The 72,089-nt window shown below is 44.8% G+C and overlaps 1 protein-coding gene and 1 long non-coding RNA gene across 4 annotated transcripts; one reads left to right on the top strand and one right to left on the bottom strand.

Moving 5' to 3' along the window:
• Positions 1-20,460: 20,460 nt before the first annotated feature.
• Positions 20,461-49,123, bottom strand: LOC121291971. 2 transcript variants are annotated; one of them, XR_005946136.1, is made up of 4 exons: positions 49,041-49,123; positions 47,704-47,807; positions 32,285-33,218; positions 20,461-20,742 (listed from the first exon to the last, which is right to left on the bottom strand). It is a non-coding gene; the product is annotated as an uncharacterized LOC121291971 (long non-coding RNA). The 2 variants fall into 2 exon arrangements; XR_005946137.1 differs by lacking the exons at positions 47,704-47,807; positions 49,041-49,123 and adding an exon at positions 37,383-37,404.
• Positions 39,184-58,738, top strand: LOC121291969 (zinc finger protein 271-like). Of its 2 annotated transcripts, none has more exons than XM_041213672.1 (2): positions 39,184-39,214; positions 55,979-58,738. In XM_041213672.1, exon 2 carries the CDS (start codon positions 56,430-56,432, stop codon positions 57,219-57,221), a length of 792 nt encoding a protein of 263 aa, XP_041069606.1. In that variant the 5' UTR covers positions 39,184-39,214; positions 55,979-56,429; the 3' UTR covers positions 57,222-58,738. The 2 variants fall into 2 exon arrangements, with proteins under 2 accessions (XP_041069606.1, XP_041069604.1); XM_041213670.1 differs by lacking the exon at positions 39,184-39,214 and adding an exon at positions 49,197-49,237.
• The last annotated feature ends 13,351 nt before the right edge of the window (positions 58,739-72,089 follow it).

Raw genomic sequence — 72,089 nt, 5'->3', positions numbered from 1 at the left:
TGAGGTCATGCACTTTGGTAGGAAAAATCAAAAGGCAGACTGTTACTTAAATGGAGAGAGACTTCAAAAAGTGCAGCACAGAGGGATCTGGGTGTTCTTGTGCATGAAACACAAAAAGTTAGCATGCAGGTGCAGCAAGTAATTAAGAAGGCAAATGGAATTTTAGCCTGTATTGCTAGGGGCTTGGAGTTTAAAAATAGGGAAGTCTTGTTACAACTGTACAGGGCATTGGTGAGACCACACCTGCTGGAGTACTGGGTACAATTTTGGTCCCTGTCTGTAAGAAAAGATATACTGGCATTGGAGGCAGTTCAAAAGAGATTCACTAGGCTGATTCCTGGGATGAAGGGGTTGACTTATCAAGAGCGGCTAAACAGGTTAGGCATTTATTCATTAGAGTTTAGAAGAATGAGTGGTGATTTTATTGAAACCTACAAGATTCTGAGTGTGCTTGAAGGGTAGATGATTCCACTAGTGGGGGAATCTCAAACTCAGAGACATAGGGCGAGATTTTCCACAGCACCCGCTGTTGTGATCTTCTGGTCCCGCCGCAAGCCAACGGACTTTTAGCTGGGGCACTGCCTCGCCCATGGCAGGTCCTGCCGGCGATGGGGCTGGAAAATCCCAGTCATAGTTACAGAATAAGGGAGCACTCATTTGAAACTGAAATGCGAGGGAATTTCTCTCTTAGAGGGTAGTGAATGTCTGGAATTCTCCACCTCAGAGAGTTGTGGAGGCTACATCACTGAAAGTATTTAAAGAGGAGGCAGATAGATTTTTGAAATATTGGGGAGTTGAGGGTTATGAGGAGCTGGCACGGAAGAGGAGTTGAGGCCTGGGGCAGATCAGCCATGATCTTATTGAATGGTGGGCAGGCTTGAGGGGCTGAATGGCCTGCTCCTTCTCCTATTTCTTATCTTCTTATATGACTTCTTCCACTTGTTAGTCCTTATTTCCACCCAAACTGATTTCATATCACGATCTATTGCACATCTATCACCACTCACCACTGCAGTGATACCTTCCTTTATTAACAAAACTACCCCACCTCCTTTTCCCTTTTCCCTATTTTTCCGGACCATTGAATACCCTTGAATATTGAGTTCCCAGTCTTGGTCACCCTGCAACCACACCGCTGTAATAACTATCAAGTCATATCCATTTATTTCTATTTGTGCTGTCAACTCATCTGTCTTGTTACAGATACTGCGTCTATTCAGATAAAGAGCCTTAAGCTTCGACTTTTTACCATTATTACTCATTCTGGTTCTAACTTCTGCTGCACTCTTCTGCTCTTCTGTTTATATTTTCTGCCCCTTCATGTCACACTTGGATTATCGTTTGCCTCTTCACTACCCCGCACCTCTGCTCTCTAATTTCTTTTTGATTTTTTTAACTTCCCTTAAGTTGAACTCTCCTCTAATTAGTTTAAAGTCCTATCTACAACTCTAGTGTTACGAAATCGCCAGGACACTGGTCCCAGCATGATTCAAATGAACCCCATTCCAATGGAACCTCTCTCTCCTTCCCCAGTACTGGTACTAGTGCCCCATGAATCAGAACCCATTTCTCCCACACCAGCCTTTGAGCCACACATTTACCTCTCTAATCTTATTTACCCTGCACCAATTTGCACGTGGCTCAGGTAGTAATCCAGAGATTATTACCTTTGTGGTCCTGCTTTCTAATTTAGCCCTGAGCTGCTCATAGTCCCTCAGCAGAAATTCTTTCCTAGTCCTACCTATGTCGTTGGTACCTACATGGACCACAACAACTGGATTCTTCCCCTCCCACTCCAAGTTGCTCTCCAGCCCAGAAGTAATGTCCTTAACCTTGGCACCAGGTAGGCAACAGAGCTTTTGGGACTGTCTGCCTTTGCTGCAGAAAACAGCATCTATTCCCCTAACTATGCTATCCCCTATTACTACGACATTTCTCTTTTCTCCACCCATTGAATGGTGCTCTGTTCCACGGTGCTGTGGTCAGTTTGCTCATCCTCGCTGCAGTCTGTGCCCTCATCCACACCAGGAGCAAGAACCTCATTTCCATTGGACCAGGGCATGGGCTAAGACTCCTCCAAAACTAAATCCTGGATCCCCATACCTGCCTCACTCACAGTCACAGCCTCCTGTCCCTGACCACAGACCAAGTCTGATGTAATTAATTTAAGGGGTGTGACTGTCTCCTGAAACACAGTGTCCTGGTAATTATTCCCCTCCCTGTTGTGTTGCAGTGTCTGCAGCTCGGACTCCAGCTCATCAACTCTGAGCCGAAGCTCCTCGAGCAACCAACACTTGCTGCAGATGTGGTCACCTTGGATCACACTGGATCACCAGTCCCCACATACTACAGCTGTAACACATTGCCTGCCCAGCCATCTCTATTCTATTTAATTAACTTGGATGTTAAATATTTTAAAAGTGAATTTTTTAACTGTACTCTTCAGCTGTAAAAACGTCTCCTGATTTAAACCACTTGGCCAATCAAAAGAGACATGCAAGAGATACCCTCCAATCGCCTATCTGTTTTCCTGTGATGTCACACTTGGCCCTGATAGGTAGAAATAGCTTGAAGGGGCTCTCTGCCGCACGTTTTTTATCTTCTGCCGCCACTGTCCTTCTCACATAGATCCACGCTCCGTGTGCTGAACTCCTGGCTCTCCTCACCATTTAAAACTGTAAAAATCCTGGCTCTTCTCTTGCTGTTTTAAACTGTAAAAATCCCGGCTCTCCTCTCGCTGTTTTAAACTAAAAATCCTGGCTCTCCTCTCGCTGTTTTAAACTGTAGCACACGAGATTCCCATGGCAGAACATGTAGGAATATGGAAAACCTAAGCAATGATAAACAGGCATTTTACCTGGTCAAGACTTCATTAAGACATAGTGCAATTTTATAGAACGTGTTGCAGATGTCAGGTAAACCTCAACAAGCACCTTTTACACCCATACCAGTTTTTGAAGAACCATTTAGTCAGGTATTAGCAGATTGTGTAGGATCATTGCATAAAACAAAAGCCAAACATCAATATATACTAACAATCATGGATATGATCACCCAATTTCCAGAAGCTATTCCTTTAAGGACAATTGCAGCTAAAGTGGTAGTAGAAAAGTTAACTCAGTTTTTCATTTGTTATGGCCTACCAATTGAAATACAATCTGACTAAAGTTCTAACTTCATGTCTAAAATTTTCCAGGATATAATTAGCAGTTTGCGTATCAGACAACTAAAGTCTACCATCTGTCATCCACAGACACAGGGAACTTTAGAGAGATACGATCAGCCTCTCAAAACCATGATTACGACCTATTGCCATGAATACCCAAAGGATTGGGACCAAGGATTATATTTCTTACTGTTTGCTACCAGAGATTCTCCCAAAGATTCCACTGGATTTATCCATTTGAATTGATCTATGGTCATGAAATAAGAGGCCCATTAAAATTGATTGAAGAAAAGTTTCATAAACAGAAAGACGAATCCTCCATTTTGGACTACATGCCCCTTTTTCTAGAAAGGCTTACAGGAGCATGTAAAGTAGCACAAGAGCATTTAAAAATCTTAGAAGCCAGAACGAAAGAATGGGCAGACAAACATGCTACAACTAGAACATTCCAAGCAGTAGACGAAGTATTGATATTATTACCTTTGCAGGATGAACCCTTGAAAGTGAAATTCAGTGGTCCAGACACGGTTGTTAGGAGGGTCAATGCAGTGACTTACCTGACAGATACTCCCAAGTGTAGGAAGAAGAAACGGTTATGTCACATAAACATGTTGAAACAGTATCATCGCAGAGGAGATGATCAGAAAGAGCAAGTGTGCCAAGTGATAGGAGTAGTGGAAGATGACAAAGACAGTAAAAGTCAGGTAGAAGGAGAAGTAGACAGTGCACAAAGTGAACCTCTTACAATTCGACTAGCCAATATGAAGATAATGGGACAGTTAGGCACTGTGTTCTTGTACTTAGGGGAAGGACCACGGGAAGATTTAATAAGGTTGCTTAGGAAGCATAAGGAAATTTGTAGGGATATTCCTGGATGTACTAGGTTAACTAAACACGATATGGATGTAGGAGACTCAGTGCTGATAAAACAACATCCATAGCAGTTAAGCCCAGAAAAACGATCTCAGTTAGTAATAGAGATCAAATATGTGCTAGAAAATAAATTGATTGAGCCCAGCCAAAGCAGCTGAAGTTCACCGGTCATGTTGGTTCCTAAGTTGTATGGAGCCACTAGATTTTGTATAGACTAGAGGAAAGTGAATGCAGTAATGAGGACAGATTTATACCCAATTCCTTGGTTAGAGGACTGCATCAATAGGGTTGGCAGTGCCTTATTTCTTTCTGAAACTGATCTACTGAAAGGGTACTGGCGAGTGCCATTAACATAAAGGGCTAGAGAACAATCCGCCTTTGTTACATCCAGTGGATTTTATCAATGTCTAGTCCATGCCCTTTGGGTTTAAGAAGGCCCCAGCTACATTCCAGAGACTTATGAATTGGGTCGTAGCTGAATGACCTAACTGTGTGGTTTATTTAGACGATGTCATAATATAAATACCTACACATGGGAAGAACATGTATAGCAGTTAGAGGACCTGTTTAAACAGCTGAAATTAACTGGCTTTGTCTTAAATCTGGCCAAGTTTGCAAAAGCAAGGGTAACTTATCTAGGTCACATTGTAGGACAAGGGCAGGTGTTGCCAAGAACAGCAAAAGCGAACGCTCTAATAGAATTCCCCATTCCTAAAACCAAATGAGAAATCATGAGATTCCTGGGAATGAGTGGATTTTAGAGGAAGTTTGTGCCTAATTTCAGCTGTACGTCTAACCAATGTGTTAAGGAGACAGGTAAAAGTGGTATGGTCAGCAGAATGCTAAGCGGCCTTTGAAAAACAGAAGGCAACCTTAATAAATGAACCCGTGTTGGCCACCCCTGACTTTACCAAACCTTTTAAAATGGCGGTTGGCACTCGTGACTTAGGGGTAGGGGCAGCTCTGTTACAAGATGATAAAGGATTAGGGATAGAGAAGCTGGTGTGGTACTTTTCTAAGGAACTAAACCAATATCAGAGGAAGTAGTCTACAGTCAAAAGGGAAATTCTAGTGTTGCTGTCTCTTCAACACTTTGAAATTTATGCCTGACACATTAACAAGGAAACACTAACCTACACAGACCATAATCCACTGGCATTCATTGAGAAGTTTAAAACTTGAAATGTGAGACTGTTTAGATGAGGTTTATTGTTTCAACCATTCAATGTAAAGATTGTTTGCATTGCTGGTAAAGTTAATGTGATTGTGGATGCATTGCCCTGGGTGTAAGTTACTTAAATCAGTTAATACTTAAGATTGTATAAGGGGGAAGGAAGGATGAATGAGTGTAAGTCTCTTGTTTGTTGTCTATGTATCTGTGATGAAATACATTTTTTAAATAGCATTTAACCTTTTTAAGGGTGGAGGTATGTAAATAACATAATTTTATTTTTTCTAGGACTGTGGCTTTAAGATTGGATTGTGGCTTTAAAAACGACCATGGCTGCAGTTTAAATGAGATGTTCACTGGAGCAAGAAGAAGAAAATCTACAATATTGCTATCTCCTGGAACAGTGTGTGCCAGGTTGGACAGAATGGTGCTGGAACGGAGACCTGGTTTAGGAGGGATGGCGTTTTGATTGGTTCCTGACCAAGTGGCCAGGTTCTGTGTGAGGTTAGTGCAGTAGATCAGCTCCTAGCCTGAAAAGAGTAAAGACCTGAAACCCCTCTCTCTCCTGTGTTTTGTAAGACTCCAGTAATTCTGCCATTGTAGCTAGCTGGCTATTCCTCACATTGCTGGATCCTACTTTCTTTAAGAAACCCCTGTCAGGAGGAAAAGGGGAAAAATCGAGATGTTAAAAGCAATTTTCAATCAGAGAATCACAGACTGCAAGTGCTGGGAGACCAACTCATGTCAGCCACAGTGACCTGCAAGGAATTTGGAAGAAAGCAATCAAAGTCAACCCATCTAATCCTGAACTCTGGATTGGTGTTATTGAACTGTTTTATCTCACCCTTAAAATCCATGTTTTGTGTGTCTTATTTGTGTGTGTGTGTGTGTTTGTGTATAGGAGTTTAAGAAGGGGTAGAGTTTAAGTTATAGAGTTAAAAGTTAATATTTCTTTCTTTTGCCACTGGGCCTCGGTGCTGCAGCTGGGCACCCAAGCTGTGAGCCATGCCGGCCATGCTGTGAACCAGACTGGGCCTTCTTGTTGCAATCCGGGCTTCCTTGTTGTGAGTCAGGTTGGACTGGGCCTCTGTGCTGTGAACCCAGCCAGGCCTGCGTGCTCCAGGTGGAGCCAAGCCTCTGTGTTGAGAACTGCCCAGGCCAGGCCTCCTTGCTGCAAGCCAGGCTGGGCCGGGCTGACATGCACCTGGGCCTCTGTGCTGCAAGTCAAGCTGGGCCAGTTGTCCGTGCTGCGAGCCATACTGGGTGCTCATGCTCCGAGCTGGGCCTCTGTGTTGCGAGCTTGGCAAGGCTGGGCCTCCATGCTGCTAGTTGGACCAGGCCTCTGTGCTGCATGCCAGGCCATGTCGGGATTCTGAGCTGCAAGCCATGTCATTGCGGGCCCCTGTGTTGCGAATGGGGCTTCCGGGCCGTGAATCAGGCCAAGCCAGGCCTCTAGGCTGCAAGTCAGGCCAGGCCAGGCCAGGCCCCTGTGCTGCAAGTCAGGCCAGGCCTCTGTGCTGTGAGTCAGGCCAGGCCGAGCCCCTGTGCTGCGAGTCAGGCTGGGCCAGGCTACTATTCTGTGAATCGTGCCAGGCCCCTGTGCTATGAGCCATGCCGGGTCCCCATGCTGTGAACCAGCCTGGGCCTGCGTGCCTCGAGCCTGACTGGGTCTCTGTACTTTGAACTGGGCTGGTCTGGGACTCTGTGCAGCAAGCTGGGCCAGGCTGGGCCTGCGCACTATGAACCAGGCCTCCATGCTGTGAGCTTGGTGAGGCCAGGCCTCCTCTCTGTGAGTTGGGCCAGGCCACTGTGCCATGAGCCTGGCCAGCCGGGCTGGGCTGGGCATCTGAGCTGCAACCCAGCCTGGGCATCCATGCTAAAAGCCAGGTCGGGCCCTAGTGCATTAAACCAAGCCAGTCTGGGCCTCTGGGCTGCAAGTGAGGCTTGGCCAGGCCTCTGTGCCATGAGGCTGGCTGAGCTGGGCCTCTGTGCTGCAAGCCATACTGAGCTGAGTGTCCATGCTGCAAGCTGAGTTGGTCTAAGGGCTGCGAGCTGGGCTAGGCTGGGCCAGGCCAGGCTGGGCTACCGTGCTGCGAGCCAGGATGGGCCTCCATTCTGCGAGCCAGGCCAGGCCAGGCCTCCATCCTGCGAGCTGGGCCAGACCAGGTCTCCATGCTATAAGACTGCCGCTGTGCAGTGAGCTGGACCCCACAGGCTGTGAGCTGGCCCAGGCTGGTGCTCTGTGCAGAAAAAGGCCATTCAGCCTGAATTGGTCCATGCTGGTGTTTATGCTTCACATGAGCCTCCTCTCACTCCTCTTCATCTCACACCATCAGCATTTCATCCCCCTAAAAGGCATCTCCGCTGCTCATCCTAACCTCTCCATGTTGTGAAACTGAATTGAATACGTATTGGAATTTGTGGAACAGACTCAAATAAAATCCCAAATGCTTTGCTTCAGTAAAGGGAACTTGCTGTCCAATTGCCTGGTCTGATCTACATGTCAACATGTGACTCCATCCCACACAATATGATTGACTCTTAACTCCCTCTGAGGTGGCCGAGCCCTCTCTGATAAACCATCACAGCACAGGGGCCAGGCACTCAGCATAGAGGCCCAGCCCGGCACCGAGACCCAGCCCGGCACCGAGACCCAGCCCGGCACCGAAACCCTGCCCGGCACTGAAACCCTGCCCGGCACAGAGACCCAGCCCGGCACCGAGACCCAGCCCAGCACCGAGACCCAGCCCAGCCCAGCTCACAGCTCAGGGCCCAGCACTCTGCACAGGATGCTCGGCTCTTCCCCCTTCCTCTTTCCCTTGCCAACCCTTCCAGTTCTTTCCCAACCACCCCTCCTTCCCCCTCACTCCATCCCTAATTCCCTTCCCCCACTCTCAAATCACTCATTTCCCACCCTCCTGCCCCTCCCCCATCACTTTAGTGAACAGCAGAAAGTGTCTGTCCAATAGCTTGTCAGCAAATCCTCCCTCGTGCAATGCGACTAAGATCACTCCCTCTAGGATGTGCATTTCCTCAAGAACCCAAAGATTCTGTTGGATATTTCACTGAACAAACCACCCAAGATTCCCCACATTCACTTTATTCCTTGGTTCCCAAAGTTTGTCCCAACAAATTGCCCTCCCCCTCAATCCCACTTTGTTTCTACTGGGCCTGGAGCCTACACTTGGCTTCACAACAGACTGCAGGGAAGTCTGGAAGCTAAGGAAAGGAATCCCAGGAATCAGTAAGGTCAGCCTGGTTTTTGATCCAGGAGATTGGAAAGGGATGTCCTGCTGCTGGTGAGAGAAACAGACACAAGGGCAGTGTTGGTCCATTCGAGGGCATCATGAAGTGCCAGAGACTGGATTCTCCATCAATCAGATGAAGCTTTCCACGGCTATGGAGATGTCATCAAAGGGACAGAGGGACAGGGCCTCGGTTCCCCCATCAGGCTCAGCATTTACTGGAATGGTGACTGAAGGGACAGGAGTTGCCCCTTGTGTCTCCATCAAGTTCTGAGTGAGGTATAAGAGGAGAAAACAATCTCTACAAATGAGTTCAGTGATTCGGCTTTGACCAGTGTCCGTACATTGGTCGGCTCTGTGCCACCCGCCTCTGGAGAGGGAATGTGATCATCAACTAAATTTCAACAAATTGGGTCTCAGGAACAAATGCTGAGATTCACTGTAAACCCATCAAATGGGGCCGAGCCACTCCATAAACAGCAGTGGGAAAGTAGATCAAAGAGAGTGGGAAGAGTGATCATTCTATTCAGTCCATGACTCAGCACATTTGAGCTTCAATGTCCCAGTTTTTACGGATTGACACCTTTCTTCCTTCCTTCCTGAAGGGTCAAATTTCATCTCATGTCTACAATTCACATCTTCCCGTTGTTCAATACTTTTGTTCTAGTTCTCTTTGTGCTGCTTGCTTTCCAATTCCTTTGAAACAGGCCTCATGTGTGTTCATCCGGATTGAGTGGGGAGCCTCATTTTGTTCAGAATCCAGTTCCTCAAAGCTTTACATTTTCCGATCCTTTTCTTCATTATCTCTCATTCTGAGTGATTCTTTGATGCAACAAACCTGCCATTCTCTCAATTGCAGAGGAAATCCAGCATTTCCCCATCTGACCAGCACAGCAACAGATGTGGTCAAGATGGATGTGATGAGTGAGTGGACATATCCTACCTCTTTACTATCACTCTCTTGTCTCTTGTACACTCCTGAAAATGTGCTGTCAGGAAATACACAACATCTGTTGGACTGTCCAGCTGTTTAAAGATGAACTGAAATAAAGAAATTGAAGAGGCCAAAGGTGGGAAATCCCAATATTTACAACATTCCAACTGGAACCATAAGGAAATGAAAAAGTAGGATGGGAGTGGACAGGGGCTGATCGTAGGAGAATATTGGGAACAAAAGGTGTTTATATCTCAAAAGGAATGAACTTTGCTGCACTCTAGTGTTTCATCCAGCAGCAGAACACCAGAAACCTGTGGCTGGAGAGGGACAACGGTGCTTGGAGAAATTTCCAATGTCAATCTTTCCTTTATATATTTATAATTTATAAATATTTATATATTTAGAATGACATGTTAATGAGTTGTCATCCTTATCATGACCAAGAGGCCATTTCCTTCATTCCCATCAGGCTGTGTGAAGCCCAGTCATGTCATCTCTCAGAACTCCAAGAACACAGCAGCAGGGAGGGGCTCCCACTGAGACCTGGCCTCAGCTTTGGTCACAAAGGCAACAACTCAAGCCTCAAGAGTGGAGCTGAGCTAAGCCAGGAGACTGACACCTTGGGCTGAATTTTCCCAGCCCAGTGTTAGCAGGGTTGGAGGTGGGGATGCTGGGAATATTGCGGAGGGGATCGTCCTCGGGCTGTCTTCCTAACACATTCCCGCCGTCAAGTAAATTTCCCTGGGCTAACTGGGAATCCCCTCTGATTGTTGTCAGCAGCATCAAGTCCCAAAAGAGCTGCCATTATCTCCCTCCACAGGGAAATCCAGCATTTGCCCATCTGCACTGCAGCAGCAGCTGTGGGAAAGATTGTCCGGGTTTCCCAGGCCAATGAATTGAATCCATGAGGTGATTGTCTTTACAGCGCTGTTTGTGGGTCAGGAGGAATATTTGCTCCAGGCTCAAAAAAAACTACTTTGTGTAACTGAACCCCCCATTCCCCGCCCCCTCCATCCCCCCACAATCAGTGATCTGTCTTCCTTCATCCAACCACCATCTCCTCCCCCACACACTATTGCCCTCCCCAGTCATGCTTCCAGAAATCATGAACCAACTCCCCCCATCCCAAGTATTGGGATTCACTCACACGATCTCTGTCTCTCCCTCAGTACACCTACCTGCTCTCTCAGGCTTCAGCCTGGTGAGCTTCCCCACCTGTAAGGTCTCCATTGTGCCATACAAGTGCCTGTGGGCAAGAACACGACAGAAAATATTTCAAGATTGCTGAAAAGGGAGACATGTGAAGCTTTTCATCTTACACTCAGCAAGACAAATGCAAGAATTCCAAATTTCAAATGATCACAACTCATAATACAGGTGAAAAGTGTTTTGATTGGTTGGCAAGTTGACTCTGATTGGCTGAGGCATTACCATGGAAAATGCATGGGGAATTATTGACTCCCTAACATTCTGGATAATTAAACAATAAAAAGTAAATAATGAACGTGACTTCACTCACTCACAGATTCACTCACTAACACACTCCTGAAAAATTACACGGGTAAAAGATAGGGCACTGTTACAATTTATATCGAAAAGGAATTGTTCGTATATCACTGGCCTAATGTAATCTGATGATCAAAGTTGTAGGCCTGATGAGAGGTCTTCTTTAGTTGAGGGATCAGTTAAGGGATTTCACAGCCCGGGTAGAAGAGGTTTGTAGGAATCCCCTTGAAGGGATGAAGATGGTTTCTGGTTGATTCTTCAATCGATAAACAGTCGGTTCTTGTGTGGGTTGATGTTCAGGTAGAAAGTCGTCTGCTCCTTGGTTTGTCTGCAGAATATGTGGCTGATTATTGCCATGTCCTGAGGCTTCGGAGACTGCGGTCAGAATGGCAATTTAATTTTTTTTAAAGTGACATTGATTCTGCTCAGGTTGTTCTGGAAGCTGCTGCTTCACTCAGGCTGCCACTGTCGACAGTCACAATCCATTCTCTTTGTGAGACAGGGAGTTGGTTCCCTGACTGGGTTCTGGACTCCACACAGCAGTTTCACCTGATGGTCAGTGGCCATTTTGTGGAAACAGTGACCTTCTTTCTAACCCAATATTTGAACAGCTTTTCTGTTCAATGTCCATATTGAATAAGGTCCATATTTTAAATTATGAGTATGCCATACCTTACATGACAGTAGCTATTAGCGCACTCAGGATTGTTCTGCAAATGCTGCCCAATCACAGAATCACATCTGACACTAAACATTTTCTTTTGGGTTTTGTAAGCCCGGGCTGGTTAAATCCAGTCTGCCTATTATGAACAGCCGAAGGAGCATGACGTTTGATCTGATCAGCCAGTCGCTGGGATGTACAGCATACGTACCTGGCATCACATAGACACTGAAATCCAAACTCCCAGTGACAACACACTGATGTGGCATAACCAGCGGCATCCTTCTCCCCAGAAGCTGCTGACTCTGGCTGGATTGAGTTTTACACTCACTGGTTCCTGTCGCTCTCTTCCTCATAAGTTACTGACTCTGGCAGAGTTCAGTTCAACACTGAACAATTTTGCTCCAATATGAGACTCATGTACCCAATCTACCTGTGTGACAAAAACAACAAGAGGAGGCCCTCCAGAAAGTTCCACCATTCAATTGGATCATGGCTGATCTCTAATTTGCTCCTTGTAGCTACCAATTACTGACATCTACATGGCGCCTCAATGTGGGAAAGTCTTACAAGGCAGTTCAGAAGAGCGTTAATCAGATAGAAAGTCACCTGAAAATTTTTTTTTAAATGTAGTTTATGAGGAAGACGCAGCATCTTACTGGCTAGGCGTGCAAAGCGCCCAGTTCGGCCAGTTTCTAAATTATTTTAATCTTGGATAATGACGGACTGTCCTAACCGGAATGCACGGCGCGGGGGAACATGGTCTATCTTCATCAGAAACAAAAACAGAATTACATGCAAAAATTCAGCAGGTCTGGCAGCGTCAGCGGAGAAGAAAAGAGTTGACGTTTCAAGTCCTCATGACCCTTCGACAGAACTAGGTGAATCCCAGGAAGGGTTGAAATATAAGCTGTTTTAGGGTGGGGGGGGGGGTGGTGTTGGTGGGGGGGCGGGGGAGTTGGGTGGGGGTAGAGAAGTGGAGGGGGGTGTGGTGTGGTTGTAGGCAAAAGCAGTGATAGAAGCAGATCATCAAAAGATGTCACAGACGGCAGAATAAAAGAACACATAGGTGTCGAAGTTGGTGATATTATCTAAACGAATGTGCTAATTAAGAATGGATGGTAGAGCACTCAAGGTATAGCTCTAGTGGGGGTGGGGAGAGCATAAAAGATTTAAAAATATTTAAAAATAATGGAAATAGGAGGGAAAAAGAAAAATCTATATAATTTATTGGAAAAAAACAAAAGGAAGGGGGAAGAAACAGAAGGGGGGTGGGGATGGAGGAGAGAGGTCAAGACCTAAAGTTGTTGAATTCAATATTCAGTCCGGAAGGCTGTCAAGTGCCTAGTTGGAAGATGAGGTGTTGTTCCACCAGTTTGCTTTGGGCTTCACTGGAACAATGCAGCAAGCCAAGGACAGACATGTGGGCAAGAGAGCAGGGTGGGGTGTTGAAATGGCAAGCGACAGAGAGGTTTGGGCCATTCTTGCGGACAGACCGCAGGTGTTCTACAAAGCGGTCGCCCAGTTTACGTTTGGTCTCTCCAATGTAGAGGAGACCGCATTGGGAGCAACGAATGCAGTAGACTAAGTTGGGGGAAATGCAAGTGAAATGTTGCTTCACTTGAAAGCAGTGTTTAGGCCCTTGGACGGTGAGGAGAGAGGAAGTGAAGGGACAGGTGTTACATCTTTTGCGTGGGCACGGTGTGGTGCCATAGGTGGGGGTTGGGGAGTAGGGGGTGATGGAGGAGTGGACCAGGGTGTCCCGGAGGGAACGATCCCTACTGAATGCCGACAGTGGGGGTGAAGGGAAGATGTGTTTGGTAGTGGCATCATGCTGGAGTTGGCGGAAATGGCGGAGGATGATCCTTTGAATGCGGAGGCTGGTGGGGTGATAAGTGAGGACAAGGGGGACCCTATCATGTTTCTGGGAGGGAGGAGAAGGCGTGAGGGCGGATGCGTGGGAGATGGGTCGGACACGGTTGAGGGCCGTGTCAACGACCGTGGGTGGAAAACCTTGTTTAAGGAAGAAGGAGGACATGTCAGAGGAACTGTTTTTGAAGGTAGCATCATCGGAACAGATGCAACGGAGGTGAAGGAACTGAGAGAATGTGATGGAGTCCTTACAGGAAGCAGGGTGTGAGGAGCTGTAGTCAAGGTAGCTGTGGGAGTCGGTAGGCTTGTAATGGATATTGGTGGGCAGTCTATCACCAGAGATTGAGACAGCGAGGTCAAGGAAGGGAAGGGAAGTGTCAGATATGGACCACGTGAAAATGATGGAGGGGTGGAGATTGGAAGCAAAATTAATAAATTTTTCCAAGTCCCAACGAGAGCACAAAGCAGCACCGAAGTAATCATCGATGTACCAGAGAAAGAGCTGTGGAAGGGGGCCGGAGTAGGACTGGAACGAGGAATGTTCCACATACCCCATAAAGAGACAGGCATAGCTGGGGCCCATGCGGATACCCATAGCCACACCTTTTATTTGGAGGAAGTGAGAGGAGTTGAAGGAGAAATTGTTCAGCGTGAGAACAAGTTCAGCCAGACGGAGGAGAGTAGTGGTGGATGGGGATTGTTCGGGCCTCTGTTCGAGGAAGAAGCTAAGGGCCCTCAGACCATCCTGGTGGGGGATGGAGGTGTAGAGGGATTGGACGTCCATGGTGAAGAGGAAGCGGTTGGGGCCAGGGAACTGGAAATTGTTGATGTGACATAAGGTGTCAGAGGAATCACGGATGTAGGTGGGATGGGACTGGACAAGGGGAGAGAGAAGGGAGTCAAGATAACGAGAGATGAGTTCTGTCGGGCAGGAGCAAGCTGAGACGATTGGTCTACCGGGACAGTTCTGTTTGTGGATTTTGGGTAGGAGGTAGAAGCGGGCCATCCGAGGTTGGGCGACTATCAGGTTGGAAGCTGTGGGAGGAAGATCCCCAGAGGAGATGAGGTCAGTGACAGTCCTGGAAACAATGGCTTGATGTTCAGTGGTGGGGTCATGGTCCAGGGAGAGGTAGGAGGAAGTGTCTGTGAGTTGACGCTCAGCCTCCGCGAGGTAGAGGTCAGTGCGCCAGACAACAACAGCACCACCCTTGTCGGCAGGTTTGATGACGATGTCAGGTTTGGACCTGAGAGAATGGAGTGCAGTAAGTTCAGCGAGAGAGAGATTGGAATGGGTGAGAGGAGCAGAGAAATTGAGACGACTAATGTCGCGCCGACAGTTCTCAATGAAAAGATCAAGAGAAAGTAAGAATCCAGAGGGAGGGGTCCTGGTGGAGGGAGAATATTGGAGGTGCGTGAAAGGATCCGTTGAACGGGGAGAGGACTCCTGCCCAAAGAAGTGAGCCCGGAGACGAAGACGGCGGAAGAAGTGTTCAGCATCGTGCCGAGCCCGAAATTCATTAAAGTGAGGGCATAGCGGTATGAAACTAAGTCCTTTGCTGAGCACTGAACGTTCAGCATCGGAGAGGGGAAGGTCAGGGGATATAGTGAATACACGGCTGGGGCTGGGATTGGAAGATGGGGTGGGGATGGAGGGACAGGCTGGGGTGGAGGGTCCTAGATGGGTGTTGGTGTCGATGAGTTGTTGGAGCTTGCGTTCCTTAGCACTTGAGAGAAAGAGAAAAAGTTTCTTGTTGAGGCGTCGGATGAGCCGAAGAATAAAATGAAACTGGGGGCACGCGCAGCTTTGAAAAAGGGTACAGCAGTGCTGCTGGAGGGAGAGGTCGAGTGTGTTCATATGGCGGCGCATGGTACTGAGTGTGGATCTCAGGATGCGACGGGAACAGCAGTCCGAGAAACGTTTTATGTCCCGGAAATACCTGTAATCCTGGGTGGGTTCAAAACATGAGGGGTAGAATTTCAGTTGAAATCCACGTGGGGTAATTCGGAGACGGAGACAGTCACTGAGAAAGGAGATATGGCTGTGAAAGCGGGTTTTAGTAAACACCTTGTCAAGCTCCAGGAGAGAAATGGAAAGCAATGAAGGTGAACAAGGCAAAAGAGGGATACGGAAATCTTGTCGCAGAGATGAACAGAACTTCTTCAAGGAGGTAGGCATTTCTTGAAGAGCAGTGGCAGTCAATTAAACACAAAGATAAAAACAAAAAACTGCGGATGCTGGAAATCCAAAACAAAAACAGAATTACCTGGAAAAACTCAGCGGGTCTGGCAGCATCGGCGAAGAAGAAAAGAGTTGACGTTTCGAGTCCTCATGACCCTTCGACAGAACTAGGTGAATCCCAGGAAGGGTTGAAATATAAGCTGGTTTACGGTGGGGGGGCGGGGGGGTGTTGGGTGGGGGTAGAGAAGTGGAGGGGGGTGGTGTGGTTGTAGACAAAAGCAGTGATAGAAGCAGATCATCAAAAGATGTCACAGACGGCAGAACAAAAGACCACATAGGTGTCAAAGTTGGTGATATTATCTAAACGAATGTGCTAATTAAGAATGGATGGTAGGGCACTCAAGGTATAGCTCTAGTGGGGGTGGGGGGAGCATAAAAGATTTAAAAATATTTAAAAATAATGGAAATAGGAGGGAAAAAGAAAAATCTATATAAGTTATTGGAAAAAAACAAAAGGAAGGGGGAAGAAACAGAAGGGGGGTGGGGATGGAGGAGGGAGGTCAAGACCTAAAGTTGTTGAATTCAATATTCAGTCCGGAAGGCTGTAAAGTGCCTAGTCGGAAGATGAGGTGTTGTTTCTCCAGTTTGCATCGGGCTTCACTGGAACAATGCAGCAAGCCAAGGACAGACATGTGGGCAAGAGAGCAGGGTGGGGTGTTGAAATGGCAAGCGACAGGAAGGTTTGGGTCATTCTTGCGGACAGACTGCAGGTGTTTTTTCAACCCTCGGTCGTTGACAGGGCCCACAAACCTGTCCGGCCCATCTCCTGCGCATCCGCCCTCATGCCTTCTCCTCCCTCCCAGAAACATGATAGGGTCCCCCTTGTCCTCACTCATCACCCCACCAGCCTCCGCATTCAAAAGATCATCGTCCACCATTTCCGCCAATTCCAGCATGATGCCACTACCAACACATCTTCCCTTCACCTCCACTGTCGGCATTCTGTACGGATCATGCCCTCCGGGACACCCTGGTCCACTCCTCCATCACCCCCTACTCCCCAACCGCCACCTATGGCACCACCCCATGCCCAAGCAAAAGATGTAACACCTGTCCCTTCACTTCCTCTCTCCTCACCGTCCAAGGGCCCAAACACTCCTTTCAAGTGAAGCAACATTTCACTTGCATTTCCCCCAACTTAATCTACTGTATTTGTTGCTCCCAATGCGGTCTCCTCTATATTGGAGAGACCAAACGTAAACTGGGCGACCGCTTTGCAGAACACCTGTGGTCTGTCTGCAAGAATGACTCAAACCTCCCTGTCGCTTGCCATTTCAACACCCCACCCTGCTCTCTTGCCCACATGTCTGTCCTTGGCTTGCTGCATTGTTCCAGTGAAGCCCAAAGCAAACTGGTGGAACAACACCTCATCTTCCGACTAGGCACTTTACAGCCTTCCGGACTGAATATTGAATTCAACAACTTTAGGTCTTGACCTCCCTCCTCCATCCCCTTTCTGTTTCTTCCCCCTTCCTTTTGTTTTTTTCCAATAAATTATATAGATTTTTCTTTTTCCCTCCTATTTCCATTATTTTTAAATATTTTTAAATCTTTTATGCTCCCCCCACCCCCTCTAGAGCTATACCTTGAGTGCCCTACCATCCATTCTTAATTAGGACATTTGTTTAGATAATATCACCAACTTCGACACCTGTGGTCTTTTGTTCTGCCTTCTGCGACATCTTTTGATGATCTGCTTCTATCACTGCTTTTGCCTACAACCACACCACCCCCCTCCACTTCTCTCGCCCCACCTTAAACCAGCTTATATTTCAACCCTTCCTGGGATTCACTCAGTTCTGTGGAAGGGTCATGAGGACTCGAAACGTCAACTCTTTTCTTTTCCGCCAATGCTGCCAGACCTGCTGAGTTTTTCCAGGTAATTCTGTATTTGTTTTGGATTTCCAGCATCCGCTGTTTTTTATTTCCATCTTCATCAGAAGCGGCCCACCGACAGACCCCGCCCCCTCGGACTTTCCCTGTCAGCGCGGAGCATGCGCGCTCGGTGCGGCTCCCGGAAGCTGAGCGGGGCCTCGCGCAGCCTCAGCAAAAGAGAGTGCTGTTCTCAGAGGCTGAATCAAAGCCGCCCCTGAGGAGCATGCGCACTCTCAACGCCTGGGGAAAATGATAGAGCGGTTTCTGAATCGCGGTGGATTGTGGGAACTACAGCTACCATTGATTATCCCCTGTCAGCAAACGGTTTATGGCAGGCTGAATGAAGGGCAGCCACTTTCAATGTTATCTTCGTTTCTCTCTCCACAGATGCGGCCTGACCTCCTAAGTACTCCAGTATTTCCTCTTTTATTTCAGATTTCCAGCATCCACATTGTTTTGATTTTGTATTTTTTGCAGGCGTTACTCACAGAGCCTAGCCTAGAAACACAGAGGGCACATTCACTGCTGGTTTGCACTAGGGTGGCTGTTGGTTGTGGTAATTGTTTCTTGTGTAAGTTTGCATCAGGTTGAGCTGGAGTAGCGGTAGAGATGCAACAGCTGGGTTTAACTCTGGGTGTTTTTGAGTACAGTAGGGCCCAACAATGTCTGATGTCTGATGGTGAAAGAAGGTTAATTCTAGTGGAGGTTAGGTTGCTGAACAGAAACGATCCCCAAAATAAAAAGCAATGTTTTTAAGAACTACTTTTGCGGAAGCTTGTGTGAATTGGGGCCACCATAATAACTGTGCAGAATTGGACCCTGTTTTCATTGGTGACATGAATTATAGCCAGAAACTCTTCAAGTGATGGAATCATACCATGGGTAACTTTTGTACTCTCCTGTCTGGGAAGATTACTATCACCTGCGTATGGTCAGGAAATGGCAGTGAGTCTGTACAGACCTGGGTTCCCTCAGCCTATCATACTTTGATGTAATAATGGTGTGATATGTTCACCTTACACTCTTCCAAAACTCATTTCATGTTCTAGGAAAGATCTTGCATTTGGTTTATGCTGAATATTGTGTTGTTTGTTTGCTGCTTTTTTCACTCTTTTGTGTAGATTGATAAATCACAATAAATCACTTTTGAGCTTAACCCAAACTAACTGATTTGTCAGCATCTTGTGTTCCTAGTCAGCGAAATGCTCAGGAGCCTACAGTAAGAGTCCTGTACACAATGTATTGGTCAATGTCACTGTGGGCTGGTATACTTTCTCCATCAATGGGTTTATCATTTCCAGTTCACAGGAACTGTAACATTTCCAACTGAAACAAACACTTGCAGTTGTATATCAATTTCATGAACTTGGGCATCTGAAAGATTTGTACAGCCAATGAAATGCTGTTGAAGTGTGCTCACTGTTGTAATTTAGGAAATGTGTGAGCCACTGTGAGCACAGCAAGATCCCACAAGCAGCAATGTGATAATGACCAGATAATCTGTTTTTGTGACACCAATTGTAGGATCCATGTTGACCAGGACATCAGGGTTACCTTCCCTGCTCTTCTATGACATAGTGTCATGGAATTTTTTCCGGTCACCCAGAAGGGAACGCATCTGAAAAATGGTACCTCTGACAGTGCAGTAGTCCCTCAATACTGCACTGGAGTGACAGCCTCAGTGCTCAGATCCCTGGAGTGAGACTTGAACCCACAACCTTCTGACTCAGAGATGAGAGTGCTACCTAAGCCATAGCTTAAAATAATATATTTCTGTTGTATTCCATTCAGTTTCAAAAGGGTTAAGTCCCAAGGCTGTGTATGGAATCATTTCCACTGAAACACCTCCTCCACCCCTGAATCTCTTCCCCTCCCCTGATCTTGTTCTCCCCATACTGAAACTCTTCTCCTCCCCTTGATCCCCTTCCCCACCCACTGAAACTCTTTTGGTTCCTCTGATTCCCTTCCTCACTCACTGAAACTCTTATCCACCCCATGATCCCCTTCCCTACCCACTGAAACTCTTTCTCTTTCCCAATCCCCTTCCCCAACCACTGAAACTGTTTCTCTTCCCCAATCCCCTTCCCCACCCACTGAAACTTTCTCTTCCCCAATCACCTTCCCCACCCACTGAAACTTTTTCTCTTCCCTGATCCTCTTCTCCACCCATTGAAACTTCCCCCCACCCTCTTATCCCCTTCCCCATTCACTGAAACTCTCCCCCCCCCACCAATTCCCCTCCCCTCTGCACCTACTAAACACCTTGACATTCTGTTAACCCTTTTGTGATACACAAAACCCTTTCCCCTGCAGACGGAACATCTGTCCCTCCTCCAAACTCCTTCCCAACCACTGAACCCCTTCCCAAACCACTGGAACATTTCCCCACCAAAAGAACCTTTCCTCAAGTCCGTTCAACCTTCCCCTTCTACTGAAACACTTTCCACCCACTGAACCCTTTCTCCACCCTCTGAACCCCCTGCTCCACCCCTGAATTACTTTCCCAGCCCCTGAATCACTTCATCAGCCACTGAAATCATTGCTCTGGCCTGGAACCCTTATCTGCCTGTTGAACCTCTTACCCTCCTTCCCTTCCCCAGCCCGAATCAACTCCCCAGCTCCTGAACCAGTTTCCCCGTAACCTTAAACCAGGCCTCACCTCCTCCTACACACCCCAGTATTTATGAGATATCTTGAACTGTGAATGGTCAGAGTGCTGACACTGTGGGACTCCTGTCTTATCTCAATCCATTTCTGAATGGATTACTCTGAACTTCCAGTGTTTCTCTGCACTGGCCTCCCCTTCCCATTTCCTGGAATTCCCACATCTGCTCTCAGCCTCATTCCACCCTGGGTACATTGTTTACAGACACACTGATACTAAAGAGAAACAAGACAGGGATATGAAGCAGTGATCCATGCAGTCAGTTTTATTTCTGATTGCAGCCCATTATTCAGATAGCAGGAATACAGGGTCAGCACTTAGGGGACTGAACCAATCAAACAGCCTGTTTCCCAGGAACGAAGGTTTCATTCAGTGAGAACATGGAGAGCTCGGGCTGTTGCCAATCCATCACTCTGATCTCGGCTTCTTAGGCCATGGCAATAAGAAGTTGTTAGCTTCATGAGTACCACATTGGTACCTTGACAGACGGAATGGCAGGTTCCTTCAAATTCTCTGCACATGTCTTTGGGCACTGAAATTCAAAATGAAGAATGAATTGAGTGAGATATCTATACATGGAGGAAGAGAGAGAGCAATGAGAAAACATGAAGCTGAGTCTGTCATTGCTACTACAGCTGACTCTGAGCCAGAAATCAACCTTAACTCTTGCCTAAGTAAAGAATTGGTAGCTGGAGCAGACTGGGGAGGAATTGGGAGTATTGTAGAGTTTGGCAGGGCTGAATGAAGTCTTTGTCATCTTTAAAAGGTTAAATATAAATCTTTATTAATTAGAACAAATATACAATGAAGGATTCAAGCTAGGAGCTGTCTGCATGCTTGCTTCTACACACAGCTCTGTCCAACACTACACTGACCTTTAGGTGTGGGTCATTTGTTCTCTTACAACACCATGTGGACGGTACTGCACTCAGTCCCACATTAGCCCTTTATGCGGCAGATCCTTATACTACAACATGTTTACAGCAAAGCCCCACAAACAGCCAATGAGATTTGACAGAATGGAGAGAGTTTGTCGTCATGTTGGTGGAGACAGTGATGTTAGTCCAGGACATTGAGAGAACTCCCAGCTCTTCCCATAATATACCAGATATTCCCTGCCCTATGAACAGGTTGACAGAGTCCCTGATCAGTGTTTCATCCAAAACATGACACCTCCAACAGTGCAGCACTCCCATAGTGCTGGTCTGTCTATACTGGAGTGGGTCATCAACCCCCAACGGTGCAGCACTCCTGCAGTGCTGGGCTGTGTGTACTGGAGTGGGCCATCAACCCCAACAGTGCAGCACTCCCACAGTGCTGGGCTGTGTGTACTGGAGTGCAACATCAACCTCCAACAGTGCAGCACTCCTGCAGTGCTGGGCTGTATGTACTGGGGTGGGGCATCAATCCCCAACTTATTCACTCAACTCCCAGCTGAGACAGAGACTGACACCCAGTTACTGACAATGAATCATTGCACCCCTTGTCACATTTACTTAATCCGTCTTCTCACATCCCCATCTCTATGAAAGCTGCAGTGTTAATCCATTTAAATAAACCTGTGTGGAACCATTTTACTCTCATTTCCCCTCCCCTCATAGACTGAAAAGTTGACCCCCAATTCCCCATTCTTCACCTGGGTGACTGGACAGTGTGTGTGGGGGGAAGGGACTGAAGGAGCTCCCGATCCTGTCCTCACACACAATCCACACTCTCTCACCCTGCAGTAGGTAGCAGTGATCGGGAGCAGCAACTGTGAATTCCCCCTCTGTAATACCTGGGTACTGAGGCCAATGACAGTTTCTCCCATCTGGGTCAATGCTCCGGCTGAGATCCAACAACTCAGTCCTGCCCAGTAATTTGTGTTTTCATTTTTGGTCTGTTTGGATCAGCTCCCAACACTCACCGTCCTTTTGACCCACTCAGATAGTGACTAAACCATCAGGGGATTTACCTTTACATTAAATTCTTCAATCTTTCTCATAATCTCACAGTTACCTTTACATAATCAATCAAACAATTACGTTCAAAAATAATGAAATAGTTTAAAAATGAAACTATCTTAACAATGGCTGCTGAGAGGTCAGAACATTTTCCAGAACTGTACCCATGAGGACCCGCCACCCTCCAGTAAGAATTGGCTGAGTCAGTACCGGCAGTATAAGCACCAAGAGCAGTCCCTTCATCATCTTCAGAGGAGTTCCTCAGAGTCAGGATCAGAATGTTGGTGTAGAAATGTTCTGTATCTAATCTCGGAGTGTTTGCTGCTTTTATAATCACACACACGGGGAGTGTCTCTGTTTTCTGGTGATATCATTGGTAAAAGGTGTTTCCCTTTCTGCTGCCTCCTGATTTCCATGATTGTAACATCCAGCCAAGCACGACCTACACTGCTGGTTTAGTGAACACTCGGAATGGGCCCCAGCAGAGCCTGCGTGGCTAGTGTTCCAGATAATGGGATCAATTTATCTTTGTCTGCCTTATCTAAACCTGTCATACATAATCTTGTATCAAATCTCCCCTCAATCCTCTTTGACACGAGGAGAATGGCTTCACAAAACAAACCTTGCAACTCAAATCCCTTGTCCCTGGAATCATTCTGGTAAATCTCCTCTGCACCCTCTCAAGGATCTTCACATCCTTCCTAAATGGGGACACCAGAACTGCAGTATTTTATTTGTACCCTAATCACTGCTGTGTATAGGTTGACCATAACCTACCTGCTTTTGTACTCAATACTCAAAATATGAAGCTCCAAATCCCATACACTTTGTTAATTACACTCTCAACATGTCCTGCCACCTTCAATGATCTGTGTACATGTACCTCTATGCCTGCACACTACTCAGAGCGGTGCCATTCTGTCTCGATTCTCCCTATCGCTTCTGACAAAATGCATCACCCCACACATCCCTGTATTAAATTGTATCTGCTCCCTGTGTCCATTCCACTAGTCAATCTTTATCCTCTTGTCTGTCCATTCCACTAGTCTATCTCTATCCTCTTGTCTGTCCATTCCACTAGTCTATCTCTATCCTCTTGTCTGTCCATTCCACTAGTCTATCTCTATCCTCTTGTCTGTCCATTCCAATAGTCAATCTCTATCCTCTTGTCTGTCCATTCCACTAGTCTATCTCTATCCTCTTGTCTGTCCATTCCAATAGTCAATCTCTATCCTCTTGTCTGTCCATTCCACTAGTCTATCTCTATCCTCTTGTCTGTCCATTCCACTAGTCTATCTCTATCCTCTTGTCTGTCCATTCCACTAGTCTATCTCTATCCTCTTGTCTGTCCATTCCAATAGTCAATCTCTATCCTCTTGTCTGTCCATTCCACTAGTCTATCTCTATCCTCTTGTCTGTCCATTCCACTAGTCTATCTCTATCCTCTTGTCTGTCCATTCCAATAGTCAATCTCTATCCTCTTGTCTGTCCATTCCACTAGTCTATCTCTATCCTCTTGTCTGTCCATTCCACTAGTCTATCTCTATCCTCTTGTCTGTCCATTCCAATAGTCAATCTCTATCCTCTTGTCTGTCCATTCCACTAGTCTATCTCTATCCTCTTGTCTGTCCATTCCACTAGTCTATCTCTATCCTCTTGTCTGTCCATTCCAATAGTCAATCTCTATCCTCTTGTCTGTCCATTCCACTAGTCAATCTTTATCCTCTTGTCTGTCCATTCCAATAGTCAATCTCTATCCTGTCTGTCCATTCCACTAGTCTATCTCTATCCTCTTGTCTGTCCATTCCACTAGTCTATCTCTATCCTCTTGTCTGTCCATTCCACTAGTCTATCTCTATCCTCTTGTCTGTCCATTCCAATAGTCAATCTCTATCCTCTTGTCTGTCCATTCCACTAGTCTATCTCTATCCTCTTGTCTGTCCATTCCACTAGTCTATCTCTATCCTCTTGTCTGTCCATTCCACTAGTCTATCTCTATCCTCTTGTCTGTCCATTCCAATAGTCAATCTCTATCCTCTTGTCTGTCCATTCCACTAGTCTATCTCTATCCTCTTGTCTGTCCATTCCAATAGTCAATCTCTATCCTGTCTGTCCATTCCACTAGTCTATTTCTATCCTCTTGTCTGTCCATTCCACTAGTCTATCTATATCCTCTTATCTGTCCATTCCACTAGTCTAATCTCTATCCTATTGTCTGTTCATTCCACGAGTCTATCTCTATCCTCTTATCTACCCTTTCCACTAGTCTATCTCTAGCCTCTTGTCTGTCCATTCCACTAGTCTAACCCTATCCTCTTGTCTGTCCATTCTGCTAGTCTATATATAGATCCTCTTCTTAGTCCACTCCACTAGTCAATCTCTATAATGTCTGTCCATTCCACTAGTCTATCTCTATCCTCTTTTTTGTCTATTCCACTGGTCTATCCCTATCCTGTTACAATTGTTTTGTAACATCCTCTATATTTTCAACATCCCCAAGGTACAGATTCACATGAGACCTCCTACCCACCAACCTCTCACACTGCTCCGTATATTACACTCCCGTACACACCAACGTCTCACACTGCTCCCTACATCACACTCCCGTACTCACCACCTCTCACACTGCTCTGTACTTCACACTCCTGTACCCACCACTCTCACATTGCTCCATTCATCACACTCCCGAACTCACCAACCTCTCACACTGCTCCATACATCACACTCCCGTAGTCACCCTCTCATACTGCTCCGTACATCACACTCCCGTACTCACCAACCTCTCACACTGCTCCGTACATCACACACCCGTACTCACCAACCTCTCACATTGCTCCATTCATCACACTCCCGAACTCACCAACCTCTCACACTGCTCCATACATCACACTCCCGTACTCACCCTCTCACACTGCTCCGTACATCACACTCCCGTACTCACCAAACTCTCACACTGCTCCATACATCACACTCCCGTACTCACCAACCTCTCACACTGCTCCATACATCACACTCCCGTACTCACCAACCTCTCACACTGCTCCATCCATCACACTCCCGTACTCACCAACCTCTCACACTGCTCCATACATCACACTCCCGTACTCACCAACCTCTCACACTGCTCTGTACATCACACTCCCGTACTCACCAACCTCTCACACTGCTCCGTACATCACACTCCCATACTCACCCACCTCTCACACTGCTCCATACATCACACTCTTGTACTCATCAACGTCTCACACTGCTCCCTACAGAACACTCCTGTACTCACCAACATCTCACACTGCTCCGTACATCACACTCCTGTACTCACCAACCTCTCACATTGCTCCCTACCCACCAACCTCTCACACTGCTTGGTAGATCACACACATGAGGTGCTGCAAGCTGCTACAGATCTCTGAGGAAGAAACACAGTGGCTTGCTCTGAAACTTGTAGTCTCTAGTTCAGATTCTTGCACAACATGCCCCACACAGGGTGAACAGAGATAGGATCTGTAAACATTGAGTCCACTAGATTAATTTACTAGATTACCAACATCAAATGCAACAAAGCCCTGATGGAGCCTGGCACATCCACGACAGTGAGAAAGAGAGAAAGACATTTTTAACAACAGACTGAAAAATGAGGGAGTGGGAATCTAGAGGGGAGAGAGAGGAATAGTGGCAGAGAAGGGGGGAAAAGAGAGAGAATGCAGAAGAGAGAGATAATAGATGCAGGGAGAAGTGTTTTTTAAAAATTCATTCATGGGATGTGGGCGTTGCTGGTTAGACCAGCATTTATTGCTCATCCCCAATTGCCCTTGTTCAGAGGACATTTAAGAGTCGGCCACATTGCTGTGGGTCTGGAGTCACATGTAGGCCAGACCAGGTAAGGATGGCAGATTTCCTTCCCTAAAGGACATTAGTGAACCAGATCGGTTTTTACAACAATCAACAATGGTTTCATGGTCATCATCAGACTTTTAATTCCAGGTTTTTATTGAATTCAAATTTCACCATCTGCCAAGGTGGGATTTAAACCTGGGTCCCCAGAGCATTACCCTGGGTCTCTGGAATACCAGTCCAGTGACAATACCACTATCCAACACCTCCCACATGAGAGTAAGGAAATGAGATGGCTAGAGAGAGATGCAGAAAGAGTGAAAGATAATAAGGTGACAGACACATGATCAGAAAGAGGGAAATAACGCGAGGTACAGAGATGAGAGACCGCTCTCTAATTTTAAGGGATAATCGCTCTTCTGGACTCACCACCAGAAGAATAAGTTTCTCTTTATCTCAACTATCTATTCCTCCAATCATCTTAAACACTTCAAAATATGGTCCCTTAACCTGCTACAGTGAAGGGGATACAAGGCTGGTCTGTGCATCAATCCTCATTTTTTAAATATTTTAGCAATTCATCCATTTTCAATAATTTCTCATCTCTAAGTTTAGAAATATCCCTTCCTTCATTTTTATATGTCTTGATATCTACTCCAGTCTACCTTGTTAGTCTACCTGGTAAAAACTGATGTGAAGTCATTATTCAATATCTCTGTCAGAATGCTGTCATTACTTGTGATTGTTTTCTTGTGTATAAGTTCAGTGGCTCTGTCTCGAAAATGTGAAATTGCCCATTTTGGCAGGAAGGATAAAAGCATATTATCTAAATGGTGAGAGATTGCAGAGCTTTGGGGTGCAAAGGGATCTGGATGTCTGAGTGCATGAATCACAAAAGGCTAGTATACAAGTAGTTAGGAAAGCTAATTGAATGTTATCATTTATTGTGAGGGGAATTGAATATAAAAGGGAGGTTATGCTTCAGTTGTACAGAGCACTAGTGAGACCACATTTGGAGTACTGTGTACAGTATTGGTCACCTTATTTAAGGAAGGATGTAAATGAGTTAGAAGCAGTTCAGAGAAGGTTTACCAGACTAATACCTGGAATGGGCAGGTTGTCTTATGAGGAAAGGTTGTACAGACTAGGCTTGTAACTGCTGGAGTTTAGAAGGGTAAGAGGTGACTTGATTGAAATATAGAAGATCTGAAGGGGTCTTTACAGGGTGGAAAAATCTGGAACTAGGGGCCACTGTTTAAAAATAAGGCGTTGCCCATTTAAACAGAGATGAGGCAAATTTTATTTCACCCAGCGGGTCATAAGTCTTTAAAACTCTCTTCCTGAAAAGGTGGTGGAAGCAGAGTCCTTGAATATTTTAAAAGCACAGGTGGATAGATTCTTGGTAAGTAAGAGGGTGATAGGTTATCGGTGGCAGGTGGGATGCATATTTCTGGTTACTATCAGATCAACCATGATCTTATTAAATGGTGGAGCAGGCTCGAGGGGCTGAATGGCCTATTGCTGCTCCTTGTTTGCATGATTCTTACTTACTATTTGTTATTTATGGGTCTGTTGGATACTTGATTTTTATTTTATATTCCTTCCTAATTTAAATGTGAAATTTCTCTTTCCCTTCCTTACTTAACTTCTTCCCTTACCTCTTGATTTTTTGTCATTATTCTCTCCTTTATCGTCAATGTACTTTAGTCACTGCCTTTTAAGATCTCCCATGATTACTATCCTATCAATATTCCTCATTTCAGAGCTTTGCAGACACATTTCCCTTGAATTCCCTTCCACTATTTGGTGTTCGGTAGAATGGCCTCTGTCGTGTTCTGTAACCTGACTGGGATCAACACTCATCATGAAACCTGTTGTTATTTAATCGCCCCACCCTCCGCCCTCTCACGGAGCCTCCCTTTTGTTCTTCCTGTCTCGCCACCCCCTGCCTCACACCCCAACCCCACCCCTTCCACTGGCTTAAAAACTCTTCCATTTCACTGTTCCTTCAGTCCTGAGCTGAGATGTTAATTCTGTTTCTCTCCACAGATGCTGCCTGACCTGCTGAGCGTGTCCACCACAGAATCACAGAATTGTTATGGGGCAGGAGGAGGCCATTCGGCCCATTATCTGTTTTTATTTTAAATTCACCTTGCTGGGAAATACTGAGGGAAAAATATTATCCAATATTTGTTCCATTTCTCCTACATTACTTGGAAGGAGGATTATTTTGAATCGTTCATTCGTTCTGTCCATATTTGGAGTTACCTTTTGTTACTCATATGCCTGAGGGATATTTCACTATTTCTTTTTATTTTATGATTTAATTTCATAAGTTTCTCTTTACTTTCCTTATTTAAAATTCACTACATTCTTGATTTTATTATTTTATCATTCTCTCCTTTATTTTCAATCCACTTTAGTCAATGTCTTTTACTGAATTTCAGTTTAACCCTCATTACTTTGTTCACCCATGGGGCTTCATTATTGGCCAATTGGTTCTTGTTTTATGGTATATATTCCCCCTGATCTACACTGATAGCGTCTCGAAGTGTTTCCCACAACTGTTCAATTTCTTTGTTTGACGATATTTCACTCTCTCTCTCTTATCCTTCGCTGCTGCTGGGATCTCCAGCCTGGTCCATGCTCTTCACAGCTTCAGGAACCCAGACACAAAGACAACACTGACACCTGCAGCTCTAAGTAATCACCACTTTAAACCAAATCAAACTTTCAGGCTGTCAGTTTACAGGGGGAAAAGCATTCTGTACACAGCCTTGGGACTTAACCCCTTAGAAACTGAATTGAATACAACAGAAATATTATATGTCATTGTCAGTTGTATCTTGGTTAGCTTTCTCGTCTCTGAGTCAGAAGGTTGTGGATTCAAGTCTCACTTCAGAGACTTGAGCACTGAGGCCGACACTACAGTGCAGTACTGAGGGAGTGCTGCACTGTCAGAGGGACCATCTTCAGATCAGTTAAACCAAGTGAATGTAAACAATCCCATGACACTAAGTTGGAGAAGAGCAAGGGAGTTATTGCTGATGTCCTGGTCAATACAGATCTCGCATTCAACATCACAAAATCAAATGATTTGGTCATTATCACATTGTTGGGACTGGAAATTATAAACCCATTGATGGAGAAAATATAACCGCCTAAAGTGACATTGACCAATATATTGTGTACAGGCCTCTTACTGTAAGATCCTGAGTGTTTCAGTGAATATGAACACACCATGCTGACAGAACAGGTAGTTTGGGTTAAGTTAAAAAAAGTGAATTTATTAAGAGTTATAAATCTATACAGAAGATTGATAAATCATACAACCAACACAATATGCAGTTTACACCAAACTCTGAATGAACAAAAATAACAAAGCATTTGAAAATGACTCAAGATCTTTCCCAGAACATGAAATGAATCTTGGAAGAGTGTAAGGTGAATATATCACACCATTATTACATTGAGGTATGATGAGCTGAGGTAACTCAGGTCTGTGGAGATTCATCCCCACTCCCTTACGACACTCAGGATAGTAGTCCTCCCAAAAGGAGAGGGCAAACATTACCCATGGTATTAGTCAAACACCCAGCACCTGAAGAGGATCCGTTGATAATTCACAACAACAACTGAAGCAGGGTCTGATTCTAAGCCATACCCACTTGTGAGAGCCGGCTCACTTTACTAATATACACGCACAGGCACACGTGCATGCACCGACCTAATTCCCAGTTCTCTGTCCTTTGACCCTCCATTCACCACAATGCTTCTATAGCCGTCAATCTGGTTCAATCACTCCCTCATATCCACCTTCTATAGCCTCGTTCCCAAAATTACCTTTACTCTCGTTTTTTCTGGTCGATCTCCCTGCTTGTCAAGTCCTGGGGGGGGGCATTAGAACATATCTGTGCACATGTGGTTTGGCCATCCATCAGCAGATCTGACTGGACCACATCAAGCACTTGTGGTCTTGCTTTCCTCTGCCAAAACTGCTCATTACTCCATGAGCATCCTGAAGGGAAAAGATAACTCACAACATCTCCTCCCCAAAACCAACTGTGTCCTTGTGGAAGTTATGTTCCAGCTGTACAGAGCTCTGTTTAGACCCTATCTGGAGAATTGTGTTCAGTTCTGGACTCCGCACCTCAGGAAGGATATATTGGGCTTGGAGAGAGTGCAGCATAGATTCACCAGAATGTTCCTGAAGCTAAAAGGGTTAAATTATGAGGACAGGTTGCACAGACTGAGCTGGCATTCCCATGAATCTAGAAAATTAAGGGGTGTTTAAGATGATTAAACAAGTTGATAGATGAGTTAGAGAGAAACTATTCCTCTGGTCGGAGAGTCCAGAACAAGGGGGCATAGCATTAAAATTCGAGCTGGGCTGTTCAAGGCTGATGTCAGCAAACACTTCTTCATAAAAAGGGGATTGGAAATCTGGAACTCTCTCCCCACAAAAATTGAAAAATTCAAAACTGTGATTGATAGGTTTATTGTTAGACAAGGGGATTAAGGGTTCCAGAGCCAAGGTAGGTAGAGTTCAGATATGGATCAGCCACGATCTAACTGAATGGTGAAATAGGCTCAAGGGATCGCTCCAGTTCCTGCATTCCTTAAATTCCTCTCCATTGCCCTCTCCACGCTCATCTCCAACAACAATTGGTCAGTGTCATCCTCTTCAACCTCCAGCTGATCTTCCGACTCCACTCCATCGCTAAAATCACCCACTTCTCCCTCAGTAACATCGCCCATTTCCAACACCCCCACCTCCACATTAGTCCATCTGCTGTTGAAATCCTCATCCATGCTGTTATTTCTTCCAAACTAGACTAGACCATTCCAATACTCTCCTGTCCAGCTTCCCATCTTCCACCCTCCATAAACTTCAGATCAGCTAAAACTCTGTGGTCTCTATCCTAACTCTCACACCTATCACCTCTATACTCGCTGACCTGCACTGGTTCCCAGTCCCCCAAAGCCTCCAATTTAAAATTCTCACTGTAAGTGATTTATAATTTGGTTTAATTGTATAAGTGTGGAATGTGATTTGTACTTTTGTTCATATGAGACCAACTGGCAAACTAGGAATCTTTGGATGGTAAATTTTAGAAAGTTTATGAAAGCAAAGATGTTAACAAAGTGAGGAGAATGATTGCAACTTCAGCCAATTGCACAGTCTGTTCAAGTGCAAGTCACGTTTACCCTCTCAGCTCTCTGGCCTCAATCTCAAACCCACTTGTGAATATTGACAGGTGGTTCATACTCTGGAGCCTGCACAATCAGACTCACAACAAAACCACATGGAGCCCTTCTTTTTAACCCCTGGATGACCGTCACCAATTTCAGAGTCAGGCTATTAATGTTCTATGAGTGGTTCTACCTGTTGCTGGGTAAATTTGATTACCTTTTATTTCCACCTTTCCACGAGAAGCCATCTGGCCTCAGTATCTCAGACAGAAATACAATGGGGCTGCTCCACAATGTTCCTTTATCTGATTTTGAACAACCCTGTATTCAGCCAGACTTGACAAAGCCGTGATGTGCTGTACCAGGGACCTTGTCAGGATTTCAACAAGATTCCCTTGTTTGAGCAGTTTCGCCTGAAACTGCACTTTCTCACACAGACACATATAGATTGATTATACATTAACATGTAAACGAACTTGCAGTCTTTCTCATATGACTTTTGATTACACCAATTCATAAATTATAACTGAATGAAGGTTCACTTATTACTTTTACAAACATCTTTTTCATGACTGACTGTGACTGAATACAGTAATTTGTTGAATAGTTAATATGGGATATAAAATGACTTCCTCTGCTACATGTTAGTGTTAAAATGGCTTCCTTGTCCTTCTGGTTACTAAAGTGAATATAGTATAAAAATTGTCAAGTTGGACTAAAATCTAACTACTCCAGGCCGACCTACGCAGGTCACACTGGAAGGGTTTGTCTCCCATGTGGGTTCACAGATGTTCCAGGAGGCCCGACATCTGTGTGAAGGCTTTACTACAGAACTCACACCGAGAGGGTTTCTCCCCCGTGTGAGTGTGTTGATCATTCAGGAGATAAACTGACTGTGTGAAAGCCTTGTCACACACATCACACCTGAATGGTTTCTCACCAACTTGGACCCTCTGGTGCATCAGATATCAGAGGAGCGGGTGAAAGGCTTGTCACAAACATTGCAAATGAAGAGTTTGCCTCCTGTGTGAATCCTTTGCTGACCCAGCAGGGCTGAAGATATAAGGGAAACTTAATCACAGACCTCACACCTGAAGCTTTACTCACCTTTATGGATCCTCTGATGAAGCAGGAGTTGGGAAGACCTCGAGAAGGATTTGGCACACATTTCACACATGAACGGTTTCTCATTTGTGTGAACCCTCTGATGTCTCAAGAGGCTCGAAGCTTTATCGCAAGCCACACGATTGAAAAGTTTCTCCCTGTGTGGATCTTGTGATGGAGCAGGAGGTTTGATGACCTTGAGAAACATTTGTCGCACACCTCACATGTGAATGGTTTCTCCCCCGTGTGAATGCGTTGGTGTACGCGGAGGTGCGATGACTGTGAAAATGATTTGTCACACACCTCGCAGGTAAATAGTTTCTCCCCTGTGTCAATTCTCTGATGGAGCAGGAGTAGTGATAACTCCGAGAATGATTTATCGCAAACCTCACATGTGAAGAGTTTTTCCCCTGTGTGAATGTGTTGGTGTGTTTGGAGGTTCAATAACTGCAAGAATGATTTGTCACGCATCTCACACCTGAATGGTTTCTCCCCTGTGTGAATGCATCAGTGTCTGCAGAGAGCAGATCAGTCTGAGAATGATTTGTTACACATCTCACATGTGAATGGTTTCTCCCCGTGTGAATCATCTGTTGTCTCAGGAGACTCGTCAATGTCATGAAACTTTTATCACACATCTCACACTTAAAGGGGTTTTTCTTCCATGCAGCTGTTTTTGTGTTAACAATGGTTGTAAAAGATGCACCTTGCTTGTTAGATGTTACAAGCCTGAGGAGCCCTCCTCACACATGAACAACCTCTCACCTACAGGAATGAGTCAGTGATTCATGAGGCCCAACCTTCTCTGTGTTGAGCAATGCTGCAAAGGGTCTGGATATCTTCCCACAGTTGTGCTGTTGTTCCTTGGAAGGTGGTCAGGATCTACCTGCAGTGTCTATCCTCTCTGTATTCTCTGGTGTAGTACGGTGCAATCCTTCTGTAAAACAGGAAAAGGAAACATGATTTCCCTCAACTCCCTCTCCTCCTTTGTTGAAGGGGCTGACTCCTCAGTTAGAGACTGTTCCACAGTGAGTGTCAGTCTGCTATTCCCCTGTGTGGGGATCAGATGCAAGTCCTTTCTTTTTCCTCACTTGACTGTCATGCCCTCTGTTTCCAGCAGAGACACTGGATAGTGACCAGGATCGGACAATGTGGCTACTTTCTTTCCTCCGCCCAGATCCCATCTTCCTAGGCACCATGAGGACAATGGAAAAGACAGTCGGGCAGAGTGTAAAACAGGCTAGCAATTCGCTATGAGCTCGAGTCGTGCTGGAAGAGCGGTTTTACCTTTAGCGTATATGTTCAATATATAAAAAAATACACAGGGGAAATGTTAATTCAATGGAGATTTTGATATTTCTCCTCTTGTTTTGCAAAATTATTTGAAGAAATCACACTGGGCAGGAAATGCTAGAAGCTAAGGAAAATATTGCTTCAGTCTAGCTGATTGAAGGGTTCTGGGTTATTCCAGGAAATTAGATACACTGCACTTGCTCAGACTGCACATCCCAAATTCAGCGATCAACCACAGCACTGGGCAAAACGATCAAATCCAAGCCCAGGCTTTTTGGGAAAGGCCAAGGCCTTCAGGTAAAATCTTTAAAGAAGGCATTAAAAGATATTTCAATAAATGTGTCTCCAGGTATGGCAGCTGAATTGCTATGGTGCTGGATTAACAATCCAGAGATTGAGAGTTCAAATCCAACCACGGAAAGTTAAATACATACAATTACAGTGCAGAAACAGACCATTTAGCCCAGTTGGTCCAGGCTGGTGTTTATGCTTCACATGAGCCTCCTCTCATCCCTCTTCATCTCACCCTATTCACATCGCATGTTGTGAAACTGAGTCCAATAAATTTTGGAATGTGCGGAATAGAATCAAAATAAAAACATGAAAAGTTACAGGTTGTCCTAAAAACTGAAATATTCTCCTTCCAACTGCCTTGTCTGGTCTACATGTGACCCCAGTCCCACACAACATGGTTGACTCTGAACTGCCCTTTGAAGTGGCCAAGCAAACAATGATAAACAATCACTACAAAGTCCAATAATAAAAGGAAAGTCAAATAGATCTGGACAATCCTGGTATTGTGACAGAATAAGATTAAGGTGATCTCAGCCCAGTGAAATCTGTAAAATCTCTTTTACAAAGGTCTGAGGACAAGTATCCAAGGGTGGAGAGCTGCTCCACAGACTAGTCAAGTAGCAGTGATCAGTGATATTCACTGAATTGTATCAATGTGGAACTATCCCAGACTCCTCCGTCACCATCCCTGGGTATGTCCCATCCCACTGGCAGGTAGGGAAGTCTCAATGTTGACTCCATGGAGTCTCATGGCCTCAGGTCAAACAAGTTCAAGGAAAACTCCCAGTCCTTTCCCAACTAATGAATGAGTACTTCACCATGTTAATCATCACTAGGGAAGTAGACTAAGGACAGATCCTAAAACTGGACATCCATGAGGTGCAGTGAGCCATCAGCAGCGGCAGGATTGTATTCCAACACAATCTCACAGGTCAGCACATCCCTCACTCATTGATTATCATCAAAACACCAGAAAGGCTTGGCAGCAGCAGCATATAGTTTACAGTCCAGGTTAAACACGAAGAGTAGCAGGTAATAATGAGCTAAACAGCAGCCCAACCAACAGATCAGAGTAAAGCTCTGTCGTCCTATCACATCTTGTCGAGAATTGTGAACAACCAGTCCAGTATCAGGACAAGGTGGCTTCATTCTCAACCGACGAAGAGCAGTGGGAAAGCAGGGGATTGGGAAGCCTACTAAGACCAACAGAGGACAACTAAAAAATAAATAAGGAGGGAGAAGATTAAATATGAGGGTAAACTAGCCAGTAATACAAAAGAAGATTACAAGAGTTTTTTTAGATATATAAAGGGTAAGAGAGGCAAAAGTGGACATTGGGCCGCTGGAGAATGATGCTGGAGAAGTAGTAGTGAGGAAAAAAGAAATGGCGGAGGAACTGAATAGGCACTTTGTGTCAGTCTTCACAGTGGAAGACATGAGTGACTTCCCCAAAGTTCAAGAGAGTCGGGGGGGCAGAGGTGAGTATGGTGGCCATTACCAAGAAGGTGCTAGAAAAACTGAAAGGTCTGAAGGTGGATAAATCACCTGGATCAGATGGATTACACCCCAGAGTTCTTAAGGAGATAGCTGAAGAGATGGTGGAGGCATTAGTGGTGATCTTTCAGAATTCACTGGAGTCAGGGAGGGTCCCAGAGGACTGGAAAATCGCTAATGTAACCCCCCTGTTAAAGAAGGGAGTGAGGCAAAAGATAGGAAATTACAGGCCGCTTAGCCTGACCTTGTTGTTGGTAAGATTTTAGAGTCCATTATTAAGGATGAGATTTCAGAATACTTGGAAATGCATGGTAAAATTGGACAAAGTCAGCATGGTTTCATCAAGGGGAGGTCATGCCTGACAAATCTGTTAGAATTCTTTGAGGAGGTAACGAGTAGGTTAGACAAAGGAGAGCCAATGGATGTTATCTACTTGGACTTCCAGAAGGCCTTTGGCGAGGTGCTGCACAGGAGGCTGCTCAGTAAAATAAGAGCTCATGATGTTAGTGGCAAGGTACTAGCATGGATAGAAGATTGGCTCTCTGGCAGGAGGCAGAGAGTGGGGATAAAGGGGTCCTTCTCAGGATGGCGGCCGGTGACTAGTGGAGTTCCACAGGGGTCAGTGTTGGGACCACAACTTTTCACTTTATACATTAATGATCTAGATGAAGGAACTGAGGGCATCCTGGCTAAGTTTGCAGATGATACAAAGATAGGTGGAGGAACAAGTAGTATTGAAGAGGCGGGGAGGCTGCAGAAGGATTTGGACAGGTTAGGAGAATGGGCAAAGCAGTGGCAGATGGAATACATCGTGGGGAAGTGTGAGGTCATGCACTTTGGTAGGAAGAATAGAGGCATAGACTATTTTCTAAATGGGGAGAGAATTCAGAAGTCTGGAGTGCAAAGGGACTTGGGAGTCCTAGTCCAGGATTCTCTTAAGGTTAACTTGCAGGTTGAGTCGGTAGGAGAGGACTAGAATATAAAAGCAGGGATGCGATGCTGAGGCGTTATAAGGCTCTGGTCAGATCACATTTAGAATATTGTGAGCAATTTTGGGCCCCGTATCTCAGGAAGGATGTGCTGGCCCTGGAGAGGGTCCAGAGGAGGTTCATGAGAATGATCCCAGGAATGAAAGGCTTAACATATGAGGAACGTTTGAGGACTCTGGGTCTATACTTGATGGAGTTTAGAAGGATGAGGGGGGGATCTGATTAAAACTTACAGAATACTGAAAGGCCTGGATAGAGTTGACGTGGGGAAGATGTTTCCATTAGTAGGAGAGACTAGGACCCGAGGGCACAGCCTCAGAGTAAAGGGAAGACCTTTTAGAACAGAGATGAGGAGAAACTTCTTTAGTCAGAGAGTGGCGAATCTATGGAATTCATTGCCACAGAAGGCTGTGGAGGCCAGGTCATTGAGTGTATTTAAGACCGAGATAGATAGGTTCTTGATTGGTAAGGGGATCAAAGGTTACGGGGAGAAGGCGGGAGAATAGGGTTGAGAAACTTATCAGCCATGATTGAATGGCGGAGCAAACTCGATGGGCCGAATGGCCTAATTTCTGCTCCTATGTCTTATGGTCTTATGTTGAAATCCAGCTCACGACTGCGGGGCACAAATGTATCTTCACCTCCTCCTGAGGTGCTGGGAGAACTCCCAACCAGACCACTCAAATCCTCCCCACTGTTGAGAAGGCTCAAGTCAGGAGTGTGATGGAATATTCAACACTCACATGGATGGGAACATCTACAACACTGAAGAGTCCCAACAGAATCAGGAACACAGCTGGTCCCCTAATCAGAGCCACTACCATTAGACTCAATACCCACTCTTTCCACCACCAGGACACTATCCAGAGATCATACATCACAAGAATCTTCCTTCACCCTGAACATCAGTGTGGAGATTATGGGATGCAATCTGTATAAACTCTGCTCCTTCACTCACTGAATATTCAGTCCTGAACATTAGTGTGGATATTATGTGATGCAATTATTATATATTCTATTCCTTCACTCACCATCTCCTCACTTGGTTTTCAGTCCCCACAGGAACTGAACCAGCTGTGGAAGAGGGAGAAAATGGTCAGAGCGGGTGGGCTCTTTGATTGACGTCTCTCACAGCCAATTGGGAACATAAACGTTATATCCCGCCTACATTGGACATGTCAATCATACAGAACAGCCAGGCACAGATGAGGTGGGAAACAAAAACAGAAATACGTGGAAAAACTCAGCAGGTCTGGCAGCATCGGCGGAGAAGAGTTGGCGTTTCGGGTCTTCAACAGTTGAAGGGTCATGAGGACTCGAAACGTCAACTCTTTTCTTTTCCGCCGATGCTGCCAGACCTGCTGAGTTTTTCCAGGTAATTCTGTTTTTGTTTTGGATTTCCAGCATCCGCAGTTTTTTGTTTATCTATACAGATGTGGTGGGACTTGTCCCAGGTTCTGGGCAGGCCCTTTCAGATGCACTCTTATCCACTTGGAACTACATTACCCACAGTGCACGGAGCGACATTGCAAAATCAGTCCACAAGCCCAGTCCACGGTGCCTGATGGGAGTTGTAGTTCTAAAACGCGCAACGGCAGTTGGCGCCCAGCGTTCGGGAGTTCGAATCTGTGGAAGCGCGAGCCCGAGCGGCTGTCACGTGGGCGGGGCTGGAATTGGAGGTGCGCACCTGTAAATCCCAGCCTCAGGCGGCGGGAACCAGGATCGCAGCCGTTTAACCCCCTCTATCCCCCCTCTCCATCCACTTGGTTAAATGGATAACATGGGACTATATTGGTTTTCTGTGACTGTTTTCTCCAGACTGTGGAGTAAAAGTCTAAAAGTTTGACTCTCCCAGTTTTGACTCCATCTCCCTTACTGGTGCTGAAGGGCCTGTCCTCCATTTAGACCCTGCCCCAGTTAAGATTGTAGATCTAAGGTGCTCCGCTCCATGGCCCGGTCCTCAAATCATTTCTCTCCCTCTTGAAGCTGTCTGCTTGCCATTCCTTTACTACTAGATTTCTGTTTTGTCTGGTGGTGAGGGGCATTTCTTTCTGACTCGAGGTAAAATGGGACAGATTGTAAGAGACCCTCTGTGAATCTGACATCAGGTCATCAGATGGTTTTACACAGGGGCAGCGTGTGGATGAGAAATAGGTGGAGACTGAGGATAGACCCTTGGTCAGACTCCAGAGCGATGTGGGTGGGAAGATTAATCATTGCAGGAGATTCTCTGGTTACAACTGAAGAGGCAAAAGTGGGCCAAGCGATAACAGTCCTACTCACTGGACACAAGCTCTGGGAGAAAGCAGATGGGCCAAATGGTCTCTATCTGTGCTTTTAAATCTGGAATAAAAACAAAAACTTCTGGATATACTGAGCAGGTTACGCAGCATCTATGCAGAGAAACAGAGTTAATACTTCAGCTTAAAACTCTTTCATCAGAAACTCGGTTGAATGTTAGGCAGATGAGTTGAGGCCAAAATGAGATCAGCCATGATCGTAATGAATGGCGGGGCAGAATTGTCTACTCGTGCTCCTAGTTCTTATGTTCTCCTCCGGTTGTCAGAGAGCGGCACCCCACCCCTGGTTTTCACCAGCACTACCCTGTCTCCCTCCCACCAGCAATAAATGAGGTTTTATTCAAATGGGACAATGACAATTTAAATCTCCACCTGATCTGCTGCTCAAAGTCTCCTCTGTTTCACCAGTTAGTTTCCCAAGCTTCAGGAAGCTCATGTTACTCCAGAGATATTTGGATTGGCTGTGAGAGAGGTCAATCAGAGAGCCCACCCTCTCTGCCTATTCTCTCCTCTTCCACAGCTGGTTCACTTCCTGTAGGGACTGAAAATCAAGTGAGGAGATGGTGAGTGAAGGAACAGAATTTATAATAATTACATCACATAATATCTACACTAATGTTCAGCTAGTCTGACTATCCCGTGGGGAATCAGGTGTGGAAATGTCCCTTTATGCTGACAGGAACTGAAGACCGGCTCTGGCAGAGCAAGTCTTGGCCTAGGCACGCCCTTTCCTCCAGTTTTACCACAAACGACTGTCTTGTGTCCCTGCTGAAAATCTTCCGTAGTGACGATTAACATGGTGAAGTACTCATTCATCATTTGGGAGGGGAGAGCTAGTTTTTCTTGAACTTGTTTGACCTGAAGCCATGAGACTCCATGGAGTCAATATTGAGACTTCCCCACCTGCCAGTGGGATGGGACATACCCAGGGATGGTAACTTGACCAGTCTGCAGGGCAGCTCTCCTCACTTGGGTACTTGTCCTCAGACCTTGGTAAGAGAGACTTTGCAGATTTCACTGGGTTGAGATCACCTTAGTCTTATTCTGACACAATGCCAGGATTGTCCAGATCTATCTGATCTTCCTCTTATTATTGGACTTTGTAGTGATTGTGTATCATTGTTTGCTCAGCCACTTCAGAGGGCAGTTCAGAGTTAAGCAAGGTGAAAAAGCTTTTCCTCAAATCCCCTCTAAACCTCCTGCCCCTTACCTTAAATCTATGCCTCCTGGTTATTGACACCTCTGCTAAGGGGAAATGTTTCCTCCTATCTACCGTATCTATGCCCCTCCTAATTTTGTATGTATCTATCAGGTCCCCTCTCAACCTTCTCTGCTCTAAGGAAAACAACGCTAGCCTATCCAGTGTCTCACCATAGCTGAAACGCTCCAGCCCAGGCAATATCCTGGTGAATCTCCTCTGCACCCTCTCGAGTGCAATCGCACCCTTCCTATAGAGGGGATTTGAGGAAAAGATTTTTCACCCAGAAGGTGGTTGGAATCTGGAACACACTGCCAGAGAGGGTGATAGAGGCAGGGAACCCTCACAATATTTAAGAAGTATTTAGATGAGCATTTAAAACACCACAGCATACAGGGCAACAGGCCAAGTGCTGGAAAATGGGATTAGAATAGATAGGTGCTTTATGGCCAACATGGACAGGATGGGCCGAAGGGCCTGTTTCTGTGCTGTATAACTCTATGACTCTGAAATGGCTGCAAAGATTGTATTAAATCAGATTAGAAGAAAACTTAGCAACCAAAAGTGTATGCAAAAATCATGTTTGAAATCAGATTAAGGAAAGATGTGAAAGGTTCATTGTTCTGTTAAAGATTAATTACACATAAAGGCCAAGACCAATTAAATTAAATTAAAGAATATGTCAGCCAATCAATGGGTGACCAGATCCCATTAACAGGTGGAGAGGGAGGGTCTTGAACCTTCCCTGGGGATTAAAAAATCCCATCTCCAGAGACACAGTTAGTTAGTCATATTCTGATTGCCCCTGGATGTTCAGTTCCCATCCCTGGTCACCCTGCAGCCATGCTCCATAATCTTGATTATATCATACCTGTTTATGTCTATTTGCACGGTTAATTCATCCACTTTACTGCGAATGCTTCTCGCGTTAAGGCACAAAGCCTTAAGGCTTATCTTCTTAACATTATTTGTCCCATTCCCACTATTTTTCACTGAGGCCCTGTTTGATTCTTGCCCTTGATTTCTCTGCCTATCACTTTTCTTATTCTCCTTTCTGTCTTTTGTTCTTGTCCTTGCATTCCCCCTGCCACTTTAGTTTAAATCCTCCCCAACCACCCTACCAAATATTCCCCCTGGGACATCAGTCTCGGTCCTGCCCAGGTGTAACTGTCCAGTTTGTACTGGTCCCACCTCCCCCTGAAAACCAAGTGAGGAGATGGTGAGTGAAGGAACAGAATTTATAATAATATCCACACTAATGTTCAGTCAGTCTGACTATCCTGTGTGGAAATGCCCCTTTCAGGAGTAGAAATAGGAAATATTGAATGAATCTGTGGCTAAAGAGATGGTGTGATGGGGAGGGTTTCAGATTTCTGGGACATTGGAACCGGTTCTGTGAAGAGAAAAAGATTGGTGAAGACAAATGTAGGTCCCTGACAGTCAGAAACAGGGGAATTTATAATCGGGAACACAGAAATGGCTGACCAACTAAATACATACGTTGGTTCTGTCTTCACAAAGGAGGACACAAATAACATATCAGAAATGGGGAGGAACTGAAAGAAATCAGAATTAGTAGAGAAATGGTGTTGGAGAAATTGATGGGATTGAAGGCCAATAAATCCCCAAGGCCTGATAATCTACATCCCAGAGTACCAAAGGAAGTGGTCCTAGAAATAGTGTAGGCATTGGTGGTCATCTTCCGAGATTCTATCGGCTCTGGAACAGTTCCTACAGATTGGAGGGCAGCTAATGTAACCCCACTATTTAAAAAGGGAGGTAGAAAGAAAACAGGGAATTATAGATGAATCAGCCTGACGTTGATAGTGGGGAAATTTCTAGAGTCCATTATAAAAGATATAATAGCTGAGCACTTGGAAAACAGTGGCAGAATCAGACAGAGTCAGCATGAATTTACGAAAGGGAAATCATGCTTGACAAATCTACTGGAATTTTTCGAGAATGTAACTAGTAGAGTTGATGAGGGAGCCAGTGGATGTGGTTTATTTGGACTTTCAGAAGGCTTTTGACAAAGTTCCACATAAGAGATTAGCGTGTAAAATTAAAGCATATGGGATTGTGGGTAGTGAATTGAGATGGATAGAAAACTAGTTGGCAGGCAGGAAACAAAGAGTAGGAATAAACGGGTCTTTTTCCGAATGGCAGGCAGTCACTAGTGGGGTACCGCAGGGATCGGTGCTGGGACCCCAGCTATTCACAATATGTATTAATGATTTAGATGAGGGAACTAAATGTAAAATCTCCAAATTTGCAGATGACACAAGGCTGGGTGGGAGGGTGAGCTGTGAGGAGGATGCAGAGGTGCTTCAGTGTGATTTGGACAAGCTGAGTGAGTGGGCAAATGCATGGAAGTTGCAATATAATGTGGATAAATGTGAGGTTATCCACTTTGGTAGCAGAAACAGGAAGGCAGATCATGTGGACTGAGAATGGTCAGTTCTGTCTGTGTGTTGGGATCTGGATGTTTCCAGTCTTTTGAAATCCCTCCAAGACCTCCCACCACCCTATCTCTGTAATCTCCTCAGAAAAGAAACAAAAAGAAAGATTTGCATTTACATAGGGCCTTTCACAACCACCAGATGTCCCAAAGCACTATCCTGCATTAAGGATTAACTTGCTCCTGTGTCTCTTTAAATGTTAACACCTTTACTACTCCACTCTGTAGACGTGGAAAGACTTTCCCATCACACACAAATCTTTAAATATTTCTGCAACCTGTTCCTCAGAATTCTCTTGAGTAAACTGTGAACACAATCCCACTTCTTCACCTATCACCGATTCTCCCTGTTTCACTGATACACAAACCACTGCTTTCTCCTGTTTCTGAACCTCAGAACCCACAGTACTTTTACTTTCAGAGTGTTTTTGTACCCCAATAATTGCAACAGATTTTTCCTGCAATTTCCAACACACTGACTTTGTTTGCCTTACTTTTTTTTTTACAATTAAAACACCTCAATTTTTGAGTATCACTTGTACCTTCTTTTTTATTCTGAGAACAAACCTCCGGGAACTTCCAGCTACTCCTCTTCCTTGATTACTTACCTTCCTTTCACCTTCCCACTTTTTATCCTTTTCCAATTTGAAAGGACAATGAAAAAAGGTTTAGCTCGATGAACTAACTCATAATCACCAACTATCTCTGTTGCTTGTCTTACAGAATCAACCTTCTGTCCCCCCACATGATTTCTCACTACCGAAGGGATTGAATCTTTAAATTCTTCCAAAAGAATTACTTCCCTAAGAGCTGCATAGGTTGCCTCTATTTTTAACACCCATATCCACCCTTCAAAATTAATTTGTTTTACTCTTTCAAACTCAATATAAGTTTGCCCAGGCTGTTTTCTCATATTCATAAATTTCTGCCTGTATGTTTCAGGGGCCATCTCATGCACTCAAAATAGCCGTTTTCACCACATCAAAATTCACTGACATTTCTTCTGATAGCGAAGCACATACCTCATGGGCCCTACCCACTAACTTAGACTGTAATAATAAGGTCCAGATTTCCTGTGGCCATTTCATCTGTTCAGCTAGCTTCTGAAATGAAATAAAGAATGCTTCAATATCTTTTTCTCAAACTTTGGAAGAGCTTGTACAAATTTAAACATCTCCCCACTGGGTTCTACTCTGGAGATAAGTCTCTCCTCACCTACTGGAATTTTTTCACTGCCAACATTTTCATTTGGAATTCTCTCTCTCTTTTTCTCTTTCCTCCTTCTCTCTCTTCACAATTTCTAATTCCTTTTTAAAAGCCATTTCTCTGTCCTTTGCTTCTAAGTCAAGCTTTATCATTTGTAACTGAAGTGTCACTACCTCCAGTTGTAATTCACGAGTGTCAGGTTTCACTTCCAACTGTAGATGCTGAGCTATACTTTTAATTATATCTGATTTCCTAGCCCCCGCAGGTAACTCCAATTTTAACTTAGCTGCCAACTCTGTTAACTTACTTTTGGTTGTTTTTTTCCAATCCAATCAGAATTATCTCTTCTACTCCCAGAAAAGTCTTAGCAATTACCAAAGCCATCTTGCAATCTCACCACTTCTAAAATACCTCACCAACTCCTGAGTTCAAGGTGCTTCTCGTACTGGTAACCTTAAGATTCACTAATTCCAAACCAATCATGGAATTATAATTTTTATCCCGCAAGAGCCCCCAGTTGTTACAACAGATCAGTTGGTAAAAGCTGTCATTTAAAATCCCAGAGGGAAACTTTAAGTAACTGTCATAACCTATATTTTCAGTTGGTATGTTTTGAATTGCAGCTCTAAAATTCAGGAATAAGACCACCAGTTCTCGAAAGGTTCTTATCGCAAACTAAATGAAACAAATTAAACACAGACATATGGCTACAAATTACTACTACCATAACTTATAACAAATTCCCAAATTAATCTCTACGAAGGCAGCAGTAACCATACACCAGGCAAAGCATTTATACCTTATGGATTCAAAATAATGTTCCTTTCAAATTGGTTCCATTACAGACAGTTGTAGGCTTACAGGTTTTGATCTTACATTGCCTCTGACTTCCACACACAAACTAATCTCAGGTTATACCCAGCACTTCTCTTTGAATGTAAATTTTCATTTTATCTTCAGGCCCTTTGAACTCCTTTCATTGCACCAATTTTATTAGTAAGATTAGCATTGCTTGGTGTCTTCTAGCTAGGTGTAAGATTTCACTCCCCTTCTTGAATGCTCTTTTTAACAAAATGCAAATGTACCCTACATTACTGTTGATATCTCAAAACTACTATACATCAAAGCACCCAGACTAGCTGGTTTTAATCCAACTAACACACACACAGACTAAACCTCTATTTAAAATAACATATTTTCCAATAACATTATATGCATTAATAGCTTCATGACACACACACACTTAAAAATAGCAAATCAGTAAGAATCCTCAGACACTCTGCATTTCCCAGATAATTACACCTCATCTTCTCATATTCAGTAATGACACATCAACAAAACTCAGCCTGTAAATCAGAAAGGAAATGCTTCCAATAAACACACTCAATTTCCAACACACAGCTCCAGTCAAACAGTTCAGCACAAAGCACCAAGTAAACAGCTCTCTCAGCTGGATCTTCTCATACAGCATAAGGGGCATTTCCACACCTGATTCCCTTCAGGATAGTCAGACGGCCTGAACATTAGTGTGGATATTATGTGATGTAATTATTATAAATTCTGTTCCTTCACTCACCATCTCCTCACTTGGTTTTCAGTCCCTACAGGAAGTGAAGCAGCTGTGGGAGAAGAGGAGAGAATGGGCAGAGTGGGTGGGCTCTCTGATTGACGTTTCTCACAGCCAGTCAGGGACAGAAATACAGTGAACTACTTTCCAGAATTTACACGTCAATCATTCGGCTGAGCCAGTCACAAGGGAGGTGGTGGCTCTAGCCTGACATGATCACCCAGTTGAAACTACATTACCCATGCATTTCTACCTCTCTTTAGCCCTGATGAAGGGTCATGGAGATTCGAAACGTTAACTCTGTTTCTCTCTCCATAGATGCTGTCAGACCTGCTGAGTTTTTCCAGCATTTTCCGTTTTTATTTCAGATTTCCAGTATCCGCAGTATTTTCTTTTTATTTTACCCATGTTGCAATTGGCCCCACACGGCTGCGCATTGAGGGGTGGCAGCACGGACTCAGGGGAGATCAACCCCGCGGTGCCCGATGGGAGTTGTAGTTCTGACTTGCAGAGCGGCTTTTGGCACCCAGCATTCGGGAGTTTTAACCTGAGAAAGCGCGAACCCGAGCGGCTGTCACGTGGGTGGGGCTGGAATTGGAGATGCGCACCTGGAAATCCCAGCTCCGGGCGGCAGGAACCAGGATTGCAGCCGTTTAACCCCCTCAACCCCATCGCCATCCCCCCTCCTTCACCCCACCATCCTCCCCTACTTCACCCTCCATCCCACTTCCTTCACCACCCCATTCCCCATGAGGATGAGAAATATGTGGGGGCCGAGGACAGACCCTTGGTCAGACTCCAGAGCGATGTGGGTGGGAAGATTAACCATTGCAGGAGATTCTCTGGCTACAACTGAAGAGGCAAAAGTGGGCCAAGTGATAACAATCCCACTGACTGGATAACAGAGAAGAGTTGGAGGAAGAGGATAGTGTGGTCGGGCATGTCAAAGGCTGAAGAGAGGTCGCTTCTCTCCCCACAGATGTTGCCTGACCTGGGAATTTCCAGCATTTCCTGAAAATGTATCAGATTTCCAGCATTCACAGCATTTGCCATTATATTCAGAGAGCTGGGTGTGTGCACTTTAGGGAAGTGTAGACTATGGAGTGATTTAATGGAGGTTTGAAAACAACAAGTTTGTGTTCATGACTTAATGTGGACAAATTATTTCAATTGGATAGGTTATATTTACAAGTTGTGTAAGGGCAGAACTACAGATTCATCAATCGTTAAAAGTAGCAAGGCAGGTCAACAAGGGTATTCTTAACAAAATCAAACAATATTGCTCGGGTCCATTTTTTGGGGAATGGAATTGAAAAGCAGAGAAGTTATGTTGAACTTGTATAGAGCCTTGGTTGGACCACAGTTGGAAAGCTGTGCACAGTTCTGATCTCCAGATTGAAAAAGGACATAAAGGAACTGGAGAAGGTGCAAAAACATTTATAAGGATGATATTGAGAATTGAAAGATTGTAGCTATCAGGAAAGACTGAACAGGCTAGCACTCTTTTCCCTAGAAAAGAGAAGGCTGAAGGGTGAAATAATGGAAACTTTAAAATGATGAATTATAAAATGAAGAATTTGGGGGTAAATGGAGAGATGTTCCCACTTGTGTGGGGGAGTCCAAAATTGGGGCCAGAAATATAAGATGGTCAATAATAAATCCAATGAGGAATTCAGGAGAAACTTCTTCACCAAGAGAATGATTAGAATGTGGAACTTGCTACCACAGGGAATGGTTGAGGCAAATAGTTTTGATGTATTTAATGGGAAGCCAGGTAAGTATATGAGGGAGAAAGGGATAGAAGGATCTGCTGATAGGGTGAGATAAAATAGGGAAGGAGAAAGCTCATGTGGAGCAAAAGCACTGGTAGAAAGTAGATGGGCCAAATGGTCTGTTTCTGTGCTTTAAAAACTAGAATCAAAACAAAAAATTCTAGAAATACTCAGCAGGTCAGGCAGCATCTGTGGAGAGAAATAGAGTTAACATTTCAGCTTGAGATGACCTTTCATCAGAAACTGAGTTGGATGTTGGGCAGCTCTTCCTTTTGTCAGACGGCGCCCCCATCCCTATTCTCAGCAGCTTATTCAACTCCCCCCACCCCCCACTTCCCCCTACCCCCGAACTCACCAGCAGTGTCCTGAGTACAACCTTCAGCACTCAATACCTGTACCTATCCAATCTCACTACCACCCCTGGTCTCACCAACAAACCCTCCCCCACCCGTACCTCTCTGTACCCCTGCCCCTGGGTGTGGTCGAATTGTCCTTATTTCAGAGTTGGTCACCCTGGAGTCAATCTTTGAAGGCAGAATTGCCCCAGAATTGCACTAAGTGTAGCAGCGGGTGTGAAAAACAATGTTTTGCCTGCTGGCCACAATGGTGGATTTTTGCGCCATATCATCTGCTTCCAGCTTCATTCATCATGCAGCCACAGGAAACACACCGTCTCGCTGGTGGGCAGCCTCTGAATCACCTGCCAAGCCATTACCTCACTCCGGCTGCCCTATCTGAACTGCACACAGTTCTCAACGCTTGCAGCCTAGGACTGCTCCAGTGAAGACATGGCCCTGAAAGCCAAGAACAGTTCAGTGACCCGTCAGCTGGAATTCCTTTTGGAGGCTCACCGTGATGTCTTTCACCCTTTCTCTGGCAGCAGGAGGTCCATTCCGGCTTGGGAGGCGGTGGCAGTGGTGGTCAGTGCCAATGCTGCACAGAAGAGGTTGGCCATCTAGTGCAAAAAGAGGATGAATGATCTCATCTGGGATAAGGCAACCATCTTATCACTCCAGACCCTCATATTCACAAGACTATCACACATTCACTGGCATCTCACTCACTGCCAGCTCAACGGACATCACCACTCACTCACACACACCCTCGCATCTCCATCTGGCATCATCTCCTCTGGAGACTGCCTCCTCAGCCTTCACCATCTTGAGGCCACTTGCATCGATCAACATGTGCCCCCATACACACTTCCATAGTACAGCTCTCATCTTGCAGCCTTTTCTCTTTCCTGAGGTCATTTCACCGCCTTCCCCAAGCAAGTCCTAGCCCCGCAGCCATTGAAAAGCCACCCCCACCTTACAGCTGGTCCAGTAGGTAGAGACCTGCCTATGACCCCCCACTAAAAGTGATGTGGTGCTGCCTGTGAAGCCTGGCGCTGAGACCATGAGTGCTGCCCAAAGCAAGGAAGGGAATCAGGCTTTGAAGTTCCAGTAAAGTTTAGCTTTCAAGGTGCACGTCGCTTGGGTACAGTTGTGGAACATGTCGGTGTGCAATCACACTGACATGCCTGGATGATCCAGCAATGTGGGGATGATTCCAGTGAGCAGGGCTTTCATGAGAGGCTAAAGTACTGAAATTAGGTTCCCGACATGCGACGATGGGAAACGTGCCTCCATCATGGGTGGCGCAGACGATTGCAAACTTGTTAAACGACAGCGTAAAACTGAGATTTGGCCTTCTCGCCATATTGTCTGCTTATGCCTCCAAACACACCCGTCATCAACGGGAGCAGAAAATTCCAGCCTGAGTCACAAGCACAAAGTCACTCCCCAAGTCAGAGTCACTCCCTGAGATACAGAGTCACACTCAAAACACTGCCTCAATCTCCTCTCCACGCATTTTTCTGTTCCTCACTCCTGTGCTCCTCTCTTCCAGGCCCCTCTCTCCTGTGTCCCTCTCTCTTCTGTGTCCCTCTCTTGTGCATGTGCAGATCCCACCACTGCACGTCATTGCTGCCTTGGATGCTGTGGGTCTTCCTCTTCTGATCTGCTATCAAACACATTCGAGACTACACATCCCACATTGATGTTGTCAGTCTGAAAGCCTCTGAGGATGAAGAATGTTATTCCCACACTAAAATTCCCTGTCAAACATTTACCAGGAGGATCTAAGACAGCAGCTGCAATAAGTGAGGTTTTATTCAGATGGGACAATGACAAGTTTAAATCCCCACCTGATCTGCTGCTCAAAGTCACCTCCATTTCACTGGTCAGTTTCCCAAACTTCCGGAAACTCATGTTACTCCAGAAATATTTGGATTGGCTGTGAGAGACGTCAATCAGAGAGCTCACCCACTCTGCCCATTCTCTCCTCTTCCTCTTCCACAGCTGGTTCACTTCCTGTAGGGACTGAAAACCAAGTGAGGAGATGGTGAGTGAAGGAACAGAATTTATAATAATTACATCACATAATATCCACACTAATGTTCAGGCCGCCTGACTATCCTGTGGGGAATCAGGTGTGGAAATGTCCCTTATGCTGTGTGAAGATTCTTACTGATTTCCTATTGTTGAGTTCTGAGTGTGTGTTGGGAGCTGGTTATTATCCTGTGGACTGTGAATGGTCAGTTCTCTCTGTGTTTTGGGATCTGGAATGGTCAGTTCTCTCTGTGTTTTGGGATCTGGATGTTCCTGTCTTTTCAGACATTTTATGCCTTGGGTCTATAAGTTCTTTCGCGGACTCATGTTTTCCTGCAGTAATGCTTCTGGTTTCTAATTGGGAACTTAGGGGCCCTCAAGGTTTATCTCTCCCAGCCAGTTCCTTCCGAGAAGACTTGATCCCCTGCCTGACATTACAAATAGGGGTAATTTTGCAGACTCTTCCTCATACTGCACCTTGACTTGACATATCCTTTTCGGTCTTCTTTCTTCATCCGTGTATGTTCTCAGTTTAGTGTCCGAAACTTCCAATCTTAGAGAATGGGTACCTTTATTCAAGTATCTGATTGTATGTTCTCCAGTGATGGACATCGACACTTCAGTATCAACTTACATCTTAACGGGTTGTCCATTGACTTTAATGATCACTTGGGTTGGCTCGGTTCTACCCACTTTCAGGTTATATAATGAATGGGTGTCTGATTCTATTTATTCTGGTTCTTCCATGAGACTCATGTCAAGATTTCTCCCTTTGTCTTTAAAATGCTGTCTCAGTCTTTCTCTGCAGTGCAACCTTATGTGACCATAGCGGTGGCAGAAAAAGCTTTCGACTTATTTGAATTGTCGATTGCTCACTGGATGCCTGGATGCATTTCTCATTCATTTAGTGGGTTTTCACTGTGGCACTGCTGTTTATTACTGATCTGTACATGGTGGACGTTTTCCGCCTTTCTGTGGGGTCCGATGTTTTCGTGCCGGTCTGTCCCGCTCTAGCAGATGGATGGCACCGTTTTGTGCCTCTCTTATAGCTTCTGAATTTCTAACAGCACTCTCCATGGCTGTGGCTAATTCTAATGCCTTATTGAAGTCTGGATTAGCTCCAGCTAGCAAATGCCTTTGAATAGTGTTATTTCCAATCCCTCATATTAGTCGGTCTCTCAACATATCGGTAATAGATGTTCCGAATTCGCAATGTTCGGTTAATGCCTTTAAAATGGCAGTGTAGTCAGCTATTGTCTCCTCTGGAGGACTATTCCTTGAATTGAGTTTGAAGTGCTGCATAGTAACTCAGGGCTTTGGTCTTGGGTGGTTTTGTACAATTTTTATTAACTCATCAAGTCAGCGCGGTTAGGTGATGTGAGGCTGCAAATCAGCCCGTGCATTTTCTCCCGCATGTGGACAAAAGAATCGCCCTGTTCTTTTCCCCCCCCACGACGTCATTAGTGGTAAAAAAGAATGCTCGGTATTCAACATACTGAGATCAGTCATCTGAAATGAGGGCGAATGGATCGACACACCTGAACTGCGGCATCGTGAACGACTGCAAGGGGCTGCCCTTCCGATGGCTTCCCAGTTAATGACGAATTCAGGTGTTTGGCTTACCGTGGCTTTCTTGACTGCTGGCAATCAATTTGTGTTTTGCCTTCTGCAGAGTTGTCCTCTCTGGGGTCTCTTATAATTTTCTGTCTGTGGCCATTTTTCTCATATGCACCACTTTAAATGTATTGCAGCTTTAAAAGCAACCACCTTTCTTATGAACTCGGGCTGTCTCTACAGCTGTCAGCTTCTCTGTGCTGGGTTTGTGCTTTTCGAGTTTTGGTGGGATCCAGGTGATCATGTGTCGTCTTCTCTTTTCTCTTTGTGAAACTTCGTTCCAGTGCAGAATAAAACAGTGAATCCTTCTCCCTTTCCTGGGCGATTCTGCAGAGTTTTTCCCTTTTACTCCGCAGACTCTTTTGATGTTGGACACCCTTCACTTCGGGAAACCCAGTGGCCTCCTGGTCCAATCCTGCCCTTTTTTTGTTTAAATTTAAAACTGCAGCACTGCTTTCTGCTCTGATTGCCGTCTATTTGACAACAAAAGTACAGATTCTCTTTCTAATGTTTTGCTCACCCGCATTGTGGATTCTCACTCAGGGATCTTGCAATTTTTTATCCTCGGTGCCAATTTTATGTCTTGAGTCTATGAGTTCACTAGTCGAGTAAACTTGGATTTCATGTCTTCATATGCAGTTGTTAGTTGATGCTCACTATCAATAACGGAGAGAGACCCACATAAGAACAAACTGTGATTGTTTGTTGCAACAGAGGCAGAGCACTAAATCCTTGTGTGCTCCCACAAGCACCTCCAGCTCCAGACTTACAGTTAACCAGCAGCCCATGTCGTTCACTGATTGGTCAGTACTGTCACGTGGTTAGTCCACTTGCATTCTCTTAAAGGTACATGGTACTCCACTTTACTTCAAAATCCTCCCAATACCTCCCACCACCCTATCTCTGTAACATCCTCAGAAAAAACTGCAGTTAAATAGATCCTTTCATGACCACCAGATGTCCCAAAGCTCAGTACAGCCAATAAAGTACTTTTGAATTGTGGTCACTGTTGTAAAGTAGGAAATGTGGCAGCCAATGTGTGCACAGCAAGCTCCCACAAACAGCAACGTGATAATGACTAGATAATCTTTTTTTGTGGTGTTGGTGGATGATATTATCCCCATAGAAGTCTAAAACTTTTCAAAGAGATTTAAATTCCCAGTGACCAAATTCTTCCCATGAGAAGATTTTAAATTTTCAGACTTTTACCTGAACAAACCAACTGAAAGCAGTATTGCCTAACGAGTGCATCGCAGACAACTAACACACTAAACTATAATTCATTATCTCTCCTTTAACTTTTAACCTGACTGAACACCCCACACCACAGTTATACCTAACACCTGGCTATCTGCAGAATCACAGTTTTTACAGGAACTACTCCAACATCACTCTCAGCTTCCATTGGGTTCACTTCTCCCTCTTTTACTGAACTGTAATTTTGAGTGCCGGTCAAAAGGTGCTTCTCCGGGTTTCCAGAGAAATTCTGAAGTGACTGCCAACACTGAGGCCCCCTTGAGCGATTCCTTCCCTGGCTACACCAGGACGAATCTTCCAGAGACTTTAGATTGCCACGGGATGCCTGTCCTCAACCACAGATCATGTTCTCTCCTGAATTCTGCCTGACAGCCACAGGAAGGACACCCTCTACCCTCTGCTGACCACCCTGGCTGCAGCGCTTGGTCTCTCTGTGAGACCTGTCTCTCTCTCTCTCTCTTTTTGTCCCAAATCTGTCCAGTCAGCCCCAGCTGCTCTTGCTTTACTTTCAGATGTGATCACTTTGCAGCTTGTGCAGCAAGTCTCAATCTGTTCCCATGGTAACCAAGCCCCTGGCCTGTTGCTGGGCAGAGTTGTACAACTTCCTGCTAACCGCCCTTTCCAGGGTATTCGGTTTTACCTTAAACTATAAAGACTGTTTAAAACGTAACAATCTTACAAACTTCACATTTACAACATACTCCTGATCTGAGCCTTCTCCGCAGTGGGGAGGGTTTGAGTGATCTGGAGGGGAGTTCTCCCAGCATTTCAGGAGGAGGCCGGGTTTGATCATCCACTCACTATTTTTAGCTAAAGATTCTTCAACATTGTGTCTTACATTCGTGTGCTGGGCTCCAATATGGTTGAGAATGGAGGTGTTCATGGAGCCACCATCTCCTGTTACTTTACTGCTTGCCAGCAATTCATAGAATAGCATCATAGAAAGTTTATGGCACAAAAGAGGCAACTTGTCCCATTGTGTCTGCGCCAGCCAAGAAACAGGCCACCCAGCCTAATCCCACTTTCTAGCATTTGGTCTGTAGCCCTGCAGGTTACAGCACTTGAAATGCATTTCCAGGCACCTTTTAAATGATTCGAGAGTTTCTGCCTCTACTTCCCTTTCAGGCAGTGAGTTCCAGGCAAATACGACCCTCTGAGTGAAAAAATATTTCCTCATTTCTCCTCTAATCTTTCTACCAATCACTTTAAATATATGCTCCCTAGTCACTGACCTCTCTGCTAAGGTAAATAGGCCCTTCCCATCCACTCTTTCCAGGCCCCTCACGATTTTGTACATCTCAATGAAATCTCCCCTCAGGCTCCTCTGATCCCAGGAGAACAACACCAGCCATTCCAATCTTTCCTCATAGCTGCAATTTTCCAGTCCTGGCAACATCCTCGTAAATCTTCTCTGTACCCTCCCAGTGCAATTATATCCTTTCTGTAATGAGGTGACCAGAACTGCACACATTACACAAGTTGTGGCCTAACTAATGATTTATACAGTTCCAGCATAATCTCCCTGCTGCTATGTTCTATGCATTGGTTAATAAATTAAAGGATTCCATATGCCTTCTGAACCACCTTATCAACTGGCTGCTCACTGACACCCAATTTGGGTTCCACCAGGGCCACTCAGCTCCTGACCTCATTACACCCTTGATTCAAACATGGACAAAAGAGCTGAACTCCAGAGGTGAGGTGAGAGTAACTGCCCTTGACATCAAGGCAACATTTGACCGAGTGTGGCATCAAGGAGCCTGAGCAAAATTGGAGTCAATGGGAATCAGGGGGAAAACTCTGGTTGGAGTCATACCTAGCACAAAGGAAGATGGTTGTGGTCGTTGGAGGTCAGTCAACTCAGCTTCAGGACATCACTGCAGGAGTCCCTGAGGATAGTGTCCTCAGCCCAGCCATCTTCAGCTGCTTCATCAATGACCTTCCTTCCATCATAAGGTCAGATTTGGGGATGTTCGCTGATGATTGCACAATGTTCAGCACCATTCGTGACTCCTCAGATACTGAAGCAGTCTCTGTCCAAATGCAGCAAGACCTGGACAATATCCAGGCTTCGGCTGACAAGTGGCAAGTAACATTCGTGCCACACAAGTGCCAGGCAATGACCATCTCTAACAAGAGTGAATCCAACCATCGCCCCTTGATGTTCAATGACATTACCATCGCTGAATTCCCCCACTATCAATATCCTTGGTGATACCATTGATCAGAAACTGAACTGGATTACAAGACTACAAGAGCAGGTCAGAGGCTAGGAATTGTGCGATGAGTAACTCACCCCCTGACTCCCCAAAGCCTGTCCACCATCCAAAAGGCACAAGTCAGGAGTGTGATGGAATACTCCCCACTTGCCTGGATGAGTGCAGCTCCCACGACACTCAAGAAGCTTGACACCATCCAGGACAAAGCAGCCCACTTGATTGGCACCACATTCACAAACATTCAATCCCTCCACCACTGATGCACGGTAGCAGCAGTGTGTACCATCTACAAGATGCAATGCAGGAATTCACCAAGGCTCCTTCGACAGTATCATTCAAACCCACAACCACTACCATCTAGAAAGACAAGGGCAGCAGATAGATGGGAGCATCACCACCTGGAGGTTCCCCTCCAAGTCACTCACCATCCTGACTTGGAAACATATCGCCATTCCTTCACTGTTGCTGGGTCAGAATCCTGGAACTCCCTTCCTAACAGCACCATGGGTAAAGCTACACCACATGGACTGTAGCGGTTCAAGAAGGCAACTCACCACCACCTTCTCAAGGGCAATTAGGGATGTGCAATAAATGTCGGCCCAGCTGGTGATGCTCACATCCTGTGGATGAATTTAAAAAAAACCTGTTCTGATACCTTCAGGTATCTGTGGACATTCACTCCAAGGTCCCTCACTTCCTCTACACCTCTTGGTACACCTTCCATTAGTTGTGTGTTCCATTGCCTTGTTTGACCTTCCCAGATGCATCACCTCACACTACTCCAGGTTGAATTCCATTTCCCACTTTTCTGCTGACCTGAGCATCTTCTCCTTTCTTGACAGCTTGTCCACAATTCTGGACTATAGGGCTTTGCTCTGATCTGTTGAATGTGAGGCTGTTTAATCCTGCTACCCTTGGTGTTTAGCCTGAATGTAGTAAGCTCACTAGTTCAAATCTGCACTCTAAAATGTACCCAGTGCTGCTCCTGACATGTCTATTTACTGGTTTGATGATAATCATGGAATGAGGGCTGTGCCAGGCTGTGAGATTGTGTTGGAATACAATCCTGCTGCTGCTGATGGCACTCATGGATACCCAGTTTTGGAGTCTGTCCTTAGTCTGTCCCTAGTGATGATTAACATGGTGAAATACTCATTCATCAGTTGGGAGTGGAGTGGTAGTTTTTCTTGAACTTGTTTGACCCGAAGCCATGAGACTCCATGGAGTCAATATTGAGACTTCCCCACCTGCCAGTGGGATGGGACATACCCAGGGATGGTGACAGAGGAGTCTGGGATGTTTCCAGATTGATACGATTCAGCGATGTGTGACATGAGTACATAGTAAATTTATAGCCTGTTTTACATTCCACCTGACTGTCTTTTGCATTGTCCTCACGGTACCTGGGAAGATGGGGTCTGGGTGGAGGAAAGAAAGTAGCCACGTTATCTGCTCCTGGTCACAATCCAGTGTCTCTGCTGGAAACAGAGGGTGTGTGACAGTCAAGTCAGGAAAAAGAAATATGACGTGCATCTGACCCCTCCACACAGGGGAATAGCAGACTGGCACTCACTGTGGAACAGTCTCTAACTGAGGAGTCAGCCCCTTCAGCAAAGGAGGAGAGGGAGTTGGAGGAAATCATGTTTCCTTTTCCTGTTTTACAGAAGGATTGCACCGTACTACACCAGAGAATACAGAGAGGATAGACACTGCAGCTAGATCCTGACCATCACCCAAGGGACAATTGCACAACTGTGTGAAGACATCCAATCCCTTCACAGCATTGCTCAACACAGAGAAGGTTGGGCAGTGAAACCATCATCTGGAAATCGGTCAGGTCATGGGAGCTTTGACATATCATCAGATCTGAAACTGGTCAGTGGTGTGGATCCTTCCATCACAATCAACCTTTCTGAAGGTTCGGCTGTGGGCGATCAGTTAGGGTGAGGCTGGGAAGAAGTGTGAGTGGCTCCAAGTGTGATGAGAGCTTCAATCATTCATTGCGCCTCATGAACCATCGAATCATTCCTACAGGTGAGAGGCTGTTCAAGGGTGAAGTGAGTGAGGAGGCCTCCACAGGCTCAGTTTTACCAGCTGTAATACAAGGACAGCTACATGGAAGAGAAGCCGTTCAAGTGTGAGTTGTGTAACAAATCATTTTCGTGCTCATCGCACTTTCGTATTCACCAACGCACTCACACTGGAGAGAAACCATTCACGTGTGAAGTGTGTGACAAATCATTCTCGCAGTCATCGCACCTCCATAGACACAAACGCATTCACACAAGGGAGAAGCTGTTTAGGTGTGACGTGTGTGACAAAGATTTCACACAGTTATCGAACCTCCAAGTCCATCAGACAATCCACACTGGCGAGAAACCCTTTAAGTGTGAAGTTTGTGATAAAGCTTTCCCAACATCCACGAGGTTCCTGATACACCAGAGCACTCACACTGGGGAAAATCCCTTCAGATGTGAGTTGTGTGACCGTGCCTTCACACAGTCATCAGCCCTCGCGCAACACCGACGTATTCACACAGGGGAGAAACCGTTCAAGTGTGAGGTGTGCAACAAATCATTCTCACGCTCATCTCACTTTCGTGTACACCAACGCACTCACACCGGGGAGAAACCGTTTACTTGTGAAGTGTGTAACAAATCATTCTCACGGTCATCAACTCTCCGTGAACATCAACATCTTCACTCTGGGGAGAAGCCATTCAAGTGTGAGGTGTGTAATAAGGGATTTGCACAGTTATCAGGCCTGGTGAGTCACCGACGCATTCACACAGGGGAGAAGAAAAGATTCACGTGTGAAGTGTGTAATAAGGACTTTGAACAACTATGGGGCATGTTGGATCACCGTCGCATTCACACAGTGAATAAGCCAAGTGAGGTGGGTGACTGAGCCATTGCCCTGTGAGTGACACTTGTGAAACACCGAAGCATTGGGGGGAAGCTGTTCAAGTGTGATGTGTTTAACAAGGGCTTTGCACAATCATCTGGCCTGATGTATGACTAACGCATTCACACTGGAGAGAAACCGTTCACATACAAAGTGTGTGACAAAACCTTGAGAAACTCATCAAACCTCCTGTAACACCAGCGAATTCACACGAGAGAAACCATTCAGATGTGAGGTGTGTGACAAGGCTTTCACACAGTCAGTGTGTCTGCTAGTCCATCAACACATTCACACAGGGGAGAAGCCCTATCAGTGTGAGTTCTGTAATAAAGCCTTCACACAGTTGTTGGACCTCCTGGAGCATCAGTGAACCCACATGGGAGACAAACCCTTCCAGTATGACGTGTGTCAGGATTGTTTCACCTACTCCTCTCTCTCACTAGATACCGAGATCTCCACACGGACTTGGAGCCAGGTCACCTGCTTCCATTACACTGAGAGTTGTCTGTGTTGTTTACCCTCCAGTGCTCGCACAGAGGAGCTGTCATTCCAAAGCACTGTCTATCTCAGCAGTGTCTGTCTCGAATCTCTCCCATCATCAGTCCAATCGTTTCAAGAAGACCAATTTAACCTTTGACCAGATCACCCAACATCACCAGAAGAAGACATCAATATGCATTGAAACTCCTGCTTATACACAGATGTAACTGTGTCTCAGAGGATTCCCTCATCCACAGGGTTTGGAAACAAGGCTGTAGAAGGTGGATATGAGAGAGTGGTTAAACCAGATTTGACAGTTACAGAAGCATTGTGGTGAATGGAGAGTCAAAGGACAGAGAGTTGGGAATTAGAAAGCACTGTCCAACTCACCTGGGGGAAGAATGTCTTCCAGGAGTGGAAACTGATTGATCCATGGACCCACGTGATCAATGGATCTCTGTAACCATTGGTGGATTTGTATGATGGAAACGAACTCCATCCTGTGTCACTAAAGTTCGGTGTCATTTCTGACCATCGGAATTTGGAGCCGGACTTAAGTACAGAGATTTTAAAGAAAGTTCTGTCCGTAGTATTCTGAGAGAGTTTCCCCTGATGTGAGTGTGTGTTTTAGCAAAGTGAGGCAGCTCTCAGGAGTGGGTATGGGGTAGAATGGGACCCTGCTTTAGTTGCTGATATGAATTATAGACAGATCCTCTTCAGATGACAGGTGTTTGACTAATACCATGGGTAATGTTTGTATTCTCCTGTCTGGGAGGACTACTATCCTGAGTATGGTGAGGGAGTCGGGTGAGTCCCCTCAGCCCATCATGCCTCGATGTAATAACGGTGTGATATGTTCATCTTACACTCTTCCTAGATTAATTTAATAGTCTGGGAAAGGTCTTGAATCATTTTCAAATGCTTTATTATTTTGGTTGATACAAGCTGAATATTGTGTTGTTATTTGTATGCTGTTTTATCAAACTTCTGTATAGATTTATAACTCACAATAAATTCAGTTTGTTTTTGCTAAACCCAAACTATCTGATTTGTCAGCATGGTGTGTTCCTATTCACTGAAACATTCAGGAGCCTATAGCAAGATTCCTGTACAGAATATATTGGCCAGTCTCCAACAGGAAGCATAACATTTCCCAAAGAAAGAAAGACTTGCATTTATACATCAACTTTCTTGAACACAGGGCATCCAAAAGCAATTCACAGCCAATTAAATTATTTGAAGTGTAGTCGATGTTATAATGTAAAAAATGTGGCAGTCAATTTGTACAGGGGATCTTGTTAGGGACTGTTAACGTTTGAAGAGAAATGTGAACACCCCCTGATTAGCTGACAGAACTTCACCATTAGATTTCACATTTTAAACAAAAACAAACTTCATTTTATATAAAAAGAATAAACAAAGCAAGCATCATGACAAAACACTGTAGTTTATAATTACTTATGCTATGACCAGAGTTCTGCTTCTTACTTACCCCAAAGAGTTCCTTTATACAATCCAATAATCTAAAGGTTCATTCACTTCTTTAGGAACCTAGACAAAGGTATGCCACAGCCCTCTGGAATTCTCTTGGATTCTCTTCAGTGTTCTAGCTATTCTCCTACCATTTGTTTTTTGACTGAGCAACCCTCCAGATTTTCTTCAATAACTCACAACTGGAGAGAAACCGTTCACATGCAAAGTGTGTGACAAAACCTTGAGAAACTCATCAAACTTTCTGTAACACCAGCAAACTCACATGAGAGAGACGCTTGAGGTGTATTGTTTGTGACAAGGCTTTCACTCTGATTCCCTGAAACACCAGCGGATCTACACTAATAAGAAACCATTCAGATGTGAGGTGTGTGAGAAGACTTTCACACAGTCAGTGTATCTGCTGGTCCATCAACACATTCACACAGGGAAGAAACTCTATCAGTGTGAGCTCTGTAATAAAGCTTTCACACAGTTGTTGGACCTCCTGGAACATCCGTGACACAGGAAACAGCTCCTTGTTTGAATTGCTGGCAGAGACCCAACTATCTTTGCACAGCTTCCAACCTAACTCTGCTGAATGCTTTCTGCCACAAGGCTCTTTGAAGACCACTGTAGATTTCTTCCACTAGCTTCAAACTAGGCAAATCTTCCAGCTGCTTTTCCTTCATAAAATCCAAACTGAGCTGGATTTCCACATTTATTCTGTGCAGGCCTGACCAACAATCATCTCCTGTTGGGTGTCTCAATCCAGCGAGCTGCAGTCTAAAGCAAAACTGTTCCTGCCTCTGTGAGCAAACACCCAGCTAAATCAAAAAAAGAAAATTCTACCCAACTCTTTGTTTCCATAACCCATATGATTAATTAATATTGCTAATGGATGTGATTGCCCTCTCTCCATACTCTCTGGGACCATGAAGAAACCCCTGTGTTCAAAAAGCTGCTTTCAGCATCTTTTCACCTGGAAACTACATACATAATTTAAATACATATTGAAGTAAGGGTAGATCTTTTGGCCCCATTACAAACTTAAAGATACCCCTCCTCCTGTTGGTTGCTTTCACACCTCTACCTCTGACCTTGTAAAATAAACATAGGTTAGTTTTTTTTTACTGTAATAAACTTCAAGCTTATTTGAATTGCATTTACATCAGAGGTTTTACCAGTTTCCCAAACAGATGCTCCCATATATATGTTAAACTTTAATTCCTAAAACTAAAAGTTATGCCCTAAAACATGTGAATTGTGAACTAGATTTTTGCAACAACAGCCAGCAATGTGATAATGACTGAACAATTTGTTTTTGTAACTTTGATTGTGGGATCCATATTGACCAGAACGTCAGGGATAACTCCCCTGCTCTTCTACAACATAGTTATGTGGGATGTTTAACATTCACCTGAGAGGGCAGGCAGGGTTTTTTTTTAAGTCATCTGAAAGATGGTTCCTCTGACAGTGCAGCACTCCCTCAGTATGGCACTGGAGTGTCAGCCTCAATGCTCAAGTCTTGGAGTGAAACTTGAACCCACAACCTTCTGACTGAGAGACAACACTGAATTAAGTCATGACTGAATAACTTACAATGTTTCTGTTGTATTAAATTCAGTTTCTTAGGGGTTAGGTCCCAAGGCTGTGTACAGAATGCTTTCCCCCCTGTAAACTGGCAGCCTGAAAGTTTGGTTTGATTTATAATTTGCATTCACCTGAGAGGGCACCTGAAAGATGGTACCTCTGACAGTGCAGCAGTCTCTCAGTATTGCCCTGGAGTTGTCAGCCTCATTGTGCATCTCCCCCTCCTTCACTTCCATCTCCCCTCCTCATTAATGTCCTCTCCTCTTATTTGTCCTTGTCACAAAAACACAAGAAATAGAATCAGGAGTCAACCATCTGGCCTGTCAAGCCGGCCCCACCATTTAATACAATCATGGCTGAACTTGGGCTTCAGCTCCACTTTCCTGCCCATTCCCATATCCCTTAATTCCGCATCTCCCTCTAGCTCCTTGTCATTATCATCTTCCTTCTTCTCATTGTCTCCCTTCTCCTCCTCATCATTATCACCCTCCTCCTGTTTCTCATAGAATCATTGAATCATAACAACACAGGAGGCCATTCTGCCTGTCATGTTTGTGCTGGCCCTCTGAAGGAACAATTCACCTAGTGCCTCTCCCCTGCCTTTTCACCATATCCCTGCACATTCTTCCATTTCAGATAACGATCCACTTCCCTCTTGGATCCCTTGACCTGCCTCTACCACCCTCTCAGGCAGTGCATCCCAGATCCTAACCACTCGTTGTAATAAAAGTTTTTCCTCATGTTTCCATTGCTTCTTTTACCAATTATCTTAAATCTGTGCCCTCTGGTTCTTGATCCTTCTGCCAATGGGAACAGTGTCTCTCTCTCTCTATCTTCTCTGTTCAAACCCCTCATGATTTTGAATACCGCCATCAAATCTCCTCTTAGCCTTCTCTTCTCAAAGGAGAACAGTCCCAAATTGTCCAATCTATCTACAGAACTGAAGTTCCTCATTCCTGGAACTATTCTTGTGAATATTTTCTGCATTCTCTCTATTGCCTTCACATCCATCCTAAAGTGCAGTGCCCAGAACTGGACACAATACTCCAGTTGAGTCTGCAGCAGTGTTTTATTGAGGTTTCACATAACTTCCTTGCTTTTGTACTCTGTGCCCCTATTGATAAAGCCCAGGATGCCGGATTCTTTCTCAACCTGTCCTGCAACCTTCAATGAATTATGCACATTGGCACCCAGGTCCCTCTGCTCCTGCACCCCTTTAGAATTGTACCCTTTATTTTATATTATCTCTTTGCGTTCTTCCTTCCAAAATAAATCACTTCATACTTCTCTGCATTAAATTTCATCTGCCACTTGTCCAGCCATTCCACCAACCTGTGTCCTTATGAAGTTCTACACTATCATCCTCAGTTCACAATGCTTTCAAGTTTCGTATTGTCTGCAAATTTTGAAATTGTGCCCTGTACAACAAAGTCTCTGTCATTAATATATATCAGGAAGAGCAAGGGTCCTAACACTGAGCCCCGAAGACTTCGAGATAGAGTGACAATGGGGGCACTTGGGCTCTTTCTTGGGTTACGATCGCCGTGGAGACCAATAACTATTAAAGAGAAATTTGAACTTCCAGTTAATTACTAAAAGGATGACACGTCAAGATTTCATGTTTCAAAACTTTACGGCATCAATTGACCAAACAAAAAACACTATTGACTAAACACTATTTTCTTTTGTAGACAACTTATACTTTAAATTCTAGAAATGTTTTACTTATCACACATTGCACTCTTTAGGAAGTTACAGTTCTTAGAACAAACAGTTCACAGTTGCTCTAGCTTCATTTCTAATCCTAGAACTACCTGTCACAATGAGGCTTACACTATACATTCCTTGCTCTAGCACAAAGCTAGGCAAATCTTCCAGTCTCTTTTAACTCTTCACGAACATGCGTTCTGCATTGTGATGTTTTTGATTCAGCATTTTCTCTGCTTAAGGCGCAGTGTAGATCTGCTAATGTCTTTGGAGATTGAAGGTTTGGGTGAAAGACTTGTCACAAACATTGCACCTGAAACGTTTTTTCCCCTGTGTGGATCCTGTGGTGTCCCAGGAGGGTCAAAGACATTAGGAAAGCTTTATCGTAAACCTCACACCTGAAGGATTACTCCCTGAGTGCATCCTCTGATGCAGCAAAAGTTTGGATGACCATGAAAATGATTTGTCACACACCTCACACTTGAAAGGTTTCTCCCGTGTGAATGTGTTGATGTGCACGGAGGGTGGATGAGGTCGACAATGATTTTTTTTATATCATGCAGATGAACAGTATCTCTCCTGTGTGAATGTGTTGAAGGGCACAGTGATTAGCTGACTGTTTGAATGCTCGGTCGCACAACTCACACTTGAATGGTTTCTCACCTGTGTGAATCCTCTGATGCGTCAGGTGTTTGGAGTATTGGGTGAAAGCCATCCCACAAACCTCACACCTGAATGGTTTCTCCCCAATGTGAATGTGTCAGCATTTGAGGAGACACTATGATTTCACGAAGGATTTGTCACACATCTCACATGTAAACAGCTTCTTGCCTGTGTGGATTGCATTGGTGTTTGCAAAGGAATGATGAGTTTGAGGATGATTTCTTCCACACCTCGCACATGAATGCTTTCTCCCCAGTGTGAATGCATTAGTGTACACAGAGGGTCAATGACTGTGAGAATGATTTGCCGCACACCTCGCATATGAATGGTTTCTCCCCTGTGTGAATGCACCGGTGAATCACCAAACCTGATGATGTTCAAAGCCCCTGTTACAAACCACACACATGAAAGGCTTTTCCCCAGTGTGATATCTCGGTGATTCACGAGAGTTGATGACTAAGTGAAGGTCGGTCACATACCTCACACTTGAATGCTTTCTTTTCCATGTAGCTGTCCTTATGTTAACAGTTGTGCAACAGAGGCACTTTTTGTGTTCAGAGATTATATAAGCCTGTGGAGTCCTCTTCACACACCTCATACTTGAGCAGCCTCTCACCTGTACGATTAAGTCAGTGGCTCATGAGGCTCCATGAATGATTGAAGCTCTCTCCACACTTGGAGCCCACTCACACTTCTTCCCAGTGTCACCCGGACCGATCGCCCACAGCCAAACCTTCGGAAAGGTTGGTTCTGATGGAAGGTTCCACACCACTGACCAGTTTCAGATTTGATGATATGTCAAAGTTCCCCTGACCTGACTGATATTCAAATGATGGTTTCACTGCCCAACCTTCTCTGTGTTGAGCAATGCTGTGAAGGGACTGGATGTTTTCTCACAGTTGTGCAGTTGTTCCTTGGATGATGGTCAGGATCTATCTGCGGTGTCTATCCTCTCTGTATTCTCTGGTGCAGTATGGTGCAAGCCTTCTGTAAAATGGGAAAAGGAAACATGATTTCCTCTAACTCCCTCTCCTCCTTTGCTGAAGGGGCTGACTCCTCAGTGAGAGACTGTTCCACAGTGAGTGCCAGGCGGCTATTCCCCTGTGTGGGGGATCAGATACAAGTCCTTTCTTTTTCCTCACTTGACTGTTACACACCCTCTGTTTCCAGCAGAGACATTGGATAGTGACCAGGAGCAGACAATGTGGCTACTTTCTTTCCTCCTCCCAGACACCCATCTTCCCAGGTACCGTGAGGACAATGGAAAAGGCAGTCGGGCGGAGTATAAAACGGGCTATCAATTCACTGTGAGCTCAAGTCATGCTGGTGAAAACCAGTTTTACCTTAAGAGTATGTGTTCAATATAAAAACACTCGAGAAATGTTAATTCAATGGAAATTTTGAAATTTCTGCCCATGTTTACCAAAATTATTTGAAGGAAACACACTGAGCAGCAAGTGCGAGAAGCTAAGGAAAATATTGCTTCAGTGTAGCTGATTGAAGGGTTCTGGTTTATCCTGGGAAATTGGATACATTGCAATCTCTCAGACGGCACATCCCAAATTCACTATCAGTCACAGCCACCACTCCACGGTGCGTTCCCACCACAACTCACCATCATGGGCGGAGTTTCTGAACAACGCGTGAAAGCAGCTACAACGACACTCATCCCAGGTATTACAGAAGGAATATCAAAGGAATATTGTCAGAATATCTGCAAAACTCCCAGTGTGAATTGTGGTGTAGCTGGGCTACCATCCGAACCATCCGAAATCACAATGTTTAAACAACGTACAGAGCCAAGATGTCTTGATTCAGGTGTATTTGCACCAGACAAGCAAACCATAAAGATTCGCATAGCAATTGGGAATGAAGCTCTTCCCAGACTGAACACATCAGGATTCATAGAAGAAGAGCTAAAGGATCACCAGAAGATATGGACTACATTGAATGACCAGTTTAGAATCAAGTTAAACTTACATATTCATTTACTAGAGTTCATGCCATATCACCAGCAGCATAAAGAACTGATTTGTTTGGCAAATGATTTGTGGTGGAGACCAACCAGAAGCAACTGGAGATGATTTAGTGAAAACCATTCACCGTTGCAGCGCCAAGATTGCAACATCTCTTGATAAAAGTCCAGTATTATGACTGTAAGATTAGGTAGAAGTCAGATAACTTGATGGTGACATCAGGTACACTTAACAGATTGTCTAGACCAGCAAACACAGAAGATATATCCTTGAATCTACAGATTGATTTGATCGACATGGAACTTTAAGATGTTCTCCAAACTGATCTGGTACATTTTGCACACGATAAATGTCAGCAGCTACAAGAAGAAACAACGAAAGAGTCTACCCGACAGAAACTGTGGGAAACTATCATTGAGGGATGGTCTGTTTCAATTCAACATTTCCACGAACACGTGAGACCATTTTGACCTTATTGGGATGAGCTAGGCATCTCCCGGGGAATCATTTTTAAAGGCAAGTAGGTCATTATACCAGAATCTTTGCAACATGATATTCTCCAACAATTTTATCACTCACACATGGGCCTAGATGGGGTGAGAAGACTCGCAAGAGAGGCAGCCTATTGGCCGGGTATAAACAATGACATTGAAGTTGTCGCGAAGCATGTTAAGAGAATATACCAGGTTAGCACAAAGAACCACTGATTCCACATGAAGCTCCTACCCACCCTTGTTCCCAAATCATTTCTGACCTGTTTCATGTCCATGGCACTGACTTCATCATCATTGTCGGCTACTTTTCCAAGTACCCCATTATTAGACAATTGCACAAATGTCAAGCACAACTGTCGTGAACACTCAAAGTGCTATTTTCAGTTTATTCAACATACATAGAGAGATCATTTCAGATAAAGGTCCCTAATTTATTGGTAAGCCCTTTCAAGAAACGTGTGAGAAGTGGAATATCAACATTATTACCCTTGATCGAACAGCCCAGCTGATTGAATGTTTTGCACAGTGAAATCCCAAATTCTCAAGTGTAGACATACCAAGCAAGATCTACACATGGCACTGTTACACCTCAGAGTGACAACTTTAAGTGCTACTATTCCATTGCTGGCAGGGCTCACATTTGGCAGACCAGTGTTTACCACCTTACCTACTCTTACCCATTCTACTCCAGGAGAAACTAGAAAACAACTTTTGAAATAGCAAGAGTAGATGACCAATGCGCACAATAAAAATGCAGGCACAGAACTGGCAAGTTTACACTTGGACAACAAATTTGCATCCGAGATCCCACAGAAGGTACGTGGAAACCAGCCAAGGTGAAAAGAATTTGTTCAGAGCCAAGGTCCTATGAAGTCATTACACACAAAAGAGCAACAGTGAGGTGTGACTGAGGACAAATCAAATCTGTTCCATCTCCTCAACCACCATGCAGTCCTATTGTATCTAGGACAAGATCCCAAATGCAACCAGGAACATCCAAGAATGAGAGTCCTAGAGATCACTGTGAGAGACTAAAGAGACCCCCCCCCCACCTACCCAAGACAAGGTTACATCACAAAATCCAGATGTACAACCTTTACTCTTTAGAAGCTCAGAAACATCACTTGGATGCAATTATGTAATGGTAATGAAACATGAACATGTATTCTAAACAATTATACTGCTTTGGAAGAGGCGTAAAGTATCTTTAAAAGAGAAAGGGGCATGTTGTAGTGTGCCTTTAAGAGGATGAACATGTGTCTGTATAATCACTAGAAGGGAAATGATGTGTGTATTGTGTGTTCCAGTTATAATTTCATTTTTGCCATAAGCATCGGACAGAAAACACAGCCCCTAGTGTCTCCAAGATCTACACCCATGTAAGACTGTTCTCATGTGCCTAACACTGAATAAATGGACCTGCAATGTGTTAACCAATCCCTTATGCGTCATTGGTGCCTTGTACCTTAGACAGCAAATAAGCTGAAGGGCTTATGTGCTGTGTTCTTACAATGAAACGTCACTGACTCTTAATCAGGTCAAGAAGACAATCAGATAATCAGTGGTTAGAAAGGCTTCGGCCTCTGATCTACCAGAACAAACACCTGGGGAGGGGAGGCGGGGGCAGTGGTTGGGGGTGGGGGGCAGTGGTGTTGGTGGGGGAGGTGATGCTGGGAGGAGGAGGAGCCATTCCTGGGGTAGAAATGGAGGGATTTCAATTAGTCTCAGCATCTCTGGTCTATGGAGGGGGAGAATCAGCCAGGAATCCCGTTCCTCATCAGTGACCCCAGCTGGGAAGTCAGGGGGAGGGCAGGATGTGTCTCGGCTGTGACAGTCTCCATTGTCTCACAACATTCACTGTCTGGGTCTACACATGCTGAATGGCCACTCAAACAGAGCACTAGAGGCCAATCAATGTCCACAGTCTGTACTCCAGGTCAGCACCCCGAGGATTGAAGGGAATGTGAGATGGAAAGAAGGCATCAACCCTTCAACAACAACTTTATACAGCACCTTTAATATAGTAAAACTTCCCAAGATGTTTCATACAGACATAATCAGATAAAAATTAACACTGACACAAAGAAGGAGACATGAGGAGGGAATGTCACTGTGTCTCTGGGAGGGTTTCCTCAGTCACAGGAAGTAGGTGATTCAGGAGAATGTGTGTCAGGACTTTCCCTGCTCTGGACAAGAGGGAAATACCTCAATAGTTTCCACAGCGTGATTTATCTCCCTTCTGGAAGATTGTCACATTCCTGAAGTTGGGAGGCATTCCTTTTCCTCTAAATTCATAGGATGAGTTCATGGAGTCTTGATGTGAGCAGAAGTCCACCAGCTTTGAAGATCTCAGCTGGAATACCATTGGGACCACAGGCTATGCTGTTTTTCATCTGTTTGATTGCTTGTTGCAGATCTCCCATTGATGGTGACTCACCCATGGATTCTACCACAGGGATTCCACCACATCTCTATCAAACTGAGACAGCAACTGGAATAAGTGAGGTTTTATTCAGATGCGACAATGACAACTTCAAATCCTGACCTGATCTGCTGCTCAAAGTCATCTCCATTTCACCGGTCAGTTTCCCAAGCTTCAGGAAACTCATGTTACTCCAGAAATAAGAACATAAGAACTAGGAGCCGGAGTAGGCAATTCAGCCCCTCGAGCCTGTCCCGCCATTCATTACAATCATGGCTGATCTCATTTCGGCCTCAATTCCAATTCCCAGCCCTCTCCCATAACCTTTCAACCCGTTACTAATTAAGAAATCTGTCTATCTCCTCCTTAATTTTATTCAGCGTCCCGGCATCCACTGCACTCTGAGGTAGTCAATTCCACAGATTCATGACCCTTTGAGAAAAGTAATTCCTCCTCATCTCTGATTTAAATCTACCCCACCCCTTAGCCTAAAACCATGGCCTCTCGTTCTAGAATGTCCCAGAAGGGGAAACATCCGCTCCACCTCTAATTTGTCTACCCCCTATAGCACTTAATATACCTCAATTAGATCTCCTCTCATCCTTCTAAACTCTAGCGAGTACAGGCCTAAACTGCTCAATCTCTCCTCATAAAACAAGCCCCGCATCTCTGGAATCTAGTGAACCTCCTCTGAACCATCTCCAGTGCAACTACATCCTTCATCAAGTAGGGGGACCAAAACTGTGCACAGTACTCCAGGTGCAGTCTCACCAATGCCTTGTACATTGGAACAAAACTTCTCTATTTTTATACTCTATTTCTTTAGCAATAAATGCCAAAATTCCATTTGTCTTCCTTATTACCTGCTGTGCCTGCATACTAGCTTTCAGCGATTCATGCATGAGGACACCCAGATCCCTCTGCACTGAAGCATTTTGAAGTTTCTCTCCATTTAAATAATAAGTCGCCTTTTTATTCTTCCAACCAAAATGGATAACCTCACACTTATCCACGTTATACTCCATCTGCCAAATTTTGGCCCATTCACCTAACCTGCCCATATCCATTTGTAAATTTCTTATTTCTTCATTGCAACTTACTTTCCCACCTATTTTGGTGTCATCTGCAAATTTAGCTATAGTACCTTCTATCCCTGAATCCAAGTCATTAATATATGTTGTAAATAGTTGGGGCCCAAGGACCGAACCCTGTGGCACCCCACTAGTTACAGCTTGCCATCCAGAAAAAGACCCATTTATCCCAACTCTCTGCTTTCTGTTGGTTAGCCAATCCTCTATCCAAGCTAATATTACCCCTAACACCGTGTGATCATATCTTGTGTATTAACCTTTTGTGTGGCACTTTATCAAAGGCCTTCTGGAAGTCCAGATATATTACATCTACAGGATCCCCATTATCCATTTTGTTGTCACACCTTCAAAGAAGTTTAGCAAATTAGTCAAACACGATTTACTCTTCATAAAACCATGCTGACTCTGATGGATTGCATTTTGACTTTCCAAATGCCCCATTACTACTTCCTTCATAATGGAGTCCAATAATTTCCCAACGACAGATGTTAAACTAACTGGTCTATAGTTTACTACTTTCTGTCTTCCCCCCTTTTTGAATAAGGGTGTTTTGTTGGCATTTTTCCAATTCGCTGGAACCTTTCCAGAATCCAGGGAATTTTGGAATATTATAGCCAATGCATCCACTATCTTCGCTGTCACCTCCTTTAAGACCCTGGGATGTAGGCCATCAGGTCATGGGGACTTGTCACTCTTTAATATCAATCGTTTGCTCAGTACTTTTTCTCAATTGATGGTGATTGTTCTAAGTTCCTCCTTCTCTATATCCTCTGCACTACCTGTTACTTTTGGGGGTGGTACTGGTGTCCTCTTCTGTGAAAACTGAGATAAAATATTGATTAAGTGTCACTGCCATTTCTGTGTTCCCCACTATTAACTCCCAAAAAATACATGGATTGGCTGTGATCTGTGTGTTGGATATTGAGTGTGTTTATTGGAAGCCTTTCCCTTCTGATTTACAGGCTGGGTTTTGTTGATGGGTCATTACTGAATATTAGAAGGTGAGATGTAATTATCTGGGAGATGCAGAGTGTCTGAGGATTCTTACTGATTTCCTATTGTTAAGCTCTGCGTGTGTGTGTGTGTGTGTGTGTGTTGGGAGCTGGTTATTATCCTGTGGACTGTGAATGGTCAGTTCTGTCTGTATGTTGGGATCTGGATGTTTCCTGTCTTTTCAAATCTCCAAGTCCTCCCACCACCCCTCCCCCCCACCCCCCCGCTATCTCTGTCACCTCCTCAGAAAAAAATAGTAAAGGAGAGACTTGCATTTATATAGAGCCTTTCACAACCACTAGATGTCCCAAATCTCTTTGCAGAAATAAATTTCTTTTGAAGTGTGGTCGCTGTAATAATGTAGGAAATGTGGCAGCGATTCTGCGCACAGCAAGCTCCCACAAACAGCAATGTGATAATGTCCAGATTATCTGCTTCTGATTGGTGTTGATTGAGGGATTAATATTGGCCAGGACACCTGGATTTACTCCCATATTTTTCTTCAAAATAGTGGAAAGGCCCTCTGTTTCACATTCCACCTGAAAGATGGTACCTCTGACAGCACAGCACTCCTTCAGTACTGCACTGGAGTGCCAGCCTCAGTGTTCAACTCCTGGAGTGGGACTTGAACCCACGACCTTCTGACTCTATGATAGTTCCCCTTCCTGAGCCAAGGTGACAAACAACTCAGCCATAAAATCCTGTAAGACATCTGCTCCCCTTCAATTTTAATCTCTTGAGCATCTGCGATTTTAATTGTTCCATCATTGGCAGTCGTGCCTTCAGCTGCCTGGGCCCTGAGAGCTGGAATTCCTTCCCTAAACCTCTCCGTCTCTCTATTGCTTATTCCTTCTGTAACACAGCCCTTAAAATCTACTTTTTCAACCAGGTTTTTGGTCATCTGTACTAATGTTACCTTATGTGCCTCAGTGTCAAGTATTGCTAACACCCTTGCATGCACCCTGAGTGTGGAACAATGTTAAAGGTACTATATAAATGCAAGTTGTTGTTGTGTAATGTGTAAGAGGTCAGAAAGTGAGCAGGCGTTCAGTAGGAGCAGTGTGATTCCCATCATGGTTCACTATCCTACTTACCCTCACTGTGAAGCAGTCTCCCAGTGAGGGGACAGACTCATTGTAAAGGGAGATTGGGTTATAACCTATAACTGGCAGCAGATCCTCCTGGTCTCAACATTGAGCTCAACAATTTCAGACTGTAAACTCAGGCCCCCATTTTGTTTCTTTTTCTGTCTTTCTCTTGTTTTTTTTATTTCAGTTAACTGCTCACCAGCTTTTGGGAATCTTTTGTTTCTTGGTGTCTTTTCTTGCCCCATCATCATTTTCTTTGGCCCTGGGGGAATAACGTTTCTGTCAGTCAATTTCTCCTGTCTTCCACCCTATCACAGACCTTCCTTTTGTCCTTGTCCCACCCACCCCTTGCTCAAAACCTATTACATCTCTCAACTTTTCCCAGTTCTGATGAAAGGTCTCAGACCTGAAACCTGAACTCTGTTTCCCTCTCTACACAGATGTTGCCAGATCTGCTGAATTTTTTCCAGCACTTTCTGTCTTTATTTTAGTTTTCCAGCACCTTCAATATTCTGCTGCTTGGTTGAGAATGGAGGTGTTCATGGACCCGCCTTCTCTTACTTAACTGCTTGTCCACAAACTTGACTAGAAGTGACAGAACTACAGAGCTTTGCTCTGATGTGTTGGTTCTAGGGCTGTTTAACTCTGTTTATTATCTGCTACTCTTGGTGTTTCGGCTGCATGGTGACCTCTGTATGTTCAAGAAGTTCAAACCTGGACTCTAAGGTATACCCAGTGCTGCTCCTGACATGTCTGTTTACTGGTTTGATGATAATCATGCAATAAGGGCTGTGCTGGGCTGTGATTTTGTGGTGGAATACAATCCTGCTGCTGCTAATGGCTCACTGCACCTCAAGGATAGATACCCAGTTTTCTTAGCTTCTCACACTTCCT

This window comes from Carcharodon carcharias, chromosome 19 (assembly GCF_017639515.1).
Source record: "Carcharodon carcharias isolate sCarCar2 chromosome 19, sCarCar2.pri, whole genome shotgun sequence".
NCBI lineage: Eukaryota > Metazoa > Chordata > Chondrichthyes > Lamniformes > Lamnidae > Carcharodon > Carcharodon carcharias.
The sequence above is the reverse complement of the archived record's forward strand: the minus strand, read 5'-3'. Positions and strand labels throughout refer to the sequence as shown.

Coding starts and splice junctions, on each gene's coding strand:
- LOC121291969 (XM_041213672.1), top strand. CDS start 56,430: ATGGAAGAGAAGCCGTTCAAGTGTGAGTTGTGTAACAAATCATTTTCG.